The sequence below is a fragment of the Dermacentor silvarum genome, chromosome 4, assembly GCF_013339745.2.
Source record: "Dermacentor silvarum isolate Dsil-2018 chromosome 4, BIME_Dsil_1.4, whole genome shotgun sequence".
Lineage (NCBI taxonomy): Eukaryota > Metazoa > Arthropoda > Arachnida > Ixodida > Ixodidae > Dermacentor > Dermacentor silvarum.
In genome coordinates this window covers 55,267,068-55,339,156 of record NC_051157.2, presented here as the reverse complement: position 1 = coordinate 55,339,156, position 72,089 = coordinate 55,267,068, and the positions used below count along the sequence as shown (strand labels likewise).

The 72,089-nt window shown below is 45.7% G+C and overlaps 1 protein-coding gene across 1 annotated transcript; it reads right to left on the bottom strand.

Moving 5' to 3' along the window:
* Positions 1 to 22,179: 22,179 nt before the first annotated feature.
* On the bottom strand, positions 22,180 to 71,417 carry LOC119448617 (retinal-specific phospholipid-transporting ATPase ABCA4-like). Its single transcript, XM_037711848.2, has 23 exons — positions 71,234 to 71,417; positions 70,024 to 70,115; positions 63,924 to 64,299; positions 61,330 to 61,530; positions 58,231 to 58,409; positions 57,700 to 57,828; positions 55,115 to 55,232; positions 53,963 to 54,111; positions 53,404 to 53,553; positions 51,888 to 52,098; positions 51,401 to 51,653; positions 48,629 to 48,690; positions 45,868 to 45,960; positions 41,329 to 41,421; positions 37,649 to 38,096; positions 34,635 to 35,092; positions 32,841 to 32,966; positions 31,639 to 31,881; positions 28,075 to 28,553; positions 26,846 to 27,033; positions 26,148 to 26,321; positions 25,772 to 25,985; positions 22,180 to 22,377 (listed from the first exon to the last, which is right to left on the bottom strand). The coding sequence occupies exons 1-23, from the start codon at positions 71,415 to 71,417 to the stop codon at positions 22,180 to 22,182; spliced, it is 4,818 nt and encodes a 1,605-aa protein (XP_037567776.2).
* Positions 71,418 to 72,089: the final 672 nt, after the last annotated feature.

Below are 72,089 nucleotides of genomic sequence, written 5' to 3'. Positions count from 1 at the left end.
AGTACTCCCGAATCTAAAGCGCTTCAGAAAACGGTATATGCTAAAGGCCTTTCATAATATTGACTTTATTGTATTATACGACTGCTGAAGCCGTTAGTTAACGTCTTTCAGCCCTAATGTTCCACAAGCCATAGAAAGATTCATACATGCGGTAATTGCTGCGTTTCGGATGAGTTCCGTTTTAAAATTACAAGAAATACAGCATAGCACGCTAATAGTAACATTCATTTATTGTCAAAGGATATTAAGCTGGGATGGGCCTACGCTTAAGGTCTGTCTTTAGCAGTGGCCGAAGTCTCACTAATGCATCGTTCCTTGCACATAGTAATGTTTCAATAAAACATGTCTTTCAAACAACAACACACCATGCTCACGCATATGTCTGATAGAAAGTCATTTGTAGCGTTCGTCAAATGTGTTCAGCATACGTCATTGTCATTAGGCTTATATTCAACAATAGATTATCTAAATTTCGAATCGAAATTTTCACCCTACAACGAGTTTGGTAAGTTCAAGCCAGCTTGTATAAGTGGCATATTTTGTCTGCAATTGTCTTCCGTCTGCAATTTTCCCCTCCTTCGTATCCTGCATTGACGAGGAAAGATGTCTCCCCTATGCTCGCATAGATTGAAGATAGCACACAGCCAACTATACCTCATTTGAACTTCAACAATTATGAAATAGTGCCTTACCCCGTCGTTTACACAGAATAACCCAACGTCTATGTAGCTGTTTCTCTGCGTTGCCTGCCTGGTGTAGGTATACTAGAAGTACCTTGCGTACACTCTAAAAAAAAGAAAGAAAAAAGTTGCAATTTCTATAGCGCCTGGCATGTGGAGTGCGCGATCCTATCTCGAGAACTCCACCGTCGAGGCCGTTTTCGGGTCGGTGACATGCTCCAGTGATTTCCCCCGAGATCAACTGCCCACTTGAGCACAACCCTACAGCTAAACGTCCCGCTCTGAGCTCTCCAAGCGAGCGGCGATAATGAATTACACCTTACAGACCTCGAGCTGCCATCGTATCGCACTTCTGAATGAGCATAGATGAGCGCAGCTCCTAAATGAGCTCCGCGTGAAAACTGTAAATAACATTAATCTACCGCAGTAAGTGAACAGCGACATGTTATCGCGCAACTCTTCTGAACGCGCCGGGTTTAGTGCAGATTCTTTTATAGCGATTATAATTCGCCATGGCAAATTCCTATCAAGACAACGCCGCATATTCCGCACATAGTTTCGTGATCTTTCTGTACTTTCTGCAGTAGCAACTCGTTACAGGTGCTCAACGGCCCTTCAGGATAGCTGAGCGACTCAAGAACTAGCAGGTGTTTCTGTACAAGCAAATAAAAAAATGACCCTCGAATCTCGCCCTCTAAAACATCTTTAATGTGAGTGACGGATATTCCGTTCACTTGTTTATGTCGTTCCCCGTTCTACGGCTGAAAGGAATTGGAGATGCTCTTGTTCTGCTAGCACTGGTTGCATCGAAGCAGTATATCGTGCCTTTTAATCGTGATTTTACTTAGGACTTTCTTGAAGCACTGGCCGCAAAGCTGGTTGTCTAAACGCGCTGTATGAGTGCTGTTCTCTTTGGATTCAAGCAAGACTGTGGTGCATGCTTGGAGTACCAAGCAACAGAAAGTTGCTTAAGCTCACTTTATACGCAAATGCAGACAATAGTATCCGCTGATTGGGACCCAGCTAAATTTTGCTCTTTCCGCGCGCAGCCCCAGTACACAATGCTTCTGCCTGAACCACACTCCCCTGACAAATGAACACTTTGTTACTGCTCTGAGAGAAGTGCGTTACGCTGTTCATGCGTTGTCATCATTACAACAAGGTAGTGTAGAATGTGTGCCTCAAGATTCAGCAGCTGAGTTATACTCGCGCGCGCATAGTATGGCGAAAGACGCTGTTGCGTGGGGAACAAGTTCATATTGGCACAACATCCTTGTGTTTGTTCTGAAATCCGGGTTTAAAGACCAGGTCATTCTGAGGTTGTTCGAAAAATTGTGCCTAACCAGCCACACCTCTGCGCAGAGGCCGCAGGCTTAATGCAATGACTGTGTATGCTACAATGTTTTCTGTACGCAGGACTCGCATGCCGTTAGTTATCACTGCGGATCACCAGATTTCCTATCGCGATTCCTCGAGCGGCAAATAAATGATCTCATTCGCCGAAAATGACAATTATAAGAAACATTTCATGTTGCTTTAAGTTGCATGATGACTACAGTAAACATTCCCACTCGTGTTATTCGCCTAGCTCAGCGGTGTCTTCCTTAATTGCGTCTGACAACCTCCTCTAGGATGTCCTCCGTGCCTTTTCGACATGCAGTTTTCGTTGGTGTCCGCTGGCAGCTGTTTCAACCTTCATTCGGTCCTGGCGAGTTCTGTCGCGTGAGAGTTTGAAGTCCACTCGTGAGGTGCGTGTTGACTTTGCGAGCAGCAATTCATCTGGACGTGCCGTTTTGAAGCGTGCGTACAGCACACGTTGGACGGTTCTGTGGAGGGTCCAGGTGCGGCTGGCAACTCACCTTCTCCTCCTCCTCCTGAGAGGCATTACTTGGCCGACCGTTCGAGGAAGACAAATCCCGGAGCCTTTGTTTATCCAAACACCGTCGTTGCTTCCACACCGTGCACAGCCAGAAAGGAATGTTCATTTTCATTTGCTGAGGCCGCACCACACACTACCTCTCTATCGTATTGAAGGCCTTTCCCACTGCTAGTTGTCGAGGAGAACTTTTGTTTCCTCAATCAACGTTCTCGGCCACGTCTACCAAGGTGCACATTGGATGCGACGAAACAAAGTTATGCAGTCCTGTCTGCCTTAGGCGAAGAGTGCTCCTCGTAGTAATCTATTTAACTCGTATGGGTATGCGATGTATTTGATTACAGCGCATACCAGGAGACTTAATGTGTGCAATTATTCTTCTTACCGCATGCCATAGAGCACCGAATTTGGTGCTCTTCGCTGACGACGCGGCGGGTACACTTTGTCTGCCCAAAGCTGTCTAGGGCACCCGCTGAGAAAGAGCAGTAATTTGAAATATGGGCTGGCTGCTGCTCAGGTTTACCCGCTTCAATGTTCTACTATATTTTACCCGCAGCTACAAGACTGGCAGTCTCCGACGACGCAGTTCTCTTGACCTTTAATCGCAAGAAATATGGCAGCAGTGTTATCCGAGTCAGGGTGGTTATATTTTCGTGCCCGCTAGTCTACGAAAGTGCAAGTCACCTGCGGCGAAAGTACGGTGCTTCTTTTTCTCGATGCAAGATGTGAAGACGTTAGACACCGGATCCTTCTAACGCTACTTCCGTGTCGTGAAAGCTTCTGGAGCGGCTGGTCTCAGCGGAGTCGACGTACGTTATTTCGTTCGTCCTGCGCGAACGTGATACCTTTATTAGCGACTGGCACGTCAGCAGAGGCAGTGCGGTTTTCTTTTTCAGTGGTAACAGTTATTGGTACGGTGTCCGGTATTCGTAGCGCCATTTCTAGGTATGGTTATCATATTTCTTATATGTTTTCTATATTTTATTTATATGTTATAATGTTTTCTGTGTGCGAACACCCTTCTCACAGAAAAGAAAACATTTGTCTCCTACTAAAATTTCTTCCCGAGCTTACGATACGTAAGCTATCGTGCAGTCATCGTTGCTGTTCTGGTCGTCATGTCGTCATCGTGACGCATTTGTTCTCTGTATCGTTGGAATCATGTCGTGGTCGGCACGCATGCCTACGTCGAATGTCATTGTTGTCATCACCGTTAGCTTCGTCATCGTTACCGTTCTTATGGTTCAATTTTGGATGGCACCTTAACTAGTAGCATAGTACGAAATGTATTACGGCGCAGATCAAACCCAGTCTAGTTTTATACCCAGCACCTACTCTTCAGATGTTACAGTAACCAGCTACGGCCGTTTCAGAAAAATGCGATTGCACCCAACTCAAAATAAAAAACAGGCAGACTCAACTTCAGATGACATCTACGTAAAGCGAAGCATACTTGGTGGGACTGGCTCGTTAATCGTGTGTTTGTGAAGGGCGGTTTTTCGAGGTATAAATTGACAGTTACGGCACTGCACTTATATCTTCAAACATTTCCCCTTTTTAATGTCAGATACTACTCCAGGTATAAATATTGGTATTATAGAGCAGCATGTTATACAAATAAATGATTTTATTGGCATTGAACTAGGTGCAATAATGAAGTTAAGAAATTCGCAGGCGCAAGTTGGAATTAGCTAGCGCAAGACAGTGGTAATTGGAGATCGCAGGGAGAGGCCTTCGTCCTGCAGTGGACATGAATATAGGCTGATGATGATGATTCTGATGATGATGATGATGATGATGATGATGATGATGATGATGATGATGATGATGATGATGATGATGATGATGATGATTCTGATGTTTATACATGACAAGTCCATGGGCATCGCCAGTTGTTTTAGTAAAAATGATTGATGGCTCGATCCGCTTTTGCGTGGATTACCGTCGCCTAAACAAAATAACCCGAAAGGATGTTTATCCATTGCCGCGGATCGATGACGCCTTAGACTGCTTACAAAGTGCAGAGTTATTTTCCTCCCTCGATCTACGCTCTGGTTATTGGCAAGTGCCTATGGCTGCAGACGATAAGCCTAAAACTGCTTTCATCACACCAGATGGCTTATACGAATTTCGTGTCGTGCCATTCGGCCTTTGCAACGCGCCCGCGACTTTTGAGCGGATGACCGATACTATTCTTCGAGGCCTCAAATGGAACACGTGCTTGTGTTATTTGGATGATGTAGTAGTGTTTGCACCAGATTTTGCTACTGACCTTCATCGCTTGGAGCAGGTTTTATGCTGTCTCAGTGACGCTGGTCTCCAACTCAACCTGAAAAAATGTCACTTTGGGGCACGCAAGCTTACAATTCTCGGACATGTCGTGTCGAAGGACGGCGTTCTCCCCGATGCCGCAAAGTTCCGTGCTGTTAAAGAATTCCCAAGGCCAACATCTCTAAAAGACTTGCGTAGTTTTATTGGCCTCTTCTCGTACTTCCGCCGCTTCATTCGAAATTTCGCTTCGATTATGGCACCGCTGACAGAGCTACTTCGGGGAGACCCCAATCTTTCCGCGTGGTCCCCGGCTTGCGACGAGGCCTTCGCGTCGCTACGTCGCCTCCTTACAACACCACCGATACTGCGCCATTTCTATCGAACTGCTCCCACGGAAATCCACATGGATGCTAGCGGCGTTGGTCTTGGCGCTGTGATCGCCCAGCGAAAGCCCGGCTACCAAGAATATGCTGTTGCTTACGCGAGCCGCACTCTCACGAAAGCTGAAGCGAATTATTCCGTCACTGAAAAAATGTCACAGTTTCGCCCTAAGGGCGAAGCAATGAATGCGATATCAACACAGCAATGCGACACGAAGTAAGGTGAGCGGCTTTGGTAGCAATATGAATTGTAGTAAACATGAGCTGATTAAGTAAGCAGGTGTGCTGCGGCGTAAGTAGACCGACATGAAGAGAGACTCGATGACCACGAGAAGGCGCGTGTGAAACGGTGGTGTTGATGAGAAGCGCTTCCCGTGAGCAGCGCGTGCGAAGGGACACACCTGTAGCGCTGCACTGCCGATCCGGGCAGCATTGCATGTGTAGCGTGCGTTGGAAAATGCGGTCCGACTATTATTGCGATAGCAATTATATGGACACCCAAAAGTAGATTTCTGCCGTCGGCGTCGGCGTCGCCGTCGCCGTCGCCGTGAGGTTCCGTATGACGTCAATGGAGATGAAATCGTCGCCGCGCGCCGAACGCTGTATGTGCGAGTGAAAAGGCGCGAGGGGCGCGCGCTTTCACGGGGAGTGAACGCACGTCGAAGAAAAAACGCGCGTTCTGCGCCGTGCTCGCTTAAGGGCTGCAGCAGTAGGCGTCTCTTTCCTCCTTTACAATCACTTTTCGCCTATTTATATCAGAGGCTCCGGCAACAGTCACCAACGCCGCACGCATTTTGAGCGAACGCGGGCAAAACACCGACGGCGTCGACAACAGTTCTGCGTGTTGCCGGTGCTGCTGCATGTCCAAGTTTATACAGCTGATAAAGCTAATATCATTACTCCGTATAGCTCTCTACAAATTTGCTATCGCAATTGATGCTTCGCCTTTCAGGTGAAACTGCGACAACTTTTTACTAACTGAATGAACAAGCGTGGTGTGAGCGCGCACAAGCAAACATAAATAGATCACACTGAATGACCGCAGACAACGACTGTCAAAACGCTGGCAGCAAGCGCATATACGTCGCAGCGGGCGAAGGTACGTGCGGTCTATCGCTTCAACAGAAATTGAGCGGCGAATGCACAGCGCATAGAAAAGGTCAGAGCCGTGTGGAGATAAGAGACAGTGCGGCCGGCGAGCGACGAGCGCGGTTGTTGGCAGAGTAAAAGTGCGCCCCCCCCCCCCCCCCCCCGCTCCCTCCGGCGCTGCCGTCCCGCTTCCTTGCTTGCGCGTGGGAGATTGAGTGGGAAGTTACCCTTGCGCCCGGTTGCAAGATAGGCCTTTGGTGGCGGCGCGCAGCGTCACCCCGCCTCCCTCCCTCCCTCCCATGCCCCCACGCGCACCGGTCGCGTTTGCTTTCCGCCGTGCGTTCGCTCTCCGTGATAGCGCGCGTCCCCCGCACGCTACCGCTCGGGCATACGGCGCGCGGCGATGATGTTATCTATACGGAACCTCACGGCGACGGCGACGGCGACGCCGACGGCAGAAATCCAGTTTAAGTGTCCATATAATTGCTATCGCAATAAAAAAAAAGATTGAAGTTAATGGATAAAAGCGGAAGTGTAAAGAGAGGAAGAGGAATCGGAGCAAGCAGACGAAAAGCGTTTAGAAAAAGAAGTTTGCAATACCAGAAGCATGATTAATATTTAAGCCGTCCTGAACTACCAAAGGGAGTTGCTTATATGGTTTTACTTTGTTAAAAAACTGATTAAGCAGTTTTCATTTTTTTGTCATTTCTACAAACGTGAAGCTGCTGGCTGTAATAGTGCCGCTTAGCTGTTTTGAGAAAAGATGATAATTCAGTCGAATACTTTTCATAGCGCAACTTTAGTCAGCAAATGTTGCCTAACTCTCGTTAGAGGTGTATGAAGAAATGGAGGCCTGGTGCTTTCTAGTGATACGCACGAGGGCTGATTTGCTGACGTTGAGGCTCATATGCCAGTTGTTGCATTATTACGCAACTGACTTAAGGGAATTATTTATAGTTTCGTGGCCCTTTGGGCTAGTCAATTGAATGATATGATATAGAGTCGTCAGCCAATAGTCTTGTGTCAGTACATATGTTTCAAGGCAGATCATTAATGTCGATTAGGAACAAAAATGTCACAGTTTCGCCCTAAGGGCGAAGCAATGAATGCGATAGCAACACAGCAATGTCATACGAAGTAAGGTGAGCGGCTTTGGTAGCAATATGAATTGTAGTAAACATGAGCTGATTAAGTAAGCAGGTGTGCTGCGGCGTAAGTAGACCGACATGAAGAGAGACTCGATGACCACGAGAAGGCGCGTGTGAAACGGTGGTGTTGATGAGAAGCGCTTCCCGTGGGCAGCGCGTGCGAAGGGACACACCTGTAGCACTGCACTGCCGACCCGGGCAGCATTGCATGTGTAGCGTGCGTTAGAAAATGTGGCCCGACTATTACGAACTGATTGAACAAGCGTGGTGTGAGCGCGCACAAACAAACATGAATAGATCACACTGAATGACTGCAGACAACGACTGTCAAAACGCTGGCAGCAAGCGCATACGCCGCACCAACGGGCGAACCGGGTACGTGCGGTCTATCGCTTCAACGGAAACTGAGCGGCGAATGCACGGCACATAAAGGTCAGAGCCGTGTGGAGATAAGCGACGGTGCGAGCGAGCAACGAGCGCGGTTGTTGGCAGAGAGGAAGTGCGCCCCCCCCCCCCCCCTCCGCTCCCTCCGGCGCTGGCTTCCCGCTTCCTTGCTTGCGCGTGGGAGATTGAGTGCGTTCGCTCTTCGTGATAGCGCGCGTCCCCGCACGCTTCCGCTCGGGCATACGGCGCGCGGCGAAGATTTTATCTATAGGGAACCTCACGGCGACGGCGACGACGACGGCGACGGCAGAAATCCGGTTTAAGTGTCCATATAATTGCTATCGCAATAAAATATGGGCTCGAACACTCCCTTGTGGAACACCGGAGGTAACCTTTGGAATTTTCAAGCGTTCGTTGTTGACTTTTACGAATTGAGTTCGGTTACTCAGGTAATTTATCACCCAGTCGGCAATTTGAAATTCCCGTAGTGTGGATTCAAGCTTAGTAATTCATTTTCTTTGAGATACGCGGTCCAACGCTTTAGAAACGTCTAACAATATAGATATCATTGTCGAGCATACATGCTTATTAGGGCTTTCCCATATTTTCAGCTTCTGCCCTTTGTGATCAATCCATCACTTTAGCTTATAAGGTTGGGACAAGGGAACTCACACATTTACGTAATTCCCTCATTTAGAATTGTATAATTTCATAGATAGATAGATAGATAGATAGATAGATAGATAGATAGATAGATAGATAGATAGATAGATAGATAGATAGATAGATAGATAGATAGATAGATAGATAGATAGATAGATAGATAGATAGATAGATAGATAGATAGATAGATAGATAGATAGATAGATAGATAGATAGATAGATAGATAGATAGATAGATAGATAGATAGATAGATAGATAGATATGCTCTTTGTACAGGATTCTGCTTTGATTTAGCTGGTGATTTCATCAAAATTACGCAAAAATAAAAAGACCAGAATGATAGTGTGACTTGACTAGACATAGACCTGCTAGAAAAAGAGATATACGACAGCGAGTGTCAGTCCTTTCACCGCACCCGTCTTTAATTCAAAACGCACCACCATGATTTTGTTGTCATTTCTTTGCCAGAGAGAGTTCGTGTTGCATGGTTTTTCTGTGAAATGTTTGATTGCATTATGCATAGTAGCACGAGTGCGTGATAGAAAGCGCTAATTAATAATAACTTGAAGCAGCGCGCCGAAAACGAGGACAGGAACCGAAAACAAACGAAACAGGGCGAGCGCTTATGCGTTTGTTGTCGGTTGCTGTCCTCTAATTCACATTCCTTCAAGTTATGCCCAAGATGTGCGAGCTTGCCCAAATCAAGCTGTCGCTAATTAACACTCTTTTTGAGCGGTATTTTTTTGTTATTTTGTTTCTCTCTCGCTGATTTCACTTTGCGGCGGCTGGTTGCGCTTAACAAACTTTGTTTGCATGAATAAATTTCACTTAGTAGCCATCATACATCCTATCGGTTTATTTTATAGCTTCGATGGAATACCTCCTCGGCAGGTTGGAACATCGCTATTAAAGGCAACTCAGTGACATCTGTCATACAAACCAATTAAGACGTCTCGGCAAATGTGCAGGGGCGCTATAACGTAAAATGATTCCAAACTGTTTTGATTCCAAACTCCTGACGTCAAATTTACGTAACCACCGACGCAAGCATCGGGCGGTGACCCGCAGCGTTGTCTGAACAACCCAATCAAACCCTCTCCTCGTTTATAGCAGGTCACCTTTGTTCGCTTTCAAAACCAATAACATTGCATACACTCAGTGGTTTTCTTATCTAATTGGCTGACAAGAGGCGAGGAGCACAATCTAGTGGAGAGGGTTTCGATGGGGCCGAGCCAGCAAAGTGAAAATAGATAACCGCATGAAGAGGATGGTGCCAGCTTCTCCGATTGGTCCGCTTCGCCTTACTTAGCTTGCGGTGGCTGGTCGAAAATCGCGGCGGCGTGCAACGGAAGGATAAATGCCGCTAAAACGGATCCTCAGCAAGGAAGAGTTGGCAGAGCGATGTCGTATGCATGCCGAAAGGGCTCGATAACGTTTTACTGCCACGCAAATATGTTTATCATGCGCAAATAAATACATGCTCACAGGCAGGTGCGAGTAGCGAGGGCCTGAGCGATCGGCGGGCAGCCATCTTCTATTCCTTTTAGAACGGGGCGGTCTGTGGTTATTCAAAATAATTTTCAATTTTGTTCGGCATATTAACGCATTTTTTTCTCGTACACGTCAGTTTGACGTGGTGAGTTTTCGCAGTTTTGTGAGGTCGCGTGACAGACAGGCGAAGTGGGCGTAGCCAGAAAACATTGTACCAATAGCAGAGGGCTAATGGTGAAAAGGCGTCGATTCAGGAATGATTATTTTTTTTGTGCGGTTTAATCATGCATGATCAGTGTGTGCACGATATATCAGATGGGGAGCTATCGCGGTTTTCGTGACGTCGCGTGACAGACAGGCGAAGTTGGGAGTGGCCCGAAACTGTTTTGAGCTATCGTGGAGGCTGATGGCAGAAATTGGAATCAAAACAGTTTGGAATCATTTTACGTTGTAGCGCCCCAGTTCTCGAAGGGAAGGATCTAAATCTAAAAACGTCAATGCGTGTGTTTGACATTAATATAAAACGGTACCCTAATAACCCTGTCTCATCTTTTTTCGTCGATCAATGTTTTTCGACAATATTACACACCTCCGTTTTATAAAAATTTCGTTCCGAGCCCGTCCGCACGCTTATACTTCGAGAGATGCATCGCTTCCGCAAATGTTTTCAGCACCAACATATAAGAAATTTAATGCCACGTAATGAGCTACAGGCACTGTTCTTTTGTCCCTCATCCACGTGGAGGAAACGTTAGAGAAGACAAGGCAGTGCACCCTGTCTTGTCAGTTCATGGAGCTACAGTTATTAAGGCGTCTTAGGAGCTCGCGCAGACTTGCTTTTCTTTTCTTTTTTCTAGCGCGCTATCCTCAACCATTAAAGAGTTGATCATAGTTTCCCATGCCTTCTACCAACTGTAGGCTTAGTAATCGCACATATTTACGACGCCGAATTGCAACAGAGGCACGCACCAACAAATTCTGTAGTCTGCGCACTGCGACAGTTACGCTATAGACGGTCTCGTCTGTATTCATGAGAGCATCACCTCATAGTGCGCGCCAATGAGCACGCGTCGTACATTCTGGTTTCATCCGTGCTTTTATCTTAACGCGACGCTAGCATTTTCTTGGAGCTTTTTTTTTTGTTCCCGTTTCATTTTGTTTTGAGCTGCGTGTGCCACTCATTACAAAAACGCATAGCCTGGGGTTATACAACTGTCTAGACACACCTGACTTGCACCCGAGCAGAATAAAATTTTGTTCAGAATATCAGCGTCAATATTCCGCACGGCACCAAATCTCTTCTTACCTTCAATTTCATTCTTTTTTTTGTGTGTGTAACCCAGTTTACATGCGGAAAAATGCCTTCGTAGGGGGTTTATTTTTCTCTTGCCCAGTGTCCATCTCGGCGCATCTAACCTGGTAACGTTAAGGCAGGGTCCATTTAAGTCCCTGTCGCAGTATAATCTAAGCGAGTGATGTTGCTTCACTTCCTGCTCAGAAAGTGACAGTAGTTAAATTACCCACGCTTACGAAAGAACTGAGGGAAGATAATAGGAAGTACTCCGGAACAAGCTCATTCATTTAACGAAACTTTCCCGTTAAATGCATTCCAGAAAGCGGAAACAGGCCCATACGTTATTAGGAAGTTCTTTCACCCATATATGCTCCTTCCGAGTATAAAGTGCTTTCAAACTAGCAAAACAAAAGGTCATTACGCCCATTCTTTCTACTCGGCAGAACGCTACTGTTCTGAAAGCGCTCTGTTAGAGTAGCCACCAGCTTTCTAAAGCCTCTTCATGGCATTTATTTCAACTTTTAGAAAGTGTTTGAGCGCTGACAAGATCGATTGCAACAAGCGTGTCAGCGTGATCTATCTCTCTTTTTTTCCAGCTGCGACATCCTTCGTTATTGACAAATATTCATAATCTTCATAATATGCACTTCAAGATCAACAAATTCTGCGAGTGCAGCGTAGGAAAAATATGTTTCTTTTACGCGCTCAGATGTTCCGACAATGGCTCTAAAGCATTCGCGAAGCAATAGTACTGACACCGGTATCAAATATTCAAGTTCCTGCCCTCCGTTGTTCTTTCGTCTCCTCCCTGCCTTACCTTCTACCATTGTACCCGCTCTGCAGAACTGACTATTTTTCTCGCGTATAGGTAGAGGATAACGCGAAACGAGGACCCACTACCTTATTCGCGTGAAATACTGCCTTATTACATTTTCTTCGCAGTATACATACGATGGTAATTTCGCCATAAAGCCCTCCAGGTTGTTACTGCTAAAATGATAGAATGTATGCTGGCTCTTGTTCTATGTTACTGTGAATTACAGCGCACGCCGGGACAAGGATAGGAAATGACGAGACGACGCCGCGCGTGCAGAAAGAAGCCCGAGAGAGGGGCCTGGTTGCAGCACGACGCGCTTCTCGGTGTTCGCACGCACCTGCGTGCCAGGCATTTGGGCGGCCACGAGCAGGATTCGCGGTGGCGGTGCTAGATGTTCATTCTTCTTTCTTACAGTACACGTAATACCTGCTAATGCTTTGTAAAAAATGATGACGAAACTTTGTCGTAAAAGGGGGAACGGGAACAAAAACGTTTCCGTTAAAGGGAGGAAGAGATCTCAGGTGTTGTCAGTTCTGGCCAATGCGCTAGCGGGGGCAAATAGTATAAGGGTTGCTGTGGTGGCCAACAGTGTAGTAGCAGTAGGATATAGTATGGTGGACACGCAGGTGAAGTGCGCCTCTGAAACGCCCTTGTCTATCCTAGCAATTTCTCACTCTCATAGCCTTTAAATTTGGCGCGCAAACACGAGCCGTGTTTGGCCAACGTTCATTGGGGAAACATGCTTGACGTGCGAGAAAAAATGTAGTAAAAATAAGCTCACGTGCGGTGGTAGTCTAGACGGTTGGGCTATTGCGGCGTTACAGATCACATTGAAGTGTTTTTCGAGTGGAGGAAAGTACTCCACGATGTACAGTGATAAAGAAGGATACGGACGCCTAAGTTTCCAAATTTGCTTAGAGGAATTCATTTTCTTGCATCTCTGAGTGAACTGAGTGATGAAATGTAATCTGTGTAAGTATTTAGCTTTATCCTTCCGAGTCTTTGCCAACCCACCATAGTGGGTATGCGCCACGATTTCAAAGGATGACGACAACTACAATGACGACGACTCGTATAGTCAGCTTCAGAACAAGAACAAACATAAATTATATCATTACAGCACTAACACTCATTGGAGCACTAACCGTAGGGGGAGCTTTATGGTAAACTCCACTATCAAAAATTTCTAGGAATTACGGGGCTATCGCCTACGTAAGCAAGAAAAATATACAATTCTGCAGCACAGACAGGAGTATAGGAGAGAAGGCAGGCAGCTTAGCCACAAAAGCGTGAGGTTTGTGATCTTACCTTGTAGCATGAATAACTATGGACGAAAGTGGATGTACATTTATACAGGCAGACATCTCGGAACTCTCAAAACAATAAAAAGAAGCGAGAAAAAGAAACGTGGGGCAAAAAAAAACAGAATATTAGATACCAAATGACCACGTTTCCTTCACCTGTTATCTAAGTACTCCAGAGTGCAAAAGAAACCACGTCTCGCTCCAACAACTCGCCAGGTTTCGTTGCTGTTGTTGTAGGAAACGTCACACGAGGGTTATTACGACCTGCGAAATGAGCGATACCGCTATAGCGGCCGATTTTTCTCAATATTGTAGAACGTCGGAGTTAAACAGTAAAGAAAAGAAAAGAAAACAAAAAAAAAGACAGCGAACATTGTACCAACGTGACAATAAAGCTCGTCTCCGACTAGAAAATTTTCTAAAAGCTGAAATAATTGCTAAAAAGAGGTATGACCAAGCCGGCAGCTTCGTGAAACATAGCGCTTACAGTAATGCAACATTTCTGCGATGAGAGAAAGAGAACGAGACGTGACGAATTGTTTTTTTTTTCTGCTTTGAACTCACCTTATGCCCGGATGGCGTTTACGCATGAAAGCTCGTCTTAATTACGTATATGTCGGTTTTTGTTTTATGAAATGCATTTAATGTGAAAGCTTCGTCTAATGAATGAGCTCGTTCTTCCGTTACCTCCTATTTCCTCTTTTCTTTTCCAAGCACGGGTAATTCCGCCGCTGTCAAGTTCTGAGCAGGAAGCACAGCAACGCCACTTGCTTAAACTGTACTGTGACAGCAGCTCTAATGAACCCGGTCCCAACGTTGTCAGGTTACATGCGCCTATATGTAAAAGCTAAATAAATGTCAAGCGAACACATTCAGCGGCACCTATATTGGGATGCGCAGAAAAAAAAAAAAGGAGGGATGGCAAGAAGCTTTTTGGTGTCGTTCGCCGTACTAAGGTTCATATTTTGAACAGCGCAGCCCTGATAACCAATGCCGCTATAGTCTGTCTACAAGCCACTGGGCTGGACGCACGGCTTTCGAGGTGCCACAACGTTGTGAACTTGTATATACAAGCCTCCTGCTCATATCATCAGCATCATCATTCTTCAGCCCTTTTCCTCTCCGTCCCTTTTACCCTGTGTAGAGGAGCAGGCCAGAGCCGACCAGAGGCTGAGCTCTCTGCCTTTTTCTAAAAATATATCTCCCTCTTTCTTGAGCAAAAATTATCCTTGTACAGGTACCAATCAGGTGTGTCTGACCCCTTGTGTAAAATTGTGCTACGCTTTCATGTAGTGCTTGGCACTCGGCGCTCGAAACAAAATTTTTAGGAAACCCCTCGTTACGAGGCACGGAACAAATAAATGAGGACAAGTGGCTCTCCTCTATCAACAGCGCTGATGCCGCGGGGCGCAACTGTGGGCTGTCCAGAGGGCCCACGATGCGGTGGTCGGGCATGGCCGACCACCGCATTGCTGGTCTCGGCTACTCGCCGTGGTAGCCACGTGGCTATTGCGTTGCACTGCTAAGCTATAGCTCGTGGGGTTCGTTCCTGCAGCTGCGGCTGCTCGTCTATCATGCATTGGGTGCACGTTAAGGAACCCAAGGCAGTCAAAATTAACCTGTAACCACAAACTGCAAAATGCCTCATTATCACATCGTTGTTTCGGCCCGTAAAATACTAGAATTAATTTTTGTTTCATTTGATAACTTACCTCTAACAGCTACCATTGAAAAATGTAACACGAAGACGTCTGCCGAAGTTCTAGACGCTAATAAAGGTCCGATGTTCGCAGAGCAAAAAAAAAAAAAAAGATGGAAAAAAACGACATAGAGCTTGTTCATTACGGGGTGACAAGCCGCCCCCGAAGTCTTCGTGAAACTGGAGTGTAGCGTTCCAAGGATTCGGTGTCTCGCGTCTTCCCGTCCCGACGGGAAAAACAATAGAGAACCTTTCTTTCGTCCTCGGCAGCTCACATTTTTGCAGCGTAGCGGGCACGTAATCCCCCATACTCGCTTAACATGGCTGCAATTACGTGTTTCCCTAAAAGGTCAAGGGGAGGACCCAAAAGCCAGCCCTTATTCTCCTTCTCTTCAAATGCCCCAGACAGGTTTTGGTCTCGCGGAATGGCGAGTGAAATGCACTGAATGCTGTGCTTCGTGACAACCGGTAACAAGCATAATTTCTTATGCTAGATTTCCGGAGATGCGCTCCAGTCAAATAAATTTCACGCCCACTACGCGCATGAGCGTTAAATGAATTAGTATACGAGAGGCTCGCAACACTTCAGGCGCGCCTGTTTGCTGACTTCCTTTCATCCCATCCAATTCGTTCTTGAGTGACGAGGTCAGGACCATTGATTAAGGAAGCGAAAGTGCTCCTTAATGAGAAGAATAAAGCCGCCTTGATGATGGAGGAACCCTCCGTGACGGGAACTGGGCAAATGCAGATGAATCGTCCTTTCTGTTTGTGCATTGTTTGCAGAGAAGGAGACGGTGCTTGCATAACCGAAAGCTCCTTGCAGTGTTCGTCGAATTCTCAAAAAGCAATCACCCTCAAAAAGACGAGGAGGCGATTTGCTAACCACAGGTGTCCGGCTTTCAGGACTTTATCACGCATAAAACATCCACATTTTGACACGGCACGTGCAGAATAACTGCTTCTCGCTAAGGCAGGACGGCCGTCAAGGTGGGCCTCAACAAGCGCAATGACGCTTGAAGGGCAGTCGCGGAGGCAAAAAATTTCCGTGACAACGCTCGCCAAAACCGCGTGGTGATTGAAAAGCTGCTATAAGACAGCGAAAAAAAAGAACTTCAATGTGAAACGGGCCAAAACATCTTATTAGCGGTATTTTCCAGATGCACTAAAGCAGGTACGAAACGGTTGTGCTGGGTACACATAAAATAGTGGAAATATAGTTACGAAGAGGAAGTTCGATGCACAAACGTATATACAGCTATTTACTACCAAATCATAACAGAGGAAAGTTAGTGGTAAACTCGCTGGCGGATACAAAGGTTGCAGCTCCTGTAGACAGTGTACTACTTCATCTTCCTTTCTGTCTTGCGCACACGCTCCTCTCCTGATGCACCGTAACAATGTTTACTGTTGCACGATGCATGCCGTAAACGTAAGAGAATCATCTTGAAATACCGCTTTTTATGATGTACAACTCGAGAAACACCGTTAGGAAATCCAGTGATCTGCTGATCACTAGGCAAGGGTATCGCCCCGACAGATATTTGGCCATCTGATGGATATAGAATAAACACGAGAAAATCATTTCGCATAATGCAGATGGATCCAGAAGAATGGTGCGATAAGAAGTATTCGTTCAACTATTGAAGTGGATTATTGTTATTTCTCGCTTGCATGGGACGAACGTTTGAGACCTGCGCCTTTCTGTGCTCGTTCAGAACCGCGGTAAAACGACATGTCGGCGTCTCTAAGGTGGCGCATTCGTTATTGCTGCTACTCCGAAGAATTTAATTTTTAACGCAAATGGTTTCCTCGGGCAAACACTATTCTGAATTATTTTGAGATTTTGGTGCAGTTGGGCATGACAGCCCCTGGAAAATCACTGGGACACGTCACGGATTCAAAAGTGGCCTCGATGAAAGAGTCTCCGTGATAGGGCCACACCCCGCAGGCACCGAGAGCAGTGTAAGCGTTCTCGGTAAACTTTTGGCACTTGTATTTTTTTTTTCTAAATGTATGCAAGAGACTTCTGGTCTACTCAAGGTTAAATAGATACGCAACTCTATAGAGGTTCGCTTATTTTACTAACATTACGAGATAATTCACTTATTCGTAATTGTTGGAATGAGGGAGTTGATTAGGTCATGCAGGCTCTATATACCTATGAACTACGCGAGCATAGGCGAGAGCTGTTGGTGACATCTCGTCAAGCTGAGGAAAACAGATATTATTTAGCAACTGAATAGAAATAAGAAATGGTATAAATGCAAAGCGACAGTTGAGAACATATGCCGCTTTGACAGTTTGCTTCAATTTACCAGTCATAAATCAACGTGAAAATTTTGATTCGCGGGGGTGTAACGTCAAATTCAATTTTGGTCACTACCTTGACCACAACTAAATATATCCTAGACAAATGTTAACATGTTGAGTGGCTTTCTATAACCTGTGCGAGTATGTGGCTTTTTTATTTACCTAAAGACATGTTTGATTGAAATTTTACTATATGTAAGGTGTACGTTGTCACCGCAAGATTTCTGCCAATGCGATAGACAAAGCGTGAGGATAGGCACGTCTTATGTGAACATTATCTTTCAAGAGTAATAGGCCTTGACAGTAAATGAATGGTATTCAATAATGAGGTACCATATTTCTTGTAATTTTACAACTCAATTCATTCGCAACGCAGTAATTTCTGACTGTGGGAATATTTCAACAGTTGGTGAAACAAGCTCAAAACACTAATTTCGGGGTTCCAACACTTGTAAGATACATTTAGAGCAACTATTGTGAAGGCTAATATTTCATTGTTTGAAGTGTTTTCACACCGAACGTATTTTTTTTTCTCGGACGGAACGTGCCGCCTCTCAAGCAAACCACCCAGAAGCGCCTTCACAAGTGACGCGAACAATGGGGTTCTCAGAGCAGCCTTCACAGTTCTTTGTGTGGAGGTACAAAAAGTGCAGCAGCATCGCAGACGTTTTAGAAACGCGGAAATTACGCAAACAAAAACAAAACAAGAAGCCCAAGTGGATCGCTTTTTCAAATAGCTATTGCCTGATATATTGTGCCTAAGTTTAACGCAAGCATCCATTTGATTCCGATAACGACTCAACGCTTTGGAAATATTAAAACGTCCATAACCACACAAACCCGGAGCATCATTTATACGCTCCTCCATTCCGTGTGCTTAACTAACTCCCGTAAATAAAAGACATTCTTGCGACTTTAAAGCCATATTCTTGCGATCTTAAAGGCCAAGGAGCCAATGGTTCCGGAGGGACAAAAACTGATGTTCCCCTTTGCGCATCACCCGCGTCCTGTACTGAAATGTATACGGCCGCTTCTCCTTCGCGTGCGATACTACCACTCAGAGTATTCAGGAATCCATTTATCGACAAAAAAAGTGTTCATCGATTTCGTTAATATTGTAACATTTATGTTCTCCATTCGACGACAATACGTGCTAACTACGGCACACACCAAGACAGACTATAGCAAGGTGCAACGAAAACATCTATGGGAGGGAGCACAACATCCCGCAGTCAGCCTTCGCACACCAACTCGCCGGAAAATGGTTCCCTTCGCCTTTTTTTTTTTTTCTCGTGCCTCAGAAAGTCCCCCGTCACGTGAAATTTGACCCCAGGTGGCGCTTGGTTATCTTGTACCAGAATGTTTGGCTTCTGGTCAACTTTATTGTATATGCGCGCTTGTGCGCCTCTTCTGCCAACAGTTGTGCATACGCTTTCTCCCGATATGCTTGCGCACGGGGAACCCCGGTCGCTCCTTGCAACGCATACTTTCCTAGTTGGTATACACGAGAATGTGTAGCAGCCGCACGACGTTTCCTGGCCTGCTCTCTCTGCTTAGAACGCGCGTGCAGAACGTCGTGGTGGGAGACACTAAGACATTGTGGAACATGTTCACGTGCTGGGCAGACTTTGGTGGAAATATTTTTTTTTCACGTGGTGCTTCTTTCCATAATCGACTCCTGAAAATATGTACCAGATTCCCTCTAGAAAACGACAGAAAGGTGTTCCTCACGAAAATGCATTATTACATTGTTACTAACTGCCCCAGAAACCTCTACGCAAGTGTTGTATAAGTAAATCAAAATAAATGAGAGAGAGTTGTAGAAAGCGAGAAAAGTACTTTCCCGCAGGCATTGTTGGGAGCTCGCAGGCTTGTTGGGGCTATTGTTGGGAACAATAATGATCTTCCGTAGGGATAGAGAGTGATAATTAACTTCCCCAACTTACATACCTCTTTTCCGAGGCACCTAATACCCACGACAGGAGTCAAGGGGTAAGGCGCAATCACGTGCTCGGAATCCGGCAACTTTCGATAAAAACGGCGCTTATTTTTACTGGCCACGTGGGTGTCCTGCTTATTACCGTCGATAGTTTTCTCGGGGGCTTGTCGGTAAGCCATGGCCACGGAAAGTCACGCTGCGTCAGACACTTGCTGCCACGGGCACCCAGTCAACGACCAGGGACGTACCACGCAGAGTTCCTGTCACTGAGCCGGATCAGTGTTCTGAATCCGGCGGGATATATCAACGCCGAGGGCGGACACCATCCCGAACACGTGCGTCATTATCTGCAGTGCCTAGCCTGTCTTTGTTAGCCGCTCGAAGCTAGCTGAAGCAGTCTTTCCGCGGATTTCCGAGGCCTGGTATGAGGAAGTGGCATGTACGACTATTTTGTGACGTGGGCTGGGGGCTTAAACTTGGATAATCACCGACGCCGAATAAATACTAGCCACAACAAACGAGGTATCAGTGACACGAGGTTTGCTCTCCATATTGCAGTTTTGAATTTCAGCCGGCCATTTGAGTTTAATGTTGTCCAGTTTGTTCAAGAAACGGGAAGCTACGCAAGTGCGCATTTCTTTTTTATCTATGGGGTGATCATTTTTATGTTTTCCGGAATTCTTAAAATCGCCTGTGGCAGATAGTATAGTTCTTGTCCTTGAGCTGGTTCATTTCGAAGTGGCGGACATTAATCGCACTAGAAATCGAAACACATCTTTACTAATTAAGAAAAATGGACCAATTCCTAAATAATTACTTGCCGCACATATTGCAGCAATTTAGAAATTGTAGCTGGTGAGTTGGCAAGACGTATCCATTTTGAAATGAATCTGCAGGCTGACACCAGTTTCAGGATGTTATATCTCAAAGTGTGGGGCGAAATACATGGGCGTTCCAATTACTTTTGAGCGTCTATGCATAAAAGAGCGTTTTTTTTTATGTAAATAGAACAGTGCACTTTTACGGCGTGTTTGATGGCACGTATCTCCAAGGTGGTGTCATTCTGTTAATTCATTCCAAGCGGATAAGCCTTGCTAACTCACCGGCTACAATTCCTAAATTTCAATATGTGCCGTAGAGTAATTAGGACGTTATTGAATTTTTGTTAATTAGTTGAATATGTGTTTCAATTTATCGTGCTTGCCCACCTCTAAGAATAATCCAGCTCAAGGACAAAATTGTGTTATAGGTAACAGACCATTTTTAAAACTCCAGAAAACTTGAAAATGATTTCCCCATAGCTTACCATATAGCTTGCCACGGGTGCGTTGGATTGTCTAGATGACGTCACCGCCAGGCGTTCGATTGTGAAGCAGGTGTTGGTCAAACAGAAGCACATCGACATACAGAAACGTAGCGACAATTGTTAATCTCGTTTACCAAATGCGGGAGAAAATTGCATTAGAGGGCTCCTCATGTGGTCAGCGGCCAAGGCGGCTGGAATCCTATAGTCAGTGGGACCAACCGAATCAAATTCCAGAAGCGTTTTCTCGAAAGTGAAATCTCCTTCGGACAAACTTCCGGTCTGTTCGCGAAGCCCATCCTTCAATGTCACTGTTTGTCACAAACTTTCGGGAGTTTTCGTTGAAAAGTCATCCCTCACCAGCATTTACTACTGACCAAGGAAGAAAAACATTTTAAAAAATACCACGTGTGAAGCAGCTCCCATGGCGAAGGAGTACTTTTCACGGAAGAGCAATATTCCCCAGAGGCAGCCTGACAGCACTGAGCAGTGCACGCCGTGATTCTTCGATTAAACAGAGGAACAAATGCAACAAAGACGCTTCCATTCCGTCAAAACACTTTGCGTACGCAGGTATTGAAAAGCAATAGAACGTAATTCGAGAGGCTATAGCTGAGGCCACTTGAGGAAAGATAGTTTCATTGGAACTGCATGTGTTGTTTACAGAATAGGTTTCTCGAAAAAGCGTTATGCGTGTTTGATTGTAAACCGGTGCATACCGCCCTATGTTGCCTTCACATTTCAGATTTCTGTGCGCAGGCAGAGCATGCTGCTTGCCCTTGTGGTACTGCCGGATCCGCTAAAACGGTCATTAGCCACTGTGGTAGAACGCCGACTGCTGACAAAGCAGGCTGCATAAATAAGAACTTCTGCTTGCGTACAGTTTTTTAACGGTCTTTCTTTTTCGCACAAAGTCTTTAGTGAAGAAATTACGACGAAGAAATTGCGACATTACGGCGATGTGCGCAACTGAGAAGCTCTATAGTGCTTAAATTTTCCGTAAACAAGCAATAAATAGATGAAGAAACAGTGTAATTACGGTAATTAAAAATACGGTGGAAGAAACGGTAATTGGACCGCCCTATAGCAATGTTGAATAGCACCACAAGACAATAGCACCTGCACTGAACTGTATATAGATAAATACCATGGAGGTATCACGTAACTAGTTTAGTTGAACTTCTAAATTCATTGCGTAATTATTACTACCTATGACGATATAAACACAAAAAAGCAGCGCCAGTATAGTCCCACTGAGACTGTGCTAATACAACGTTAGGCCGCCGTAATACCTAGCATTGCATATCGAAGACTTTAGTCTTCGTACACAACATAGTCAGTAATCCATTTCGAAAGCGGTTTCAAATTGTCCGTTAATCTATTCAGAGATGACTCGCGCTCTTATATTGTGGTTTATACATCCAGAGACACATTCGTCATCCGACAATTCCCGGCAGGGGCCGGCGCACTATCGCTCACTATCGCTTCAAATATTTGGCGGCCCATATGCCCTGAGCAAGCGAGCCGAGCTCAGTCCTCGTCCTTCGGCTCGAGCGCGGCCTCAGCTCGCGCCTTGCGCGCGAAGCTAACCAAGAGCTGCTCGAGGTTTGCGTCGGTGGCGATGACGTGCTCAAAGGTGAACGCCTTCCGCAGGGCAGCAACCTTCTGGAACAGCAGGCTCCAGGGAGGCCGCTCCACGAGGCGATACTCGGCGACTTTCTGCAGGCGCTGTGAAAATGCGTATACCGGGTGTTTTAATTTAACGTTAGTGCACTTACTAAAATATCGCCTGCGCTATTCAGCACGAATCTACTTATTGAGCTGCGATACTCGATGCCGTATGCATTACTTACACTGGAACTGAGTATACGCATAATCGACTAGTTAACAGAACTCCACTAATTAGCTTTTCAACTAGTTACTTTAGCGCAAGTATTGCAATACAGGAATTGGAGCCAGTAATATCACCGGGCACATCCACTTGGAACGATTTTTGAAACTAACACAAGTTCTTAGACAAGCGCAGTCAAACTTGCCGTAAAAATGCATTGTGTTTCATTTACTTTTAACAAAACGTCATTTTATCAACTGAAGCTCAAAATTTACTGGAACACCAATTAATTTCGACGCAAGCTTTGGGAACGCATACAAGGTCGATCCAAATAGGTCGCGAAGCTTCGGGAGAAAAGCGGTTCAGAACGAATTGTCACCGACATCAGCAAGGGTGGTTATTGGAGCAGCGACTGAAGCGCGACTATGTTTGGAAGGAATAGACACTGGGAAAGAAAAAAGCGTTTTTTAATTAAAGCTAGACGCAGTTAGATTCATTCCGCGAAAATAAAATTCCTAATCAATTTATATACGCATGGCGATAAAAGAAGAGATAACTCTATTTTACTTGATCATTATCAATAAATACCTTTCCTCAGCGCCCACCGTAAGAGCACCCATCGATAGCGGGGGGCGTTGACGCCGCTATCACTTGCAATGCAATGCAGCTCTTGGAGTGGGTGGAAACGCGCGCTCGCAAAGTTCACCTGTTACAATACGCCCCCCTCACATGTTGTACTTTGCTTGTCGACGTTTGTCTGAATTTGGTGACACGGGTAGTTTCATCATTGCTTAACCTGTGCAGTCAACTGTAGCGAGTTGCGACCGTCAGATACTTGTTTGCTTTTGTTGTTTTCGTGCGACAGCGCTGGCCGACGGGCTTGGCGTCCGACGAAAGGACCAGCAAACAAAGTATGTTCTGAGCAAGGGTGCGGTTTCGACACCCATACGGCTGAACTTTTCCTGCATCACTTTCCGAGCTGAAAGCTCGAAACGCCCATCACCTCGAATGGCGGGGCATTTGAATATACAGCTCTAATGGCAGGCCTGCTAAAACAAATTTCGCGCCTATGAGACCAAAATGACGTCACTTTTCTTTTATTGCGATAGCAATTATATGGACACTTCAACCGGATTTCTGCCGTCGCCGTCGTCGTCGCCGTCGCCGTCGCCGTGAGGTTCCCTATAGATAAAATCTTCGCCGCGCGCCGTATGCCCAAGCGGAAGCGTGCGGGGACGCGCGCTATCACGGAGAGCGAACGCACTCAATCACCCACGCGCAAGCAAGCAAGCGGGAATCCAGCGCCGGAGGGAGCGCGGGGTGGGGGGGCACACTTCTACTCTGCCAACATCCGCGCTCGTCGCTCGTCCGCACCGTCTCTTATCTCCACGCGGCTCTGACCTTTATGCGCCGTGCATTCGCCGCTCAGTTGCCGTTGAAGCGATAGACCACACGTACCTTCGCCCGCTGCGCGGCGTATGCGCTCGCTGCCAGCGTTTTGACAGTCGTTGGCTGCAGTCATTCCGTGTGATCTATTCATGTTTGTTTGTGCGCGCTCACACCACGCTTGTTCATTCAGTTAGTAATAGTCGGGCCACATTTTCCAACGCACGCTACACATGCAATGCTGCCCAGATCGGCAGTGCAGCACTACAGGTGTGTCCCTTCGTACGCGCTGCCCACGGTAAGCGCTTCTCATCAACACCACCGTTTCACACGCGCCTTCTCGTGGTCATCGAGTCTCTCTTCATGTCGGTCTACTTACGCCGCAGCACACCTGCTTACTTAATCAGCTCATGTTTACTACAATTCATATTGCTACCAAAGCCGCTCACCTTACTTCGTATGACATTGCTGTGTTGCTATCGCATTCATTGCTTCGCCCTTAGGGCGAAACTGTAACATTTTTTAACGGATATGACGTCACATTATTTTTTCTTCCGCCGGAAGTGTTCCCTCCTCACAGAGATGGCGCCAAGCCCCATGAACCGCCCATGAGGCGCCATGTTTTGAACATATGGGCTTCTATGGAAGCTTCGCTACCAGGTATACTTACCTTGACTCATATCTCGAAACTGGTGTCATGTTTACAATTCGTTCCAATGGGATATGAAGTCACCGGCTACATTTGGTAAATTGCAATATGTGGCATAAAGTACTTAGTTTGAAGTTAATTAGCAAGGTTTCGTTTATTAGTCAAATATTCAGTTTCATTCTTTATAGAAGTAATGTCTGACTCTGAGTGTAATCCCGTTCAAGAAAGAGAATTGCACTACATGTCACAGGCTATTTTGAAAAATTCTGTTAACGATAAGAATAAAACAACCCCTATATAGGATACGCATTGCCTACTTCTTTGGCACGCCGCACCCAAATATTACTCTCACCCTCCCTCCCCCAAATCACACACACAAAACAAACTGACCCGCAGTGGTTGCTGAGTCGCTATGGTGTAGGGCTGCTAACCACGAGGTCGCGGGATCAAATCCCGGCCACGGCCGCCGCGTTTTGATGGGGGCGAAATGCGAAAACACCCGTGTGCTTAGGATTTAGGTGCACGTTAAAGAACCCCAGGTGGTCCAAGTTATTCCGGAGTCCCCCACTACGGCATGCCTCAATATCAGATCATGGTTTTGGCACGAACAAACCCATAATTTAAACAAAAACTATGAGCAGAGAGAGAAATGAAGCCTACAGACAGCGACCGTAGCATTACGTATGTGCCGTTTAAAAAGAAATTCACGCTGAAACTACTCTGGGAGTTGTCTAAATAGGCGTAAGCCTTGTCCCACTTATTCATCTCCACGCAGCCCGGTGTGGTTATCTATGTTATGGAACTGGATCCCATCAGTATAAACGACAGCACTGCGGCGACACGAACTGCTGCGGAGAGCGGCGCAAGGTGAATTGATGAGGCAAGTAAACTACTGCAGGTGGCGGCGACAGGTGCGCTGACGACGTTCCAATTATTACAAGCCGGTATCGATCTTTAGTACCTTATCCATCCGCGTCGAACCGTTATCAACAGTGACCAGCCGTACTCCGGCGGGGGCTGCGTTTGGGTATTTCAGGATTCAGTGCAAATCGGTTTCATGGAAGTTTATTTCTTCATTACTGTAATCGGACTACGTAATACAACGTGTGTATTCCGTTGTTTCCTAGAAAGCGCATATCCGAGCGCAGTCATTTTTAAGGCGTGAGGAAACAAGATCTCGCTTAGAATACGCGTGCAAGTGACTACGTATCCTGCGCTACCACCTATCAGGGAACCTTGTTCATTCCAGCACTCACGTCCTGCGTATCCAAGCGTTTCGCTCCTGGGAACGCCTCAAAGACAGCCATGTCCACTTGCTGGGTGTCGACCGGCGAGTCGTCGGGCAACCTGAACTTAAGGGTGAGACCCCCGCCGAACTTCTGCCTGAGGTGGAGCAGGGGGCCGAGACAGGTCATCTGACCCTTGACCATGATGCCGATGCGGTCGCACGACACCTCGCACTCTTCCATGCTACGACATTGAGCCGACAGAAAAAAGCAAGACTTCTTTCATCAGCATTATCATCATCATCGTTGTCATCATCATCATCACGCTCAATTGCAGGCTGAAGTCATTGTTTTCAGGACAAGTTTAGGAAGCTTAATCAACGTTGTACGCGTGACTGCCACTCACTTATGCGACGTCAAGATGAAGGCGGTGTTGCTGGAATTCTTCAACTTGACCAGGGCCTTACGAATGTGGTTGCGTGAGACGACGTCGACGCCGGCGAAGGGCTCGTCCAAGAGGACGACTGGAGGGAAGCCCACCACTGCCACAGCGATGGACAGCTTGCGCTTGTTGCCCCCGCTGGCGAGCAGTTGGAAAATTAGGATTCTAAGGCATACCGATACTATACTTCCGGTAGCGTGGTCTTGAATTAATTCTGGAAATATGTTCCGCCTACTGCTGCTTTCGGACGGAATCTTCTTGTGCGATCTCACAAAATTGTTTGATAACTCTCACAGCATTTACAAAAATTCGGTGGTAAGGGTTTACGTTTTATCCTGTATTGATAAACAAGACGAGAAAACGAGAAGCAAAGGAGAACTCATTCTGCAGAGCTCTGTTTTCCGAACGAAAGTTGGAGATACGTTAATTTTCTTCAGCCACATAACTGGAAACACGATCTACGAGTCCAGATCTCTATTAATTAAGCGTTCTAGCTCGATTCGGACGCTTGCGTTCCGTGTGTCGAAGTATTGCAATAACCCGCTGGAAGAGCTCAAACTGTATCTCAAGTAGTGAGGCACACTTGGGCATAATTATTCCAGGGGAAACGAGGTCAGCTACTTAGCTATCTTACTGCGTGGCAGGGATAATACGTTTCCCACCTGTAGCACTCGCAGGGCTTGGCTGCATGCTCCGACAGGTCGACCATGGCAATAAGTTTGGGGACCATGGCCGCCAGCGGTCGATCCGGTACGCCGCGCAGTCGGCCGAACATGAACAGTGTCTCGAACGCATTTAACTTGCCGAGAAGTGCGTCGCTTTGCGGGCAGTAGCCGATGTGGCCTTGCCACTGCGTGAGCGGATACGAAGGCATATTACAAGGATACTGTACGCACAAGTAGCGAGAACTGGGCGAGTTGGAATGTGCTCATGATCTGTCAGTCCAACAACTAGACACCGACGAAAAGGAAGGTACGATCACAAGTGCTCCTGTGTACCTAGTGCCCTAAAGGGCAGTTTTTTTTACCCCTTAAGGAGGTAGTGGCACAACAAGGAAGGCACGGTGTCGGCGTTGGCAGGCTTCTCAACACTAAATTATCAGCATCATGCAGCACTGATGGGCTGCGTATCTATACATCGACTCTGCTGTATTTACAGGTGCCTAATGCGAATCTGGATTCTTTGTTACCGTCAGATGCCACTAGGTGCTACATGAAAAGCTCACTTTCGACTTAAGCTGGAGACGTAACACACTAAAGAAATGCATAATAAACATTCGATCATATAAAAAAAGGCATTTCAGCTGTTTCCTTTTCGATCGGCTCGTGTGGTCGATACTTGCACAACGTGCATTAGATAGCTCACAATTACCAATTTAAGCACAGTTTTATCTTATCTCTAGACTTCTATGTTTGTACTTTCACGTACCGAGGATGGCAGTTTATTTGATTCTTTGATAGTTCTCGGAAAGTCAGTATGCGTACGCATTAAGTGTCTCTATGGTAGTTGAACTGGTTTACAACTGGTAACTGGTACAACTGGTTATATACAAATATACAAGTTTGTATATTGTCGCCATATTAAATACAGCGGGGTATACTGTAGATGTTAAAGTACTTAGTGATGATGTGGAATAATAAATTTGGCCAACCAGAAACAGGTGCACTTGAATTTGTCAAATATATATTATAGCCGAAATCAAATGGCTTATTCCGAGCAGCACAGTGGTTGAAAAAAATTACTTGTGACTTCAACCACTAAAAACGGTAACTTTCTCTTGCTCGACCCGATGACAGGGTACTTGGCGGCAATGAACACACTGCCAGTTGCCTCACTGTACAGCAAAAAAAAAAAAGAAGTTCCCGCTGCACGTAGAGAGACTTGTGCTCACCTGCCGAGGCACCTTGGATAGGACCAGTTTCCCCATGTACGCGTTGCCGTCGGTCATCTCGATGAGGGCCGCCAGCATCTGGAAGGTCGTCGTCTTGCCCGCGCCGTTGACGCCCACGAGGCCGAAGCACTCGCCGCGATGAATCGCCAGGTAAATTCCGCGCACCGCATAGAATTTGTCGAAGAACTTGTGCAAGTTGCGCGCCACCAGCGCGTACTCGGCGAGGCGCTTCTCGCGGCAGACGGTGTTCACCAGCTTCTTCTCCGCGTCCACGTCGTCGTCCAGCGCGGGCGTGTGCAGGTCCTGCAGCTTGTTCTCGTAGCCGAAGTCTCCCGACACGCCGCGCACAGCGCAGTAGAAGAGCAATGCGCCCAGCGCCACCATGAGGGACAGCTCGCCGAGGATGCTGTACCAGGACCACGAGAAGGGCCCGATAAGGTGCCACCGTTCTTCTTTGCCCTCCTGGTGCGCCCCCAACACTGCGAGTCAAGGAGTCGACAAAGACCGAGAATGAGCTGGTGGCATCAGAGGAAACGAGGGCCTCGATAGTCAATATTAAGTCAGTGGCTGACAATCAATCGACAATAAAACTCAGCGTCGTGAAAGCCTTTCTTGCGTTAAATTACATAGGAGGATCTATACAGTTACATCAAAACGACGGATAATTTCACAATCATTTTCCTTTCCTTTATTCCGTTGAGTTTATATGTAATATGGTTGTTACACGCTACGCATATACTTATACTACTCCAGTGGAATTCCTGCGTATTTTTTTTTTCTTATATTGTGACTTCTATCTGAGAGTTGCGCAAGAAGGCTTTTCGTAACATCTGGGGTTTGGTGACATTTCCTTCTTTCATGAAACTTCCTGTACCCTACAGATTTCTGGACAACTGGTTTACATACAGTGCTGTCGCAGTAACGGTAATGTGGATGACAAAGGTAACAGGTTCGGTTCTGTGGTTTCGCAGCTACGCAGGCGCGAATTATTTTCCAGTTATGAGCTTCGCACATGTAATCATCGGATGGGTTATGCTGAAGTGTTTAAATAAAAGAAGTATGAGTTGAACAGAGTTTAGTATATATTGCGTTTTCGATGATGTTCACCATAGGCCTTTTTTCAAAAACCTATTATTAACGTCGTCTCCTACCGGCACTAATACGGGTGCCTATTGTAATGACATGTCAACCGACCTCTATACCCTGATTGTTGTTTCAATTCTATATTTCAAATTCTATGTACTATTTTGGCCTACATGTGCCGGTAATAAATTGTGCTTTTATTGCACTAGCGTTTATGAGAAAAGTATAGAAGGACGAATGAGACGGCCACTGCTACTATGCAAATACTGGCGTGTGCCGCTAGACGCGATATGCGCGCAGGGTTAGAGCAAGGGTGTTTGAAGACGGGGGCGCGGAATGGATTTCGCTGCAAAAACGACGAATCTAAGTGGACGCACCGTCAACGCTACGCTCGATCGTCTCGTTGGAAATGTCCGGGCAGGGTTCTACCTTCCGCTGCTGGCATGAGCCTTGTGCACACGCACAATGTAAGCCCCCTAGCATTACTGCTAAGCTGCTGTGTGTACGCGCTGGTCTGAGTGGAAAGGACAGTAAACGTCAAGCTAAAGTTATCTATTATTTCACTTGGCGCTGACTGAAACCAACGATCTCCTGTACGTCCCATTTCATCCACCATCGATGTGCGACGCCTGCAACGCCACTGGCGGCGCTCCTCATCGCACCAGCGTAAGGATCCCTAGATAAAGCTTTTTTTTAACAGCAGAGCTAATCTTGGTCGACTCTTTTCCGTCGTGATGCTTGGCGTAACTTAGTCACGTGACCTGGGAGCGAGAGGGGTGAGAGTGAGACAGGCAACTGCGCCGCGCCGAGAGGGGCAGGAGTGAGGCAGACAGCTGCGCCGCGCCGAGAAGGGGGCGAGTGAGTCAGGCAGCCAATGAGCGTTTGCAAAAATTAAGTCAGTGAAAAGCTTGGTGGGGTATAAACGAAATAAGTCCGTTCTTGCTCCGCACTCGTTCTTCGAGAATGGCCAAGACTGCTTATACTCCCGAGGAAGAAGCCGCCCAACGTGAGCGTCAGTGAGAGCTTGCTCAAGTCTTGAGGAATGCGCTAGGAACGCCATCGCTTGTGGACGCCGACGCGTTCCATCCACCGCAACGCGCTAGGAACGCCGTCGCCCGTGGACGCCGACGCGTCCCATCCTCGCAAGTAGCGCTGTTCGGGCCAGCCAAGCGACTACGAATGCACAGCTTTGCTGTTCGACCATCTTCACGAAGTGGAAGGGGCGGTGATTTTTAACAGCGGAGCATAGTAAAGCTTGCGCCATCGATGACGGCGCCGTCACGCAGGAGCAGAGCCGGAGAGGTCACGTGATTAGGGACGGCTCCTCTCCTCCCGGTCGCCGTGAGGAGAGGAGCCGACCAATCGGAGCTCGCGCCGGGGAGGAGGAGGAGAGGCACCGGGGTATAATAGCAGCTGTTTGCACCGCTCGCTCTTCGCACGATGGACGCCGCTCGGCGCGAGCGACGTCCACTGACCATTTACTGCAGCGATCACAAGGCCATGCTTGTAAAGGGCAAAAAAAAAAACACTCAATCTGATTCCTGCGAAAACCCAAGCAATGGGAGGAATTAAACAGTGAATGAAAGTGTTTTCTACCCTCCTTTGATTTAATGTCTCACTAACAAAATGCAGCCAGTTCTACGAAGCCAAATCTGTAGAAACAGCGGAGATGCGGTCCTTTCTTTGGTCTAAAACGAATACTACGACAGCGAAAGAAAGAAACACGATTGACAATAGCAGAAACAGATCAGCCACAGCTCCGCCGTTTCGACAGATTTCACTTCGTGGAACTGGCTGCATTTTTTTTTATCTAGGGACTTTACGACAGTGTTCTGAGACGCCTGGTAGCTGCCAGGACGCTGTTCCTTGTGTGCAGCAGGAGTTGCCTTGCGTGCTGCGTTGCGAGAACATGTCACACTCGCGTATAATGAGAACACCGTCCGAGAAGTACAGGCACAATGCTACACCTGGCAATGACTGTCAATGTCTCGCCCTTCAGGAAAAACTGGAAACATTTTTAATGCGTTAGCATTAAGAATGTCAAAATGGAAAAAAGTGGGGTGGGTGGGAAGCCGTGTCAGATGCACAGATGGGATGTGAGAACTTAGAAGAGCGGGTATGCATGTATCTATTTATGTATGTATGTATGTATGTATGTATGTATGTATGTATGTATGTATGTATGTATGTATGTATGTATGTATGTATGTATGTATGTATGTATGTATGTATGTATGTGTATGTATGTACGATGTTTGTATGTAATGTACGACGTAACGCTCAATCGCCACCACTTAGCATTTCTTAAGCTTCAGCGATGTGTGCTGACAGGTTAGTTGGCTCGAAACGTTCACGCAATAGACAGACACAACGCGCACACACTGCGGAAAAACGACGGCACGCGTGTGCTTTGAATGCCAGAAAAGTACTGTATACTCGTTGCTCTGGTGCCTGTGCCGTATAGACGTGCGGTCTCCTCACATTTGCAGCAGTGGACGATGCCGGAGCCGAGCAAGTGCATCTCGTCACAAACGGTGACGAACACGTCATCCAGCTTTGGGCGCAAGCGTAGCAGGTCGCACATGTTCGCCTCGTACTCGAGGCTGACCGCCCGGATGGTGGCGGCCCCCAACAGGAAGGGCGGGAAAAAGAGGAGAGGCACGCGCAGGCCCTGGTTGTTCAGCGCGGGCAAGGTAGTTAGGAAGAACAGGAAGACCGCGGGCCCTGTGGTGAAATCGGGAAACGAGAGATAGCCGCCACAACGAAATAAGCTCCTTTTTTGTCCTGCCACCTGAGACGTTTCAATGAGACTTGTTCGCACTCACGCCAAGTTAAGGAATGTCAGACTCATGAATGCTCTTGTCTTCCTAACCCTGCATGGTGATATTTTTGAACGTCTTGTAGATTGGCATGTGCACTTATTTGCTAGTAACAACATTATAAATTCAACGCAGGCACGGAAATCTGTGAAACGAAGCTTTAGTGAAGTTGTTATTGAAATGCTATAAAACCAAATTCCTAAAATCATGTGTAACGTTCAATCTCTTGCAACGTTTACGCATCACATATGTCGCAACATTAGTGTCATGCAATGCTTATGACGATGGGCTTCACCGTTCACAAGATACTCCGAAATGCAATTAACATTTCATGGGAATGCACACCTTAATATGTCCACGATTTGCTGTTATGAGGACGTTCATGTTTGTAGAGGAAAAAATATTTAGTAGAGGTTTTTCAGATGCAAGTACGACTAGTGGGGCACGATTAAGTGCTTTCTAAAGACTAGTAGAGAATCCCAACGTATCCAGACGTGAAATTGCTGACGATAATGATAGCAATCACGGAAATGACACAGGCATCTGACGCGATTATAATTCAAACATACAGCCAAGGCGCTTGAAGGTACCTTCCAAATGATATTCTGCCTACACATACACACAGTTTCACATATACATACATCTCACCCCCTTCTGTAAGTTTTATATATATATATATATATATATATATATATATATATATATATATATTCCGTGCTATATAACTATATATATTCCGTGCATGAGTTATTTGGCAAGACAGCAGCGGCAGTAGCAGCACCCCCTGTCCGCTAAGTACGAAAGATTCGCTAAGAAAGCTTCTACCGCCGTTGTTCCATACAAAGGCCACCACCTGGTACTCACCTCCGACGGCGAACATGCCAACTACAATGGAGTACGCCGTCCCTTCGGCTTCTATGTGCTCCGTCACCATGTAGGGTACCATTATGCCCAGAGGAGCGAATGACAGCACGATTGCGACGAGGGCCACTGCAAAATATCAAAGGCGAGGGCCACTTTATCTGTCGTTTTTATTAGCAGGAGAGAGAAAGATAAATCGGAATCACCGGTTGACGTGTCTTAATCTGCACGCACGCATGCACGCGCACACATTGACACGCACGCTCCAAGAAAAACTTGAGAGGCAAAGTAATTTATCTTTCGAAAAATTCAAAGTAGAACGGATTTGTCAAAGTAGTTTCTACTTATGAAAAGACATTCGGAATAATGAACGCCATGCAAAAAAGCATTCCATCAATACACACGTTCCCCTGCATTTAACTAAGCACTGGTACACAAAAAGTTTGAAGGGACTTTCTTATCAGGTAGTAAGCTCTGTCAAGATGTGTCAAGATCTATCGATTATGAATTAGATACATTGTCCATGTAAGCTGCTGTGTCAGTAATGCATATACAGAGTAGGCGCCAGTGTCCTCGACCACGTAGAAAGATTAAAATATACCGGCTACCCAGACGCTGTAGAAAGGGAGATCCTGGAAAAAGTTCGCGAAGAAGGCTAAGGTATAAGGCGGACGAGAGAATAAATTAATGGAGCGGAAAGATAAATTCACCGCACTACCATAGTTCTAAAGGTTGATTTGCAACTTGAGAAATGTGGCATCCCGCTATGGTGTGAAAGCGGTGTTGTCGGCACGAAATAAACTGGGTAACATTTGTGCTAGAGCAGAAGACAAAGTTAGACAGGAAAGAAGTTGCAGTGCGAAGTTTAACACAGAATCTTTATTTGTTGTGCAAATAAAGATGTGTATCAGCTGCCCCTTTCATGTGGGAGCCTATACATTGGTCAGACGGACTGTTGCTGCAATGTTATACTAAGATAACAACTACGACGGGTAGAAATCAAGGCCATATACTCCACACATGAATTCCTACTGGATTGTGCGAATGTGTCCGAACGTATAGCAGACCTACTGTGCTAGATAAATACAGTAAAGACAAATATAAAAGAACTATAATGGAAGCCCCTGTCGTGCTTTAGACCAGAAAGCATCTATGGGATCGAATCGCTTTTCCAGTCGGCATGTTACATATTGGTGTGGTAGTGGTAGGTTAAGATCCCGAAAAGGCATTTCTTTTGTTTTTAAGTTGCACTGTTGTATGCCAGAAGCAACACCTCACTGTAAGTATTCAACGTAGGCATTTCCCCGTGTTTGATATCTAAAAACAGCTTTTCATTTATAAATGTACGGACAGAAATGCAACACCATGTAGTGTGTTGCCTCGTTAGCGCGGAATACAGAATTTTAAAGTTATTTCGCCGTATTCGACACGCACTTCACGGTTGTTGGTCGTCTGTGACGACACAACGGCTTATGGTAATATTAGTGTCGATTACCTTGAAAGATGGCCACAGGAATATAATTAAACCACCCTCACTCAGTTCCGCACGCATCTGACATCCCATCCTAGGTAACCTTTCGTAAATTTTGAGAATGCGTGTCACAGAACCGGCGCCAAAAACCTATCGACGCGACTACTGTTACAAATTCACTCAATGCCATTACGAAGGTAGTCATGGTGCAACTGCGTTGATTATTAACCGTACGCGTGTACTGTGCGTACGCATAAACCGTATGCACGTATTTTGAGCGTGGTGAAATCGGTCCATAGTCCAGAGGCGCAGCATACTTTTATTACCTATTGTCTCGAAGGACAGGCCCTGCAAAAACGCGAAGGCTCCGTATATGACAGTCATGGGGACCAGGTAGAAAACGAGGTCGAACAGGAAATGCGCCGTAATGAAGGTGCAGCCGGAAACACCCGTCATGAGCTGCAGGCCGCGCGCCCCGTTGTGGTTCTCGGCGGCGGGGAACACCACAAACGAGGAGATGAGCAGGCCCATGCTGACCGTGACCATACAGCCCCAGTACATCCAGGTCTGCTCCACGGCCAGCTGCAGCCGCCCTAGGCTCTCTTCGTACCCTCGGCTCGCCGACGCAGTTCCCAGAGCATCCTTCGGCAGCGCGTAGAGAGAGAGTTCGGTGTTGATCCGCAAGTCGCTCCGACCGGACGCGTTTCTCAGCTTGATAGTATTCATCAGGTTCTTCAGCACGGCCAGGCTCATTAGGCTTGTGGGGTTGTACCATGCTTCAACACTGCAGCGAGTAAGAACGTATAACGAAACCATGTCCCTCCGTTATCTCTCTCGAAAAGCGATCTAATGTCTGATTTCGTTAACGGATCCTACTTTACGTTACTGGATATAGCACTTCAAAAATCCACACCTCCGCGCAATCTTCGCTGCGTTAGTTTACCGTGGGGCCAGGCTTACAGAAAATATCTAGTGGCGACAGTGACCGATAAAGGTGATAGACGTAAAGAATAGCTAGTCCAGTTGGCGTGGTATCGCTTTGTGCGGAGCCACCACCTCCCGATTCCGTCCTAGGCGAAGCCACCAACTTGATTGGGGAGCCTTCGGCTTCCCCCAATCGTTTACAGCGAAGCTGTTAAGGGCTAGTTCCCCCCGGATCGTGTCCGCGTGTAGAAAAAATTATCATCAGCAGCATTTCCGCTCCGTGTGCGGGGTGGTTTGGCTCCATACGCGTGGCCGTTTCCCGCCAGTAGTGTCTTAGCACATGTATCAAAACGAATGATTAATACCCCTGTCACACGGCACATGTAATGTCATTTGCAGTAAATTACATTCATACCGAATGTAATTGCCGTCTTGGGTTCCCAGTCTACACGGGTAAACAAAATGGCATTCGCAATTGATGGCAATGTTTATCGGCAGGCTGCTATGGTAACTAAACCCTACAAATCGTGCTTCTTTTACAACTTTTCACTATATTGTTAACAATACAATGGTAAACATTGGATGGTTATCTGAAAATATGTTACATTTCTTTTTAACTTATCTATTTTGTAATTTTTTGCCAAGCCCCTGTCATCGAGAGTACACTAGTAGCGCGTGGATGAGTTCGGGAAACTCATTCAATGGGCGAATATGCCATTAGCAGTGAATGTCATTCACTATGCCCGTGTAGAAGCAACAAAAATGGCATTAACACGTAATCTCATTCGCTGCGAATGCCATTACACGTGACGTGTGACAGGGATATTACATGACTGAGAGGTCATGACATCAATAACTTCACATGCTCGTCAGTTACGTCACGATTAATGATAATAAAATGGCGTGTGGCGCATACCCACATTGGATATCCGGGTATGAGCCAGGGACAAGAAAGAAAGAACGAAAGAAGGAAGGCAAGAAATAAAGAAAGAGAGGAAGAAAGAGAAGCTCTTTGGCCAGACCTGGCCTTTGTGCCATTAAACACCACATATCATCATCATCAAAGATAGAGAAAAAGAAAGAGAAGGAAGGCAAGAAAGAAATCACATGTGGCTCATACCCGAGTTGGATATGTGGGTATGAGCCGCCGAGAGCAGTAGCGGGAGATATCTCACAGGATCATGACGCTGCCGTGCAGTGTGCCGCGGCTTTATATGAACGCTGTGGTTCATACGCTAGTCTATGACGATGGGGCGGACTTGGCGCAGCAAACCCACTACTTGGCCATCGCGTCGGGCGAAAACAAGACGCCGGTGTCCTTGCTCTTTGACGAAAACACTCAATATAATCATTAATGATAATATATAAATTCACTGTAGCAATATTCACTACAGCAGACCCACCATAGTCACAGCTTCACTGGCTTCCATTTTCACAATAGTGAAAGGGCTCTGGATTTTTTCCTCAGGACCTTTCAATAAAGTTCTTGTCAACTGTCAAGGACCAAGAGAAATGCGCTACACGACAGTGAGTGTTAGTGCTTCTGTTGTGCACGTTTCCTCGTCCCATGTCCCTTTTATCGCACTGCATAGCATGACGAAAGGTACTGGTGAAAAGGGGGGCGCACGAGTAAAAACTTGAGAGTACGTTTCTGCCACATCCTCCAATATGCGTCCACAGCGCAACCTTCGCTGTTTGACATCGTCTATTGTTCTGATCTACGAGAGCATTGCCTCAAGGCCATTTTATATTTCAAGCACTTTGTGTCGCTGAAGCTATGAAAGCATCGGCGCAGACTAGGGAATCGTGTAGATTTCGAAAGCGCAAAACCGCATAAAACAATTCAGGCAGAACCCATCTCACGATGAGGTACGTGGGTACGTACCAGCATAGACAACTTGAGCCATTGGCTGTGTAGAAGTTGGCATGTGACATTAGGCACGCAAACATTCCTGACAAGTCCTCCCGAATGGGTATTTGTCACTTTGTAGGTGCCCGGATAGACAAGCAGAAAAAGAGGCAAGAAGTGAGGAAGTCGGCAACATAATTTTAAAGACATCAGCTACAAAGTGAAAAAGTCAGCATCAAAACCAGATGAGTGTGAAGATAGAGAAGTAAACAGAATGGGGCGAGGGCGAGCATTGAGAGAAAAGTGTTGAGCTACAGAAAAGTGCACAACATGTCGTTAACAAAAGATTTCAAGAAATCGGCGATAAAAGTGAAACATTTTGCAGTATACGGTGTGTCACTACGTTGCTTCAATGATAATCGCAATAACGTAGACGTTCATTGTGAGATAAGTTCTGCGATAATGTTTATATAGCCACAAATATATCCTACTGTGAAACGACGACGAAAGCCAAGCGCCGGGCAAGAGGCAAATAAAACTTCGCTTTAAAAAACAGCTGGTGCTCACAAGGTCGAAGAGTTGATCGTGGCTCCAAAGGCATAGCTTGAAGCATACTCGAAATAGTTCTCTTCCAGGGCCACCAGCATCTCCTCCTGTGGGTCCCCCAGTTCCTCGATGGCCACGTCTTCGCTTTCCAGGAGCTCCCGGTAGTTGAGCGACGAATTCGTCTCGTTCCCCGCGGTCAAGAAGGCACGCACGTCCGCACCGAACTGTGCGGTGGCGCTGAGGACGATGCTCCGCGGAAGCGGTCCTATGTCGTCCGCCCGCTGTGCCGTCAGTGTGGTGGTAGCCAGAGAGGCTATCGCAACCGGAAGTAGCCAGCCAGTGAGGAAGAGGAAACGCGTACGTCCCAAGTAGGAGCAGCGCTTGGAAAGCAGGGCCTCGAATTGCTGGACGTCGTTTGGTCTCCGAGTGACTTTCAGCTTGTTCTTCTTTGCGACCTTCAATGGAGATCCTGGCGGTGTTACCGGTAGAAAAAGCAATTGCGATAGCAAATTAGTAGAGAGCTATACGTAGTACGGATAGTAGTTTAATCGGCTGTATAAACTTGGAAATATTCGCATTATGATGGAATTAACAAGCATGGTGTCAGCGCGCACACTCACTCGATGACCGGAGACAACCGCTGTCAAAACGCTGGCGTGAGCAAGCGCAGTGGCAGCAAGCAAAGATTCATGCGGTCTCTCACTTCAACGGAAACTGAGCGGCAAATGCACAGCGCATACAAAGGTAGGAGCTGTGTGCAGATCGGTTTCAAGATACGGTGCGCGCGACCGCTCGCAGCAATGCAAAGTACAAGTGCGCAGTTGCTGGCAGAGTAGAAGCAGCACCCCCTCCCTCTCGCGCGGCCTTCCTACTTTCCTCCTTTCGCGCGCGATATTGAATCGCCAGATTCCCTTGCACCGGGTCGCTAAATGCGCAGCTGGTTCAGGAGCACAACGGCGCCCCCCTCCCTCGCTTCCATCCCCCCACGGCCATTCGCGCGACGGAGACGTCACTTTTGCTCTCCGACGTGTGTTTGCTTTCAGTAAAAGCGCGCGTCCATCGCACATACAGAATACGGCGCGCGGCGACGATTTTATCGTCGTTGGACTTTATACAAAACCTCACGGTGACGGCGACAACGACGGCGATGGCAGAAATCAGCTTGGAGTGTCCATAAATTGCTATCGCAATATAAAAAGTGGGAGATCTAACCTGTGAGCTCTGGCAGCAAGGCTAAGCGATCTTACACTCCAAAGGTGGCGTCATCAAGGAACAGGCCGCGCGGCGGCGGCAAAAAGTGAAGGAATCAACTTGCCTGCCGTAACGAAGCTGACAGGATATTAAGTAGTTAAGTACAACGCAAACCACTTGAAGTTTACTAACAAAACCTAATCAAATTTGAGGCACTGTGCGCTGTGAAGGACACTGAAGTAAAAAGGACTGCAGATTGATAGTTTATTTTCTTTTTTAACCCCGTATGGTTTTAGAGCTCTTAATTCTACTTCAATTTAAATACTGCAGCCGTGACCGCTAATCAAACTCTCGACTACGTTTCTCGCGACTGCGTGTATTCCGTATCCCCGAGGCAGGTTACAGAACCTGAAAATCCGATGTTATGGCTGGTTACTTTAACATAAGGTTTCGCCTTATCAGTGGGCCGGCCAATAACACACCAACATTTGAGCTAGGGTAGGAAGTTCCTTTCAGTTGTCCCCTCAGTGCGCTCTCCCAAAGGTGGGCATCGTTCGGACAGCCCATGCCCCTGATAAAATGAAGCAGAGCACTCAGGACTGGAGAAGTGCTGTAGCACCTTTTTTACATCAAAGAGACCGGCGTCAAACGACGTACACGCGTAAGAGCGCTTTTGATCTTCTTAGAGGATTCCACACCACGTTCCTTTGGAAGTTCTGAGAGGAAGTTGAACCGGCGTGGTTGCATAGGCTGTGGCGTTGTGCTGCTGAGTTCGAAGTCGCGGGTTGAATCGTAGCCACGGTGGTCGCATGTTGTTGTTTTTTTTTTTCAGGGGAATGCGAAAATGCTCTTGTACTTAGATTAAGGCTCACGTTGCAGAACCATAGCTGGCCAAAATTAATTCGTAGACCCCGAATACGGCGTGCCTCATTATCACATCGTGGTACTGGCACGCGAAGACCCTTACGGCAAAGCTCCTTTGCGGGAAAGAAGATCAGGCACCTTCTTTTCGAGCGGAAAGGTGTACTCTCGCATACAGCGTGCACAACTCATCAATAGAAGAAAACCTGTTGCATAACTACGGTGCCCCGTAAGAATTTTTTTTTACCTTGAAAATGTTTTAATTTTCAGTGGTAATGCGATTCGCTTGAACAGTGAAGATTTACTCTAGCTATACTCTCACACGCCCGCACCACTGTCACTAGCGCCACCATGTTGAATTCCGAATATGCACATGATAAGTCATCAAAAATAGGAAAAAAGTGTTTGAGGTTCTACAATCACTAAATGTAATCTACATGCGCAGCTTCTTGTAAATGTTTTCTCTCTTGCTGCTTTAACAAGCAGCGCTTTTTTTTTCTTTTTGCGGCGTTCATTTGAGGAACCACCTAAAGAACCACCTAACAGAAGTTAAACATTTGGCCCGTTATCGTCGCGAGGGAGATAAGTTTTTACAGGAAATTGTTACTGTAGATGAAACTTGGGATACATCATCACGAGCCAGAAAGCAAGGCTGCGAGCATGGTTTGGAAGCACTCATCATCACCAGAAGTTAAGAAATTCAAACGTCAACCATCAGATTGGCAAGATTATGCTAACACTATTCTGGGACATGGAAGCTGTGGTAGCCGTTCATTTCTCCCCTAGAGGCTAAACTGTGAACAGTGAGAACTGTCGTGATGTGTTGCGAACTAAACTGAAACCTGCAATCAGATCCAAACGTCGTGGAAAAACTGCGAAAAGGTGTCATCCTGCAGCAAGATAACGCTCGGGCACATTCTGCCAAACGGACGACCAAAACAATAAAGGAGTTGGGATTCGAATTGCTGGAACAGCCGCCATACAGTCCAGACCTGGCTCCAATCGATTTCCATATGTTTGGGCCATTGAAGGAAGCACTCAGGGGAAGGTGATTTGCAACCAATGCAGATAGTCATTGATGCAGTGCAAAATTGGTTACAGGTGCAACCAAAAAAACTTTTTTTCCGACGAAACTAAAAAAACTTGTGCAGGGAAGCTATGTAGAAAAATAATGCCTGTTTCAGTTTTCTATCATTAGAATAAACGTACCTTTTCTCAAAAGTCATTTTACTTTTTTACTTCCCCTCGTATGTATACAGTGTGCGGCTTATCGGCGTGATCTCCGAGATAAGGCTGCGCCGGCGGCTGCCTGCGGCGCGCGGAAATATTTCGGAGGTGGCATCCTGTGCCTTACGTCATAGAGACGATCACCAGGCCTGCGGCTTTTGCCAAGATTTTTTTGATAGTATATACATCATCGGATAAAACTCCTGGCCGCTCCAAGTGTGACTTGCACCTCAATAACGCGCTAAGCGAGATTCAGTAAGACCTGCAGACGGCCGGCTCACGCTTCTGTCGACAGTTGTTAGAAAGACAGCAACATTTCTTTTTCTACGTCTTGGCGCTCTTTGTCCATAGCGGGCCGTCGCGCTACAAGACAACATAAATCATCATCATCATTTCTTTTTCAACATTTTTTTTTTTTTTACCAGCATTCCCGACAGCAGGTGCAGGATCCGGCTTGTTGGTTGCAGCACCTTGGTTGGCATCCGGTTTCGGCGGGGACGGTACAAGCAGCTTGCCTGCAATTTAAGGTGTTTTACGTGTTGGGCAAGCACGCTTTTTAAGAGCGTGGCTAAGTTCCTTACTTAAATTTATCGATAAAGATATCATCAATCAAAGAAACGAACATATCATCATCGGCGGGATATGCATTTTCCCCATGTCACCCCACTGAGTTACAATTTATTGTCTCATTGATCAGCAGGCTGATGAGAATTATATATATATATATATATATATATATATATAGACGTCGACCGATGCGATGCCTTTATTTTCGAGCAGCCGCCCGAAGCATAGGCGAAGCACCGCGCGAGACAAAAGATGATGATGAGTCGTATGTACAGATGACGCGTTCGATGCTGTTACCAAGTGAGCTACCGCGGCAACGTTTTCCCATCCACTTTCTGGGGCAATAATGTTTATCTGCTAGAACTAACACTGGGAGTGTTAACCAGTGCCACTCATAGCCTTGGCGGCGAAATATATATATTGACACGTGTACTTATTAACCCTTTTCTCGGGGTCTGCATTTCACCCAATAGCAACTTAAAGTTATCGCTCAGCGCAAAAACGCGCCTGCATGATTGGAACTTACTCGAATGTTATGGATGGTTCTATCCGTTGTCTGTTGTCACCGAAGCTAGTGTGATCTGAGCGTAACCGCGACGCGAATTGTGTAGTACTTTCTGGAAGACACGCGGGCACCAGCGATTACTCTGGAACCTTCGATGACTCATGTATTATGATGCATGTTAAAAGTGCATTCCAGTTGTTCGATTAAGAACTTTCCGAAGAGCACAACCAAATTCCTACCAGCGGTTTCAGTACCAGCTGCGGGAGTCGACTTGCTGGCTGCAGCGCCAAGGTTGGGACCACGTGAAGCTGGTCCTGGTGGTACACCTGGAATTTAAAACCTCTTCGTGATTCTAAGGTTTATATTTATGCAGAAGACAAAGATAATGTTCAATAGCCTGGCAAGGGAACAAGAATTCAGGATCGCCAATCAGCCTCCAGAGTCTGTAAAGGAATATGTTTATCTAGGTCAATTACTCACAGGGGACTCTGATCATGAGAAAGAAATTTACAGAAGAATAAAATTGGGTTGGAGTGCACACGGCAGGCATTGCCAAATCCTGACCGGGAGCTTACCACTGTCGTTGAAAAGAAAAGTGTACAATCATTGCATTCTACAGGTGCTAACATATAGGGCAGAAACTTGGAGGTTAACAAAGAAGCTCGAGAACAAGTTAAGGACCGCACAAAGAGCGATGGAACGAAAAATCTTAGGAGTAACGTTAAGAGACAGGAAGAGAGCGGTGTGGATCAGAGAACAAACGGGGGTAGACGATATTCTAGTTGACATTAAGCGGAAGAAATGGAGCTGGGCAGGCCATGTAATGCGTAGGATGGATAACCGGTGGACCATTAGGATTACAGAATGGATACCAAGAGAAAGGAAGCGCAGTCGAGGACGGCAGAAATCCAGGTGGGATGATGAAGTTAGGAAATTCGCAGGCGCAAGTTGGAATACGCTAGCGCAAGACAGGGGTAATTGGAGATCGCAGGGAGAGGCCTTCGTCCTGCAGTGGACATAAATAAGGCTGATGATATATATATATATATATATATATATATATATATATATATATATATATATATATATATATATATATATATATATACATTTATACATATACCTCAGGGGTTCCACGGAATGGAACATCGCGTAAGGGGGGGGGGGGTTCCAGCAATAAACAAACACAAGTAAATGGTACAAGGCATAATAAAATTCATGACATTTTAATAGGAAACATAGATCCTGAATAAATATTAAAACCGGCGAAAGAATCATTGATGAAACACGCGAGGACATACATGTATATGCATAAGCATAGATATATACAAATGGAAAACATAAGAAATACACTTTAAGGTTTATGGTATAACGGCATACAGTGGGCCACAACTTTACTGGACACCGTATTACCGAAAAGGCCGAACTCCCGCGAAGCCTGCGCACTTAGCCTAAATACATAGTGTTCAAATTAACACCTCCTGCAATGGTTACCATGTGAGTAACAGATCTCGTCCGCTATGCTTCTGCTAACTACATTCACCGAAAGTGATGGTGAGCTGGAAATACGTCAAGGCTGTTTAGTGCTCAGCCATTTGGCAGAGGTGCAGTGCACCACATCCGATCACAGCCTCGGCTTCACGTCGCAGGTTAGTGCATTTATTCTTACCTTCTCAAGTCATATGGAGTAGTATATTCCTGTCACTTCTGGCACAGCGTGTACTTGAACCGCCATTGCTGCTGGTCTTAAATAATGTCGAAGGATGTTCTAAAGCGAATTCAGGATATCAAAGACGACATAAACGAATTCAAAAGCATCCCGATAATTATTGCAAACTAGTATCCCCCCAAAAGAAAGATATCTCCCGACAGATTTAGAAGTGCTGAAACGCAGCATAACGTTCGTTAGCAATGCTCTTGATGAAGCTAAAAAAAAAACGCTTGAAACCATCTTGACAGCGAATAAACTCAGGAAAGAGAATAAAACACTCCGGTTAGGAGTTAGTTCACATGAGAAAGACTTCGCTGAATGCCAAATCAACCTAAAGTCAGAACAAGATACTCGAAACAGCAACATCTAGAACAAGAATTTCATGAAAAATGAAATTTACTTTTGAATATTAATTGAATTGAACAGGGTTAGTTCTAGTTGTAAAACATAAATACCCCAGAAAGTGGACGGAAAACAGCTCCGCGGTAGCTCAATGGTAAGAGAATCGCACGCGTAATGCGAAGACGTGGGATTGTTCCCCGCCTGCGGACAGTTGTTCTTTGATAAATTTTCATTTCCATTAATTTATAATTTCTTTAATTCAATTAGTAAGTAAAAGTAATTTCCCTTATGTTGTCCTTGGTGTCATTGTTTGTTGGCTTCTTATGATGTGATTAATAATAATCGGGCCCCTCGGTTCCCTTTCTAAGTTAATTACATAACGAGGGCTTGAATCCGGCAACATTTATGCCTTCAAGTAGCATATGTGGGTTTATTGACCAGTTGCCATCACCCAAAATGTCGCGTGCTCGTGACGCCTGCGGCAGAAAGGATGTTCCACATCCGCCGCCATGGTTCGTGAGTAGTGGCGCTGGCTAACACTCCCAGGGTTAGTTCTAGTTACTTACTAATTGAAATAAAGAAATGATAACTTAATACAAATGAAAATGGATAAAAAAGTAACTGTCCGCAGGTGGGGAACGATCCCACATTTTCGCATTACGCGTGCGATGCTCTTACCATTGATAGAGTGTACTAGAATGGGGGAGTGGGTCCAGCGGGCGCCTTAGCAAGCGGCGAGGGTGAGGCAAAAAACACGGAAAATGTGGCGGCGCTGCCGTCGCCTTCTTCTAAATTTCCGGCCAATAAACGTTGGCTCCGGCTGTTTCAGGCAGCGCTCATTGGCTGAGGCGAGCTCGCGGGTTGAGTAGCTGTCGTCTGCTCGACGCACCGTCGTTGTTGCGTCGTTTGCGTTCTTTCCGCATCTCTTTTTCCATTTTATTTGCAATAGATCGGTGGGGAATAATCTCAGTGTTACCGCCACCGAGTATACGCCTGTCAAAGCTACATGCAGCTGTGGTAGGGTCTCCGACGCGACAAGCGTCTGGCCGGCGAGCGGGGCCGCTCAATCGGAAGAAAGTGTTGGTGGCGCCACATGGATTTTCCATAAAAAATGCCTCAGCGCAGAGCCCTCGTTGGACCCACTCCGCCAATCTAGTACACTCTACCATTGAGTTACCACGGAGCCGTTTTCCAGTGCCCTTTCTCGGGTATTTGTTTTACAACTAGAACTAACATGGCGGCGGATGTGAAACATCCTTTCTGCCGCAGGCGTCACGAGCACGTGATCTTTTTGGGTTCGAAGGCTAGCCAACCTGAGGTAGCGGATGGCGTCGTGTGCGTTGTGTTGCAGTACGCAGGGAAATTCGCTCGCCGCTGCAGCCACGCTTCATCACGCCAGCGTTCTGACAGCGAGTGTCTGCGGTAATCGAGTGATATGTGTTCATGTTTGTCTGTGCGCGCGTGACCCCGCGCTAGTTAATTTAGTTACTAAACGAATGTTTAGAACACTTTATCCAGCTGATACAACTACTAACTTTACTGCGTTTAGCTGTCTAATAATTTGCAATCGCAATCAATGCTTCGCCTTGCGGGTGAGACTGCAACTTCTTTTCTTCTTTTTCAGAACTCTGCTGACCGGCGCGCACCATAATATGCCCTTCGTTAATGCTCCACACTCAGTCCTTTCAAGTGGCGCTACGCTGTTTCAAGTCCGACAAGCAGAGGAAGTCACGCAATTATTGCAGACATTGTGTACACTGCCTACACTGAAAATGAGTGTCCTCTGACTTCCTTTCAGGCTTTACCAACTAAGGCACATGCTAGAGTGTCCCTTACCAGTGGTTGCAACAGCAGCTGGAGGAATCGGCTTGCTGCTTGAGGCAGCCACGTTCACGTAACCTTGTGCTGCCATTGGCACAGGTGGCGCTCCTGAAATTGGACATGATTTCTAAACTCAAACGGAACGGCAAAATGTGTTGCAAATGATCGCTCAATGCTGTTTGCGCGTATATATATATATATATATATATATATATATATATATATATATATATATATATTTTTGTTTTTTCATCCATTTTCATTTTTTTCTGTAATTCAATTAGTAAGTACAAGTTATTTCCCTTATGTTGTCATTGGTGTCACTGTTTGTTGGCTTCTTATGATATGATTAATCAAAATCGGGCCCCTCGGTTCCCTTTTTTCTCGTTCATTACATAACGAGGGCTTGAATCTGGCCACATTGATGACTTCAGGTAGCATATGTGGGTTTATTGACCAGTTGCCTTGACCCCCAAAAAAAATGCTCACGTACTCGTGACGCCTGCGGCAGAAAGTATGTTCCACATCCGCCGCCTCGGTTTATGAGGTGGCGTTGGCTAACACTCCCAGGGTTAGTTCTAGCTGTAAAACATAAAATACCCCAGAAAGTGGATGGGAAAATGGCGCGGCGGTAGCTCAATGGTGAGAGCATCGCACGCGTAATGCGAAGACGTGGGTTCGTTGCCCACCTGCGGCCAGTTGTTTTTTCATCCATTTTCCTTAATTTATTTCTTTAATTCAATCAGTAAGTACAAGTTATTTCCCCTATGTTGTCCTTGGTATCACTGTTTGTTGGCTTCTTGTATGATTAATAAAAATCGGGCCCCTCGGTTCACTTTCTTCTCGTGTGTGTATATATATATATATATATATATATAGTGTGTGTGTGTGTGTGTGTGTGTGTGTGTGTGTGTGTGTGTGTGTGTGTTGGGTTCTTCACTAATTTTGTGTACACTTCTTTGTAAAACTGACATCGTTGACGAATAATCTTGAAACTGCTTCATGGCGTTTAGGTACGATAAAGAAACAGCAGCGAGTATATTTAAGTGCTCTGCAATGTGTCCCCTACAGCTAAACTAGAAAACTGGTATGGTTGCTGATTGCAGTTCGGCAAGAAAAACATTCATTGTCAAAAATGTTATGTCACTGTGGACTAAAACGCCAGGCTAGCTTACGCGAGGCTGCGCGACGAACAGGGTTCGTTGCGCAGAAGATTAATGTGACTAGACTATTTATTTACTGGAGTCCTGCATAATAGCAGTACAGGATCATGCAGCGTTCAGCATGTACGGTTCGTCGTTGTTTCGACCACATTTTAGCATTAAATATTCTGATAAGCTGACTTATCAAGGGCACATTATTAGCAAAGCAAACCACTGACATATGTGAAGAACAAAAACTACAACATTCCATGATCAGCGGACATTCCTTGTCCACAGTGAGGTGGTCCCCACTAGATTTATTTCATTTCGTATACGCTCGAACTTTCACCCCCATATTCGTGAGTACACGTTGCATACATTGTCTTGCGTCCCGTTTCGCGTGTTTGCAGTGTTTTGGACAACCACCGATTCCAGATGCACTCTTGCTATATCAAGTGCATAAAGGCGCAGATTATATAGTACTCAGCACACAAAAACTATAGGCGTTTTAGGAGGCTCTGAAAAGAAGGTAACATCCCACTGCAGGGCTTACCAGCGGTCGCGACACCAGTTGGGGAAGTCGGCTTGCTGGTTGGAGCGGCCACGTTAGCGTCGCCCTTCGCGGACGCTGGTAATTGCTGTTTCTCTGAAATATCCCATTTTCGACTAGTCAACGACAAGCACAAGAACAAAAATAAGGTCCATTTTTGATTAGTGGTGGGCGAATATTCTAAATTTCGAATACGAGTCGAATATTACTTATTAACTATATGCATTTATATTCAAAAAGCAACTATTTGTTATATATTTTCATGTATTTGAAACTACACAAAAATGTCGCAACAACTGACGGTTAAAGGCTTCTTACTAGTCTCCATCTTCTAAACAAAGTTCAATGCATGCCTTAAAATATTCATGAAAAAGAGACTGGTATTTCTCCCTGGAACTGAATTGTCACTGAAATTGAAGACATTAGTCATAAGATAATTTTTTCACGTGCACCTCTGTCTTTTCTTGACGCACTGTGGAGTTTTGTTTTATTGCTTAACCGCTCTCAGCACTATCTTATTACTTGACCACCGATTACATGGATGTTTTTCCAAAGTCAATGTCTTTAGAAAAAAAAACGCAAAATGAAGCGCCGACCAATACTGTACCGAATTTTAATGACGTTTGGCTCCAACGCGGAATTCGTGTAATATGGAATCCCTGAAACTTCTGACCATGACGCACACATTGAACATAAATGACGGGACACTCTCGATTACTGCGTCGTATAGTAAAATGTACTTAAGCACGCAGTGTTTCTTCCAGTGGTTTTATTGTGAACAAGATCTCCTGTGTTGTAGGTGAAACATCGTTATATTTCACTACTATATTGGTCGGTTCTTCACTTCGCGTTATTTTTAATGTATTTTCCCGTCCAGACCAGTCACCGTCAAACTGAATTTTATCATAATGTGAATCACCTTTTTGTTGCAGACGTATTGCTCCTGACGAGAGTTGTATTCAAGAAAACGGCTCTGCGTAAGCTATTCCCAGTGGGGACAGTACCGTGGAGTGGATATAACTGTTATAATTGTATCACAAATCTTTGCAGCCAATTTTTCATTCGACCACAGGTCTGCACTTACTGGCCCCTTCGTCTTCCTCTTTCTGCCGACGCATCGCTTCTGCAGCCCATTCCCTGCTTATTCTGCAGACGAAAGAAAAATGTAAACAGAATGCTCAATGTGAGCAGAAGCAAGAAAACATTAACAGGGAACAGCGAAACATGCTTCAACTTCTTAAGTTATATATATAGAAGTAGTAAAGCAGATATTGCTGCTTCGTTGAACAGCTTCATATTCGGTGCCATGATAATGAAAGAAATATATATTCGCCTTGTCTCAGTCCTGATGTGGGCACATGATATCAGGAAAAGCAAATACAGACTACAGACCTTTGCACAGTCCGGTCCATTATTGGTTAAAGCGAGTTAAAGGAAGCTCGATTGCTGGCACTGTATAAGCTTTTGAAAGGCAGTAGCCAAATATATAATAAGAAAAACCGTTGGCTTGCCTTTTTAGCTTCTAAGTATACTATTGGGTGGGTGGCAAATTTTCCCTTTCACGATTCTTTCTCAGCCTTGCGATCAGAACTTATTTGCAATAGTCTGTGTCCGTGAACTTTGAGTTCTTTATAATTTGTCCTTAATCTGCGGTCTGCTAGCCTCCCAGTTAGCTCAGATGCTATAGTGACCGTCCTACAAAGACTTTTGTCCTGGTTTGATTCTTAGGCAATGATGAATTTTCACTTAACCGCGAAGTTGAACGAGAAACCATTATGGGGGTCTTCTTTGTTTATAATCTATTTGTGTCCTTTTCTGTAGTCCTTGTCTAATGCGCTGGAAAACATTAATTATAGCTTCGTCGTCAGGTAACAATGCGGAGTAGGTACAGGCATGGGTACAGAAAGCTTCACGCTTAATTGCTTTTTCGTCATCCATGAGCGCCCCAAGATTTACTCTTCAGAGGGCTTTTTCTAAGCTTTAGTACAACTTTGTCAAAAGCCTATTCCAGGAATGCAGATTTCATTTTGTGCTGCATAATGAAATGCGCTATCAAAAAGATTTACCGAAATTGATGCCACACTCATTATTGCAGAGTGCGGTATCGGTGTCCGAAATGCAACTGTGCAGTGGAAATGATGGCCTTGAAGTCTGAAGGTTTACTTACGGCAGTGCAGTGACAACTACAGAAGATGCTGCAAATGCCACTACCGGCTCCTAGACATATGTCTTCACACGACGCGGCATATTGTTAAACACTCGTTGGCGGTTGCCATTGTGATCTGTCCAGTGTGCTGAGTAATAGCTGTCTGCAATTCCTGCAGTGTGCAAGAATTTTTTTTTTCATGCACTCGTCCTTTGAGTGCACCGCGCAGACACCCCGCAGTGCACCCCGTAGGTTGTGTTATCATACAACCTACAGGTTTGCGCTATCATATCGCACGTGAAACTGCAATGCTAGTCATAATTGCAATATTTTTGTTTATTCTCTCACTGCACAGTTACTTTTTCGCAGCCCAGAATAAGGTGAAGCACTCACTGGCATTACCTTCCACGAGGTGTAAATTTCACCCTTTCTTTTCGGAAAGGTATGTATGTATGTATGTATGTATGTATGTATGTATGTATGTATGTATGTATGTATGTATGTATGTATGTATGTATGTATGTATGTATGTATGTATGTATGTATGTATGTATGTATGTATGTATGTATGTACGTACGTACGTACGTACGTACGTATGCTTTATTTACACAAAAAAAGTAAATACAGCCTTGCGGGGGCAAAGTGGGGAAAAAAGCTGCTCGTAGCATCATTTTGAAGGTGCTCTCCAGACACCCTCAGAAAGAGTGCGACTTGTACACCCCCTCATAGGGGTGTCATTTAGCGATGTGTACGTTTAAGTAAAATTTTCTAGATATCTTCAGACTAAATGGGCCTTGAAGATCCTGTCCGGCCAAAGGTCACTGTTTTGTACTATTGTGTTCCGGTGCGCCTCAAAGACACATTGTATCTGCAGCCATCTAAGTCTATCGCATTCACACGACGGGAACGTTAACACGGTGATTCAGTTTTAAGACTGTTTACAAGTCCTAAAAAAAGGTGTTCAAGGTTGACAAGGATTTTTGCCTGCAGATCAGACACGAATATAACCCAGAGGTACAATTTTTGGACGATGTAACGCTATCCTCATCCGGTATTCCATTCAAACCATAGCATATTGACGCATGCGCGCAGTTGTAACGATCAGGGTGACGGCCAATGCATGGGTCGTTGAGGAGCCGCAATGTGTAATCAGGTTGGTATAAAAATTCTATTCCAACTATTTCTTTCCTGCTTTGTCAGTGGTGTCCTCAGTCATTTGAGAGGTGCTCCGCCTACGTTTATCGGCAGGATTTGCCGGTCGTTAGTGGTGGATGCCAAAAAAGAAATAGATTCGAGGGATAAAAATTGTTTCTTATACCTGACTAATGCTCTAACGGAGAATAACGTGGAGTTAGTCGAACTTTCTGAAGAGCACAGGGAAAATGTTGCGAAGAGGCGGTATTATGCAAATTACTGTACGCGTGGTCTCATGAGATGCAAGACGGAAGGCAGTAATAATTGTACCGTATACGGATACCTTAGGACGACCAGAAAGACCGTCGGGAGCTAGAACAACCCGGTTCTTTATATGTCGGAGAAATCGTAAAGGTCCATGCAAGAGCAATGACACCGACGTAACAACATATGCGCGCAATCAACTCTGAAAACCAATTCGGTTCATATTTGATCTGCCTTATGAAAATAACAGTCGCCCTAAACATTGAACGACCCCCTTGTATAGAATGAGATGCGGAGTGCAGACCACTTACTTCAGATAGGCGTCCGTCATGGTCGCGACGGTCACACCGACGCCCGTGATTCCCAACCTCTGGGCGCCGTACTCCAACTGCCGGAACATATTCTCGAAGCCGTCGCAGCTGAACGTGTGCAGAGCAATTGTGACGTCACCGCTGCGCTCGTCCTCCACTGCTGCTAGAGGCGCCGTCTGACGCACGAGCTGCAAGACGCTGCCAATCTGGAAGCCCTGCTGGGCCTTGCCGATGTTGAGCTTGTAGCCCACGCCTGCGACGCACACAACAAGAATCCGGTTCAGCAAGAACTCGCTACCCTTAAGCTTGAAATCACTTGCTCTTAAGCTAACCTTCTACCACATTTTTCACAGTAAGTATGCTCTATGCTCTCATTTTGTTCTGTCAGTAGGGCTTTTCATTTCAGTAACGCAGTTTTAAACAGTTCTTGTTAAAGAAAAAGATAGCGGTTCAACGTATAGTTCTTCTCGTATAGGTATGAACCCACCACAGGCAATCTTCAGGAAGCTGGTCGAACCACTGCAGATGACCTTTCCGCTGTGCATTATGATGATCCTGTCCCCGAGAACATCCGCTTCTTCCATGTCATGCGTCGAAATGAGCACAGTCCTCTTGCCCCGGAAGCGTCCTATGAGTTTCCAGAAGTGTCGCCTCGTCTCCGGGTCCATGGCTGCTGTGGGCTCATCGAGAATGAGCAACTGGGCAAATAGTTCATTGCACGACTACGTTCAGTCACTTCGAATCATTTCGTTTACCTTGTATAGTACGTTAACGCAAATGGCAGTCTGCAGAGCTGTGTGCGCTCACACATTTTCACCGCAGGTAACCCTATTTAAAAAATCCGCCTGCCTTACATCCATTTTATGCAGTAACAGTATAGATCATATTCGTTTAATGCATGCGATTTCTCATGATCATGTCGGCTTATGAGACAGCAGCCGACCCGCCATGGTTGCTCGGTGACTAGGGCGTCGCTCTGCTGATCTCGAGGTCACGTGGACGAACGCGGCGCGGCGACCGCATTCTGATGGGGCCGGGATGCCTAAATGCTTTGTGTATCGTGCGTGGGATGCATGTTAAGAACCCCGGGTGATCAGATTTAATCAGGAGTCCTCCACTAAGGCATGCCTCATACTCAGAATGTGGTTTGGCATGTAAAACCCCATTTTGTTTTATAGCACGCATCCTAATACATCATTGCCGGCTCAATTGTTCTTGTTTTTGGTGGTGTTTGGTCGTATTGGTTCTAGCTCGACAAAACCCCGCTCATAAGCACTATAGCCATCGCCGTCATTACTTGGAGAATCTGACGTTCTTCAAGAGGAACCATTCACTTTGCGATGGCGGTGCATTGGCGTTTGTTCAGACACTGCTCGGCAAACAAAAGCCTAAACAGTGACTAAACTCACGGTATGGTTTTGTGCTCTGAAAAGTACTAGTAATCCATAGATTTTCTTTGAGAAATTACAAACGTGTAGCAAATGATTCCTCATCTCTATCTGACGCATTAAGCTCAGCTAGAATGCTTATGCGCTCGAACGATGCGACAGTGATTGAGAGGAAACTCTGAGTCTTGAGAAAGTTGGAGCCCTTAGAAGGCCTGTGCTCAGATGAGCACAGGCCTTTAAGGGCTCCAACTTCTAAGAGCTCCAACTAAGGGCTCGACATTACCAGGCCGCACTAATTATGTGTGTTGACGCCCACATCGGTTGTTGCGATATATACGGTAAGGGCATTTTCAATGTTCTTTGTGGGCTTAATCAAGCAGGTGCGAAGGGCGTATAGCACAAGCTCTATTTTGCCTAGTGCTACAAATAAAGAATGTCCGTTGTTTAACGTGGTGACATACTTCAGAAGTTCTCGCTCAACATAGCTCAACAGCTCCCAAGCAAATTCAAGTTATTTACAATTTGTTTACGTATTACCAGTCATCGTCTAAGCATAATATACAGTGAATGAATGAATTATCTAATTAATGAAAACATGGTGGACGTATCAGTTACCGTTGGCGACGACACGAGTGCCACTGCGACGCTCAGCTTCCGTCTTTGGCCGCCGGACAGTTCTGCAGGGTAGTGCAATGCCTTTTCCGTGAGCCGCAACGTTTTGAGGAGCATCTGTGCTCGCTTGGCAGGATCATCCACACCTCTTAGCTGCATTGCGTAAGAAAATATATTAACATGTTTATTTAGCGACGTGCAAGTTCATGGCATTTGCTTGAGAAAATTTTTCAAATGATGCGATGCCTTCGTGTACAGTGAGTTTTTCGGCAATTAGAATAACAAGATGGCGTCTGTGAAGAGGCACTGCATCGCCTTCCTTTTTACTTATAGTTCCGATCAAAGTTTCATATGTGTCGTCCGACAGAAAGGAAAGTGCACTTGTGAGGGAACCCTATAGGCGTTATACAGACACAACACGGGCGTAAGTACAGATAGTAGATATAGAGTGCTACAGGAGAGTGACTTTATTATGAGGCTTTAGAAGAACCGCTCTGTTCTTTGCTGAAGCAAGGACAAAGAATGTTACGTGCAGTGATACGCACACTTGACTATCCCTCACCGTCGCAAAATACTCTAAGTGCTCTTGAACAGTCAAATCGTCGAAGAAGATATCTTTCTGAGGACAGAAGCCCACTTCGCGTCGCGCTGCCTCGGTGTTGATATCCCAGCCAGCCACCATGGCTGAACCACCACTCGGCTTGAGCAATCCTGCAAGAATAAATGAAAACAAACAAAAAAACTGGATTCTCAGCTCAACTCGCAAAACACAAACAAAACTAGATGAGCGTGTTGTTGATTGTAATGATGGTAATAATTGCTACTGAACTTTTTTGTAAAATGGGGCCACGGCAATTTGTCATTTAGCCTGCGTGAGCTATTGACATGGTACCATATTGTATACTAGCATTCTGGCTGTCTTTCCTCTATCTTGTGAAATTACCTATCTATTCACTACTTAACACGGTGGGAACTTGGGCAAATCGGTTTTTCATGGTAAACTTCCAAAAGCGATTTACGGAAGGGACAAGAGTAGCGTGAAACATGACGCTACTACCCATTAGCGTTTATTGAAAGGTTAAAACAATATCATCATCATCATCATCATCATCATCAGCCTATATTTATATCCACTGCCGGACCAAGGTCTCTACCTGTGATCTCCAATTACCCCTGTCTTGCGCTAGCTGATTCCAACTTGCGCCTGCAAACTTCATCACCCTTCCCCTAGTTTTCTGCCGTCCTCGACTGCACTTCACTTTTCTTGGTATACATTCTGTAACTCTAATAGTCCATCGGTTATCCATCCTACGCATTGCATGGCCTGCCCAGCTCCATTTTTTCCGCTTACTGTCCACTAGAATATCGGCTATCCCCGTTTGTTCTCTGATCCACACCGCTCTCTTCCTGTCTCTTACACACAGGAATATAGGAAAGAATATACACATGAAGAACGATAATAAGCAGACACAAGAGATAATTTGTCGTTAACGTGCACGCGTGCCTTAACCACTTTAGCGACAACACTGACAGTGACAAGTGCACTAAATTGTGTTGGTAGCGGCATCAAAACGCTAATAGCTGGGCGAGAATGTTTTGCCGGTATGGAAAATTGAAATTTTGACATGAGTTAACCGGGCGCTAAGGGAATCATGCAGTCACTTTATATGTCCCTTGCGGATGATAGGAAGCGACATATGTATCAATCCAGTACCTGTCAGTATGCTCATGAGCGTCGTCTTTCCGGCTCCATTGTGTCCAAGCAAGACAGTCACATAGGACTTGTGGACCGACATGTTGACTCCGTCCAAGGCGGCGAGGCCGCCGAAATGCTGCAGATGATGCAGGAGCAGGGAGCGAGTAGGAGTTCAGCGCAAGTTTCTTTTTTTTATTTTTTGTCTGTTGTAGGAACAGATATGGCATCCTCCTAAAAAAGTTATATGACACATAGGCCGCGTATTTAATAATCTTATAACACATGTTTTATATGAGTTATGCATGATCATATATTATTGGATATGTGGTATATGTGTCATATAAGACTTTTTTTATATAGGATAAGAATGGACTCGTCGCCTAGAATGAGCAACTCGTTACGAATGTGCGAAGTGGTGGAGGACGTTCGCGGTACTATGCACAATTAAAATCTTGCGCAAAGAAACTCTCACTATGAAGAAATTATAATGCAGTAGAGTCGCGGCTTTAGCTGTAACTTAGCATGCCATTGAGGATGGACGTTCAATATGATAGCAATTTTGGTTGTTTAATGTCACCACTCTCATGTATTCGCTCATGAAATTACGATCGCGATTCAGGCGCTTTCAGTGTAGTCCCTTCAGATCCATGGTCCTCTTGCATAAAATAAACGCATTTCCATGCGTTCCTGAAATCAAGGGCACTATAACGTAAAATGATTTCAAACTGTTTTGATTCCAAACTCCTGGCGTCAAATTTACGTAACCACCGACGCAAGCATCGGGCGTTGACCAGCAGCGTTGTCTGAACAACCCAATCAAACACTCTCCTCGTTTATAAGAGGTCACCTTTGTTCGCTTTCAAAACCAGTAACATTGTCTACACTCAGCGGTTTTTGTTATCTAATTGGCTGACAAGAGACGAGGAGCACGCTCTAGTGGAGAGGGTTTCTATGGGGCCGAGCCAGCACAGTGAAAATAGATAACTGCATGAAGAGGGTGGTGCTGGCTTCTCCGATTGGGCCGCTTCGCCTTACTTAGCTTGCGGTGGCTGGTAGAAAATCGCGGCGGCGTGCAACGGAAGGATAATATTGCCGCTAAAACGGATCCTCAAGCAAGGAAGAGTTGGCAGAGCGATGTCGTATGCATGCCGAAAGGGCTCGATAACGTTTTACTGCCACGCAAAAAGGTTTATCATGCGCAAATAAACACATGCTCACCGGCAGGTGCGAGTAGCGAGGGCCTGAGCGATCGGCGGGCTGCCATCTTTTATTACTTTCGGAACGGGGCAGTCTGTGGCTATTCAAAAATTTTTCAGTTTTGTTCGGTATATTATTGCATTTTTTTCGCGTACACGTCACTTTGACGTGGTGAGTTTTCGCGATTTTGTGAGGTCGCGTGACAGACAGGCAAAGTGAGCGTAGCCAGAAAACATTGGACCAATAGCTGAGGGCTAATGGTGAGAAGGCGTCGAATCAGGAATGATTATCTTTTTGTGCGGTTTAATCATGCATAATCAGTGTTTACACATTATATCAGATGGGGAGCTATAGCGGTTTTCGTGACGTCGCGTGACAGACAGGCGAAGTTGGGAGTGGCCGGAAAATGTTTTGACCAATCGTGGATGCTGATTGCAGAAACTGCAATCAAAACAGTTTTGATTCATTTTACGTTATAGCGCCCCAAGTTGTGTTAAATAGTTTCCCTTCTGCATGCCTGAGGGGGAAAAAAGGCACAGTTTCAAGCGAAGGACGAATCGGTGTTAGCGACATCAAGGTATTAGAATATCATACGAAGTAAGGCTATTAGTGTTATGTACATAATAAGTTCGCTTGCTAACTATATAAGCATGTGTGGTATCAGGCGCCAAACAGCACATGAACAGTGTTCACTCCATAAGCGCGAGTACTTGTGGCCACATTACTGGCGCGATCAAGAGTTCCGGTAGCGTGGAGCACGCTCGTGCTTGTCCCAAACCGAATGTTCCGTGGTTCCGTTTTCTTTGGCAATTTCACTCTGCCACGCCTTCAAAGCTCAGCAAATCACGTGGCCTCCATCACGTCACATGACCTCCAGCGCGTGTAAACGCACCATAGCCTTAACTAATCGACATCGCTATCGTGCTAGCATGCTCACCCTCGCGCCCGAGACCGATCACGTGACCTTTAGCACTCGGCGGCCGGGCAGCGTTGCGCCTTCGCACAGGCGACAGCAAGAACGGCGTTGGCCCGATCATGCCTCGAGTGTCCGTATATAATTGCTGTCACAGTAAGGTTTCGAGCCACTTGTTCTTCTCTATTCTAAGGGGCAGTGAAATATCAAGTGCCTTCATACCTAATGCCGCTATTGCAGCTTAAACATGTAATCTCGATGAGCTAATCTCAGTCGTGAGTGGCAAATGTGATGTCAATTTGCAGTCGTAGCGAAGTTGCGAATAGCGGAATCTGTCATCGTTCCATGTAGTCAAAGTTGCATAAAAGGCTTGCAAAAGATTGTAAAGACTTCATGCGTGTTGCCGCACAGTCTCGTTTACCGAAAGATGAATTACGCGGCTATACCAGCGGTTAACACAATCACCACAGGGAATAATGCGTTGAAGCCGCACCTTGACCAGGTTCTTGCACTCCACGACAGCCGGTGTTACTGGCGGCGCTTCGAAACGATCAGCGGGAAGTGGCTCGTCCCCCTGTGTCTCCAAGTCCATCTTGACTTGACGTGGGCACCAGTACCTCGGCTGAGCAGCGAAATCCGTGAATAAGCACTATGATATAGTCAGACGAAGCACAACTTTTATAGCGTTGATACCGACTGATTAATTAATTGCTTAACGGTGCAACCAAATCAGAGCATATGAAAAAAGGATCTACCACATTACAAGAGAAAATCGACGAATCCACCATAAGTTTAAAGCACGGTATTCAATAAATATTCAGTTAGAATCACGATATATAATTGGCACTTAGCGACCGCCTAATCACACGAGCATTTATTTGTGGTTCTTCGATGCGTGTGCAATCCGTGTTGCATGGGTAACAACCGAGCACGTTTCTCCTCAACATTATTTCTCAATACCATGCCATAAGTTTTTCTTTTGACTGTCAAATTAACGCGTACAGGCTCAAAAATACATACGAACCAGCAGAGGGAACAACGGGCTCTCGGGCGTCGCGTTGGCCCAAGGCAGCACGTGCGACAGGTACCAGATGAGGACGGCCGCCGCCAGGACCATGACCCCCATCACGGCCCACACCTCCAGTATGGTGACGCTGTCGCAGCCTAGCGCGAAATCATCGACCCTGCTCCAACCAGCGTCCACTGAACGCAGCGTCGGTGCAAGGGCCGCGCTTGTCTAAGATCATAGGTCGTTAATATTCTTGTTATTGATCATATGCGAGTTTTAGTAGAGCGAAGGCCAAGTGTGTCCGAATAGTGTCATAACTAAAACTTCAGGAAAAATTCCTTTTTCCTTACGTTCTTATATTTTAGTGGCGCATATGTTGTGCCTATGAATGCCTATTTTGATGTCGGTGCCTATATTGGATGTTAATGGTCTAAAAATTCATTTTTCTTCCAAGTTTTCACCTAGCCTCGTCTTGTTTATAATGCTCTCACCCGGCGGGGAACTTGGCTGAAGCAGCGTATTATTAAACAAATACATTGCCGGTGTAAATCTGCTCATGGGAAACCTTGGTAAGCGTGTACCACAGCGAAGTGGGATAATACCGGAGTAGGCCACATGTAGCCAAAGCAACGGAAGTCTCACAATGACCACTATAGATGTTAAATATACCTGACTTCATAAATACGGTATGTCGCTACATTGCACGAATGTTATTCTCGTTACTGTCAACAGTCATCGTTAGATGAGTTCAGCCGTACTGTTAATAACAGTGTTGCAGAAGACTTGAGTATCGCTGTGAAAAGGGCTCAAACTGCTCTACACGACGATACACTTGAAGGTGACCTAGCGAACTTGCACGATCACTTCACGTTTTTAGCCGACATCGTAAAGAAAGTTGAATGTTCGGGAACAGCTCTAACCTGTAATGCGGGGCTCCTCTTGAACCTTCAGGAAAGGCTCACCCCAATCCGCCTGTTGCCTGTTTCTGAGAGCTAGTTCGAAACTTAACGCGCCTCGGACGAAAAACCGGAGCTTTTGCTAGATAAAGAATTGTCGAAGGTACTGACAGGTGAACATTATGCATTTCAAGAGGGCATTGGACCATTGAACGTTCCGATGTATAAGCGTCTGCCGCTATATTCAGTGTATGTTAAGCGTGTTCCTTTTCGGCATACAAACTAAGATACTCAGTAAAAACGGCACTACATCAAGCCTGTTTTTTTATATTGTTTTATATGTGACGCATCTCTGTCACTGCTTTTGCAGCTTTTCTTGTGGTGCCTAGTCACACTTGTTTTCAGATAAATCTTGTAACCTACACAACTTGCCTCATTCTATTTTGTCAAAAAGATAAAATGAATATCACAAAACTGGGATTTAGTGGGCTGTGTTCCTTATAAAATGCTAAGTTCTCTTTAACTGAGCCTATATGTGGCCTAAAATACAGTTCTTGGCTCTTATATATGCCTTAAATGAGAGCTTTTAGAGCCTGTTATATGCGCCTAAAACAGCAATTTTTTTATATTTCCTACACATCCGGTGCCTAGTCATGGCCAAGCAAGCACGTGTCAGGGAGTGGGAGGTACTCGGGAGTGTCACTTGCCCCGTAAGCTTGCCCCGCAACGCAGGTGTATGTGTGGTATAAACAATGTCACATTCAGGCTCGCGAGTACCGTCCCAAATCACTGCGTCCGCACAACAAATATTTGTGTGTATTAAAAGTTCCGCCCAATTCCTCACCCCCTACCAAGCTGGTCTTCTTTCTGGGGTTTTACGCGCCAAAACCAGTTTTGATTATGAGGCACGCCGTAGAAGAGGGCTCTGGATTAATTTTGACCACCTGGGGTTATTTAACGTGCACTACAACGCAAGCACACGTTCGTTTTTACATTTCGGCTTCACCGAAATGTCGCCGCCGCGGCCGGGTTTCGATGAGCGTTACACCGAGGAGTACCTGGCCGCACCGCACACAATGTTTACATGACGCTTTCTAGTGCAAAATAAGTGAATTTGGACAGAGTTATACAACAGATTTGTTTAGTACCGGTGTGTTTGTTATCGGCTGTCATCATTGGCAACACACTAACTGCTTGACCATCGTGGAGGCTTCTTTACAAAACGTACATATTTTATTGTGCTGCTGTATGTCTGACAGAATTTTTAAGATGGTATTTTTGAAGAATCTTTCTATCTCGCGATGCAAGTTTGAACACTTTTATCAAACTTCAACACTAGGACATCAAAAATAAGTAGGCTAATTGGTTTCTCAAGACTGGCCAAGAATCGCAAAGGTCGACCACATCGCTAAACTGGTTCAAGCATCGCATGCCATTCTTGCAAAGACTACGAAAAAGTGGCAGAACTAAAGATTAGAAGGGGGCGTAAGCAGTAATCTTGATCGCAGAAAGAAGTAGTTGCACACGATGCAATGCAAGTACACTGCAACACGTACATGAAGAATGAGGCGACCTGCAGGGCTCGATGTTTTGTCAGACACTACGACACCAAGTGATAGAATATGAAGCCACAGAAAACATAGCGGAAGATAATTGTTACGTTTCAACTAAATCTGGACATAACCAGGTAATGAAAAATGAAAGTCTACAAAAAAACTTGCCGCAGGTGAGAACCGAAGCCACAATCCCCCGCATTACGTGTGTGATGCTATAACAGTTAAGTTATACCGTGGCGCCATCTGTCCGACACTTTCTCCGGTATTTCTGTTCAATATTAGCCCTGGGAGGGTAAGCCAGCGCCAAGGCGGCGGATGTGAAACGCCCATTAGAGACCTTCGACTAAAGACCACTTGATACTTGAAGCGCTACCCGCCGTTTTTGCTTAGTGGCTATGGTGTAGGGCTGCTAAGCACGAGGTTGCGGGATCGAATCCTGGCCACAGAGACCGCATTTCGATGGGGGCGAAATTCGAAAGCACCCATGTACTTAGATTTAGGCGCAAGTTAAAGAACCCCGGGTGGTCCACATTATTCCTGAGTCCCCCACTATGGCGTGCCTCCTAATCAGATCGTGGTTTTGGCACGTAAAACCCCAGAATTTATTACTTGAAGCGCATTTACTTCTCAAAATCGACGTGTCAATGTTGGTTTCGACTCACATTCGAAATCGGCAAAGATGCAAATGATCTTCATGACGGTAGCCATGGCAAAGTTCGGGTAGGCGCACTTTCGCAGCTTGCTAAACCTGTCTTCCATCAGGTAGTCGCTCAATGGTGCGTTCGACAGGAAGCTGAAGTTGTCGGCATCACAGATGGGCAGGATAAAGTACACTCCAAATCCCACCAGCATCGCCCATCGCCCTGCAAATGATATGGGCATAATCTGGAGAGGACGCGCGACTGCGTATTTCATACGGCGCAGCTGTTGATTGGCAGCCAGTAGTGGACGCCGGAATGACCGATCTGAGCACAGCGCTGCCTAATACTTTCAGTTTTTGGATCTATACCCATGAAGCTGTCCTGACACGCAAGTAAATGAATCACTTTCTTCAAGACACCGCTACAGTTCAGCCTTAGCAGGTTTTCAACATGCTTAGGCTGCAACGGCATTCGCCATCTATGCTGATTGCACATGGCAAATATTTGTTTAGTTTAGACGTGTAACTATTTTTTTTAGATGTCCGATGCTATATTTCATTTACTGGCCATGTAAGCTCGCTAGCTGAGCAGTAATAGCTGGCCCGAAACGCTGAATACGACGAGCTCACCACAGTGCTGACGCCTCAGCGTGTTAGCACCCCACTGAAACCATTGTGTTAGTATTGTGATCTGAGAGTTAACAGAACACAGGTCCTTCATAGGGGACAATCTAAACTGCAGGAGTACGACTTCCAGTGCTGCTTCCTCACCATCGCTCAGTAAAAGGAGGTCAGCGTATGCTTAAGACGTTCAGAAAAAAAATATGCTCAAGTTCAGCATCACCGAAAAAGCCATCGGGTGACGTACCTGCGTGCTTACGCTTTTCATTTTTTTTTTTTTTTTGCTACGTCTACAGTTCTTTCAGAGCACATGTCATTTCTTTCTTATGCGGATAAACGAATATGAAAATATTTCACTAAATCCTATAAGTCTGCATATTCCACCATCAAACTTACTCATCCTTGTAGCTGAACTTTCACTGCTTTATGTTTGTGAGTTATATGTAGCAAGATAAAGAAGCCACTTCTGGTTGAAATTAAACCCCGGCTTCTCATTCCCGCATTTTGCACACATGTGTTTAGCTGGAGCGTCAAGCGAACAAAGAAATGAAACACATTGAAACTTGGCGTATTTCGGCACGACTGCGGAAGTAACGATCAGTTATCAAATCGTCTTTATACTAGATATTTTGGGATTTGTGATTTTGTGATTTTATGACCGTGATAGTCGATACCTTCGATCATGTGTCGCGTACTGCTTTCACAGCACTATGGTGCTGGAGTTTTTGTGTTGATTTATGTACTCTGCAGTTACATGTACACAAAAACTTGTTCAATCGATAAGTTAAGGCAATTTAGTGTTGCTCGTTTTGTGACTGTTTCCGCGTGTTGGTTCGGATACTTAAATTGATCTAGAAAAAAAAACCAATACACATTTTTCAATAAACCGATAAACACAGTTTATGGGTTTATGAAAAACGTTCCTAGCACGTCGGTAAATTTTGATCACTAGCAACGTGAAACGGGCACAGGAAGTAATACGTTAGATCGTAGAATCCTGTGCAGGTAATCCGTTCCTTTTCTCCTGCATTGGTATCCTCGTTTTTCACGTCAGTGTTGATAATAGCCCTCGTTACTTTACATTGACTGTGAAAAAAAGAGTAATGACCGTCGTTATAGTTAACCGCTAACTATATCCATTCCTACTTCTAGCCATGACGAGCGCTTATATGACTCACCGCATAACCAGTACTTGACTCCCGCAATGTAAATACAGCAAGTGTGCCTCCCTGAAGACTCTACAGCCATAGTGAGAATGGTTAAAATATTGTACAGTGCTTACGAAATGAAACGCGTCACTTTAGAAATAACCAATACGCTTATCTTCGTTCCTCCCATCTCCAGTTCGTGTTGCATCGGTGTAGGTTTCTATCCTACGGGTAGATGAGAGTGCACGCCGCCTTTCGAGACCAGATGTGTACTGACGTCACGTTGTATCCACGAGTAACGGCGCTAATTAGATGGCCTATTGAAAATTACCCTCTCGTCACTCATTCGGTGAGTACTCTACATCTGTCTTTCCAGGGCCTGTAATAGCGGCTCCATTGACGCGGGCCCAAAAGTTTATTACGTGGCGATGACGTTCGTTCAAATTTGGAGCTTTATCCAAGCTCACGCGAGCGAAATCAACATCGGCTTTGCGAACTGAATTTTGTGACTATGAAGAGAGAGCACTCATTGGCACATATTTCGGAGAACAAGCGCGAATTCTGCATCATGTGAGGTCCCACCCCGAAATAGATGTACATCATTTCCAGTTGCCAGTTCTATCCCTGGCCAGAAGCACCGTAAACTGTCGTCATAAACGTAAACCTTCTAGACAACTTCAGTCGTACAGTCATCTCTAGACGTGTCAACGAAGCTTCGATCGGCTAGAGGAGTCCCTGAGTGCCACATGAGTTGTCCCCCCCCCCCCTTTTTTTTTTGTTTTTGTAGATCAAGTGGTAGATGAAACAAGGACGGGCGCAAACGGACAGCTCAACAATGCATACGCACCGAAGGGAACCAAGCAGGCGACGAGCATTGCGAGCGTGGTGTGCGACACGTGGAAAATCAGGAAGTTTGCCAGAAGCAGTGCCACGTCAACGTGCTGGACGTAAGGCACGTCCAGGAAGTCCAGGCTGACGGCTTGGTATTGCGCCTCTTTGTTCTTGACCTTCTCGGACCCGTCTTCTTCGTCCTCAATCTGCAAGGCGAGCCAGGCGTATCTCGCCTCCTTCGCGGTCAAACTTGGCGGTGGCCGAAAGTCTTCGACGCTGAAGTAGATGACGAGTAAGGTACAGGCGCCTTCCGCCAAGGCCACGACGAGAGCAGAACAGAAATGTCCCATCCAGAACTGCGCCGTCGTCAGACCCATGAGTCGCTGGTGCTCCTGCCAGCAGGGACGCGGCGACAGAACAACATAGAAGCTTCAATGTATTCTAGCTGCTATAGTCCATTATAGTGCGTTATCCCTCGCCTATAACATTAAAGAGATACGATACCGTGATACGAGACTCTCTGCGCATGCACCGCTTCTCCGCGGAACCAAAATTAAAAAATTAAAATAAATTATGGGGTTTTACGTGCCAAAACCAGTTCTGATTATGAGGCACGCCGTAGTGGGGGACTCCGGAAATTTAGACCTCCTGGGGTTCTTTAACGTGCACCTAAATCTAAGTACACGGGTGTTTTCGCATTTCGCCCCCATCGAAATGCGGCCGCCGTGGCCGGGATTCGATCCCGCGACCTCGTGCTCAGCAGCCCAACACCATAGCCACTGAGCAACCACGGCGGGTTCCGCGGAACCAAGCTAAAGCCGATCGAGATCAATGCTTTAGCACACCGGCATGGTATGGCGTGCTAGAAGACCATTGAATGAAACTTATGATGCCATTGATAGTTGGGTATTTAGAGCGTTCTGCATCGCCAACACATCACCAAGTTTAATGCTGTTCGCCATCTGCTACTATTAAAACGTTTTCCAGGCAAACATATCTAGGCCAAGCTGCATCAAAACAGATGACTGATCTTATTCATAATGACAAAACTACCCTTATTTTTTTCTCAGCTTTAAATTGAAAAAAAAAGCGATGGTTTATTTCCGCAGTTATTTACGACGCGGATCAAGTAGGATGGACCCTTTCAGAATTGAAGCAGGTGGTCTGTGCTGGTCTGGGCACTGCCATGTTGTTAGTAAAGGCATATATGGTGCCCGAGCTAACGTTACCAAAGGTGTTCAACGAAGAGAATTACAAAAAAAACACGGTGCAACATAAGATTTTAAGACCTACGGTTTTCGGTTGGCTGAATGCTGACGACTGAACTCCGTAGGTTTTGTAATTGTACCTTTCACTGGGCGTTTTAAATATTTTTTCGGTGTATAGCTTGGTATAGCACACGGTACAATCGCGGCATCATGCTGCGGTAATCAACAGTAATAGACGTGCATGCACAATGAGCCCAACGTACTACGTATTACGATAAGATATTTCGTGCCACGCAAAGCCAAAAATGTCTTCTGTTAAGGACTGAATTGTGTTTTACAGCCAAGGTCCGTAGGGGAGTTCCACAGTGGTCTTCCTGAGGCCACGGTCACTGCGGCCTTTTAATGGTGGCGCCTTTGGGACACCTAGCAGGTACAGGCCTATTGTATAAGAATGGTGCTGGCGCAGTAGAGACATTGCAACATACACGAACATGTGTCGGTTATAGCGGAAGTATACAAGTACTGTACTCGGATATATTGAAACGTTTGAAAACACTCTTGTACAGATTTCAAGCTGTGGCAAACAAGATAACTTACTAAGGATGTGAGAACTCCCTTACGCAGCTCCGCTGTCTTCGAGATGTGTAGTCTTAAGTGTGTCTCTCTTTTTTTTTTTTTTTTTTTTTGCAGTGATAACATAATCCAGGTAACTTGTAGTGCATGGAAGCCCAAATTTCAGTACGACCAATGTCTGCTGTGATATATACACTGGCTGGCGTTCCAACCAGAATTATGATTTAATTAAGAGCTTAAATGACGACTTCTATTGAATTCTGAAAGATACCGCGAAAGCGAAAATCAGAAAATTTTTTGACAACCCATTACTCGCGGCCGTGGCCTTAAGAATTGGGCACTATTTGCCAGTAACCTCCTCAGGTTTTTAAAATCGAGTTAGTTACTTTTTAATTATTGAGCGTATTATAGATATGTCGCAATATATGAACTCACGGAGCTGAAGTGAAGAGGTTCAGCAACTCTCCCCCTTCCAATTAACAGCACTTTCCTGTTCAAGACCTTTCGCTCATTTGTAGCTTCTTGAAGCACACTTTCTTGGACATTTTAGGACACATCTTATCGCTTTGAGAATAGGATTGTAGAATGCGTACTCGAGCGTCTCTGTACAATTCTAATCGACGAGATACCGAGACATGAGACAACTGCTATTAGATAGTTACTTCCAGTCTTTAGCTATCATCTGGTCCCAGAGTAAATGTTCGGGAGAGACGCTGAAGGGGGCTCAAATTGTTCGAATATATTTTTTTGAGGTAAAAGGCAACTCGCTTGTGAATCAGGCAGCACGGCAGGACTACTTTGAGATACAAACAGTATCATTACCTTGAGACCTGACTCTATCTCGTTGGTGATCTCGCTGATTCTCCACACCAGCGGCAGGCAGAACGCGAGAGACAGTGCGAAGAAAAATCCGTTCCGATAGCGGGGTATGTCCAGGAAGGGGGGCTTCACAGGCATTGAACGGTAGATGAACTAAATAAATAGGGAGAAACATCGTTTAACTCCTTACCGCATGGTGCGCAATGTATATTATACACATGGAACAACTTCTCTCAAGCAATTAAATACATAGCGACCGTAGATCTAGAAATAATTTGCGCAGTTATGTTTTCTTCGAAAAATGTATCGTGGCAGCTCGTCACACAGTGTGCAAGAAGTTTGCAAATGAACAGATTTTCTTTCCCAACATATACACCTCAAGTCAGCGCACAAGAATACCAGTGAATTTTGTACTATATATTAGTCTACCGCAATGTGTTTATTTTAAAAAGTCGTAGGTTCGCCCGAAAGGCGAAACATCAATTGCGATAGCAAATTTGTAGAGCGCGATGCGGAGTAGCGATAATTTATTTATCGGCTGCATAAACTTGGACACATACGCTTAATAACTGAATTATCAAGCATGGTATCAGCGCGCACAAACAAACATGAATCGATCACACTCGATGACCGCAGACAACCACTGTCAAAACGCTGGCTTGAGCAAGCTCGGCGGCAGCAGTGACCGAAGGTTTGTGCGGTCCATCGCTTCAACGGAAACTGAGCGGCGAAAGCACAGTGCATACAAAGGTAAGACACGTGTGGAGATTGCTTTCAAGATACGGTGAGCGTGACAGCCCGCAGCCGCGCAAAGTACACGTACGCAGTTGGTGGCAGAGTAGAAGCCGCGCCCCCTCCCTCCCGCGCTGCCTTCCGGCTTTCCTCCTTTCGCGTGGGAGATTGAGTCGACAGTTCCTCTTGCACCCGGATGCAAGATACGCATTTGGTGCCGCAGCTAAACGTCGCCTCCCCTCCCTACCAGCCCCCCATGGCTTTTTGCACGACGGCAGATTTCGCGTTTTCTCTCCGCTGTGCGTTCGCTCTCCGTGAAAGCGCGCGTCGCTCGCGAGCTTTTACTCACACGTACAGCATACGGCGCGCGGTGACGATTTTATCGCCGTCGGACTTTATACAGAAGCTCACGGCGACGACGACGACGACGGCGACGGCAGAAATGCGCTTGGGGTGTCCATATAGTTGCTATCGCAATAAAACGTTAAGGTAGTTTCGTGAGGCAAGCACTTATCCCGTATGATAGAGCATGCAGCTTTGGGTTGTTTTTTGGGGGACAGCACACATTTGTTTCCTCACGAAATAGAAAACTAATTTCGTGCCAAAATATACCGTTTGTAGGGGCTATACTCTTTCTTAGCACCATTATTTGTGAGTAATTGGTCAGAAAATGAAAATTCTATCAGTTTTAACGATGACGATAGTGTGGGAGGCTGCTGTGTTCCAAGAGGTAACAACAACCGCTACAAATAATCCCCGGTGGAAAAAATAGCAAGGTTTCCTTCCATCCCACGTCAACCTCTTAAAGACAATGCAAAGCAATACTTGTCGGCTCAAATATTAATGCTATAAAGCAGTCAATCGACGATGACATGATCAAATTTTAAAGAAACGTGTACCAGCTAGAGCTGCGGAATTACACTTCATTTTATAAAGCAATATTTCAAGCGTTATCGATGGTTCTAAAGATTCTTGCATGTATTTTTGTTTGCAATTTAAAGGCCATTCGGCATGGTCATAAAATTTATGTGCAACTGCATGGTATATAATATACGAGTATGATACGCGACATATTTGACTCATAAAATTGCAAGCAAGCGTTTCTTGGGAAAACTGACATTTTTTAGGCATATATGGAATAAAGAAAGGGTTGTCTGATTCCTTCTTCCGAGAATAAAATTTACACAGTGACGAATTAGGATAACATGATTCTAACAACTCACATGGCGTAGTGGAGGGCTGCGGATCTTATCAGAACGTTTTAATGTTACTCGACTGCTATCATGAGGCATGCATGCGTCGTTTAGGGCCCACCCACGCATGAACTGGGTGGGGCAAGTGGGAATTAGCAGCGCACGTCGAGATGGCTGATCACTCGTCGAGCTTTGCTGGGCCCCATAATTTATTATATTATTCAGATCAAGTTGTGAATCACACCAGACGAAACATCTTTGACTATGCTTTGTGAAATATTTCTAAGAAGGGTATCATTTCACGCAGTTGCAGCTTTACCATCGCAGTCCCTTTCACTTTCCAGTCCTTCCCATGCATTACCTTCCACGAGGAGTTGTCGTAGCCGTTAATACCTGATAAAACATTTTGCCACTACACCAGCTTTCTATATAACTTAGCCATTCATACTGAAGTCGCGAAACAGGAATATAGGCATAGCAATCTTTTTTCAATGCTCTCTGGCATCGTTGCTCAATAGTTCACCGAGCGTGCCCTCATTGTGAGGGTCTGACCTTGCTTGCGCCTCTGCAGTACGCTTCCGCGAAATATGGTAATTGCAATTGTGCTGTCCAGCACAGTAGTTTGCGCTACTACCTACTGATGGAAAACATGCAAATGCAAGGCGCTATTTTTATCTGTGGGACAAATGAAGAAAACAGCAACGTCTTTGCATAAATGCAGCTGCAACATTGCGTAAATATTCATCATGCTTTGTGACATTCATCCATTACCCCCTGCTGCCATTGTAGTCTTCTGGACTCATGAGAGAAAAACATACGTTTATGTTTGCGATAATGTTGTTAGCTGGGCACGTTGACATGACAACATCGTATGGTAGACGACAGAAGCACGATACAAGGACTATGGTAAATGGGCAACGCTGATGCTGTGTTGGTTATTGTTAGTCTTTGTTCCATGTTCGCGTTATTTACCTAATTACCGCAATTATGTTTCTATTGCTGAGATGTACGGTGGCTCCCAGTGGTACCGTACGAAACGTTCATTCTAACAAAATTTTTGACGAGTTCAAAACTGCCCGACCTTGTAAACGTATGAATTCCAAAATCCCATAGTCTATAGATTCGAGTAGACTGCTATTTACTTTTATAGACTTATCTGTCACCATATCAACTATAAAGTATACGGGCCGTCCGAATACATAAGACACTGCCAAGTTAACTTGCAGTGAACACATTGCAGCTCGTAGACTTCCAACAAGTTTGTAGGCCCTGTTCTCAGACATTAGTCAACAGAAAATCCGATGGTACAGAGCCTGTGCTCAGACAGTTCATATAATTGGTAATAAAAAAGTACTCACTTTAAAAAAATTGTCTAAATAATTTCACGGAAAGGGTACAGATTATTTCCTCTAAATTGTATCAACTAAGTTTTCAGGGGGGAGACCGGTGTTCTCACAACTTCAACTAGGGCGACATTTTTAAACAGATAACACATGTTTTTCCCCTTTGTTTAGATAAGACTAAATACAAAGCGAACATATAAGCATAAATGACATTGGCCCACCCAAAGCTAACACATTTTCGCATTCACCATTTCTTCCGCTTCGGGCGCAGTCCTTTTGGTTTTCCTTTGCAGGGTCATGTGCACCTCGTCAATCGTTGTCTGTGCTGCCAAGACTAGATCTGCAGGACAGATAAGAAACAACATTCAGCGTAAAGGCACGAAGGAAGTGTAACAGGGATGTTTTTAGGTTATGCAACAAGTGTATAGTTATGATATGTAGGGCGAACGTGCATTATGTGCACAGTATGTAAATGCGGAATCATATGCCACATAAAAAGGTTGAACGACATGGACATTCAAAAATTTGTTAAGTAGAACATTTTTATTCCTGTTATGGGGAAGCATTTATTACCAGTTCACTGGGAGAAACATACACGCAACTATTGCGAAACACTTGTGTGGCCTGCGACTAGCAGTGCGGATATATTTCGAGTGATCCGCCCGTTGCCTGCTGCTTGTGACCGGCGTTCTGCAGTTATCAAACGCGGCTTGAGTAGAACGTGCACTCAGCGTGAAATAATCCTTTATATTATTTCTCGACTTTTCTTTGTGGATGTTTGCTCGCGATTGCACGATCTCCACATATCAACACATGCAGATATAATTTCCCAATGTTAGAGTTAGCTCCTAACTGTAGACCTGGCTTCCTTGCAATGCAGTTTGCTGAGCTATCACAATAAGTCGTTTTCTTTGTAAATTTATGCACAGTTCCTGAAGTTTAATTGCTTCGAAGACATGGCTCTTGTGAGGGAACCACGTGCAGCACTAAAGAAAATGCAAAGTGCTCAGGTTTGCAATAAGTCTTGATTTGAAAGTAACCAGTGCCGCCCTAAGTATATAAAAATGTGTGACGTTGGAAGGGCATTCCGAATTAGGAAAACGTATGTGGAATAATGGTGGTGACTACGATCACAAAAAAAATGTTATTTAAGCGTTTACTCTTGTGGGGAAAGTTTGGGCCTAAGAACCGTGACCTAAACTGAACATTAAACAACCAAGCCAAAAAATTTGCAACAATGCATAAAGGACTTGCAAAGCCAGTTATTTGCGTTTTCAGAAAATAGTTAAAAATTGCATTCTCAAGTGTCTTTGCGTGCCCAAAAACTAAAACCCCATTGTCCGCCTTTTGCATAATTTTTTTTTGCGCTTTTCGTACGCCTGGTCGATAGCGTCTCATAACTTTTGGTCCCCTGTTTCTGAAACTCCCACTAATAACTTTTTCGCTACGAGCACTCACCCACGAATCGGCGGCGGCTATCGTTGACGATCGCGCCCTCTGCAGTGTGAGAAGCCAGGTAAGCTACCCCGTCCAGCGGAGATGTCTCTGGCGGCAGCTCCTCCGGCGGCATGTAGTAGACGAGGCTGTACGAGAGGTTTCCGTCTGCCCTTTCCTGCTCCGTGTCCCAGAACTGTACGCACATAATTTCGTAGCCCGGCGCTCGACCAGCCCTAGCGCCACTCAAGCCACTCAAGTGTCTGTCGACTAGGGCCTGCAAGCATGACTCAGGAACGTCGTCCTTGTCGTCCACTTTTTCCGGGGTTGGAAGTCGTCCGTATCCACTCTTGAAGCGGAGCCGGTCTGTGAGCCACGAGCGACCGATGCCGCTGACGGCCGATCGTCGGTGAAGATTGTACCCGCTGCCTCGGCCATACGAATGCACTTGACGTTAGCGGCAGGGAGAGAGAGAGGGGGGAGGGAAAAAAATGACGCTGCCTGTACAGTTTAAAATCTGAGGCTATGCACCCAACTTCAATTCGAGCAGCACCGCCAGGGGCTCTGGATTCAGAGGATGGGGATCGCAGCGGAACCGAACACACCTACTCGTTCATTGCAGAAGAGCCCCCCTTCCTCTCACGCCCTGAGGGTCCACCTACCATTCCTCTAATGTAGTAAATTATACATGATTTTTACGATAAATTAAAATGTATGTGTTGGCGAAATGTGCGCCGAATACTGCCCTCTTTCCCTCCCCTTCCCCACCTATTCAATATTAAGTTCCGGAGCCCCTGACCATAGCAGATAAACATTATTGCTTGTGCACGCGAGATCATGGTGTTGACTGCCATAGAGGGCATCTGCGCATTGACCAATC

Excerpts from the sequence above, each read along its gene's own strand:
- LOC119448617 (XM_037711848.2), bottom strand. The coding sequence starts at position 71,417 with ATGTGCGTACAGTTCTGGGACACGGAGCAGGAAAGGGCAGACGGAAAC. Across the intron at positions 32,967-34,634 it reads CCTGTCCTTCGAGACAATAG|TGGCCCTCGTCGCAATCGTG; the intron begins GTAATAAAAGTA and ends GATATTTTGCAG. Across the intron at positions 31,882-32,840 it reads TGGCATGTTCGCCGTCGGAG|GGCCCGCGGTCTTCCTGTTC; the intron begins GTGAGTACCAGG and ends ATTTCACCACAG.